The 56842-nt window shown below is 43.6% G+C and overlaps 1 protein-coding gene across 3 annotated transcripts; it reads right to left on the bottom strand.

Annotated features, from left to right (window-relative positions):
• Positions 1 to 17896: 17896 nt before the first annotated feature.
• MSH4 (mutS homolog 4) lies at positions 17897 to 55078 on the bottom strand. 3 transcript variants are annotated; one of them, XR_011315111.1, is made up of 21 exons: positions 54819 to 55078; positions 48428 to 48598; positions 47763 to 47926; positions 46923 to 47033; positions 43072 to 43187; positions 42743 to 42916; positions 40047 to 40219; positions 37866 to 37933; positions 35926 to 36000; positions 35662 to 35726; positions 28221 to 28390; positions 27590 to 27720; positions 25773 to 25876; positions 25161 to 25285; positions 24091 to 24291; positions 22637 to 22755; positions 21077 to 21205; positions 20456 to 20618; positions 20291 to 20379; positions 18793 to 19036; positions 17897 to 18531 (listed from the first exon to the last, which is right to left on the bottom strand). XR_011315111.1 is itself a non-coding variant. In XM_069738301.1 (20 exons), the coding sequence occupies exons 1-20, from the start codon at positions 55057 to 55059 to the stop codon at positions 18845 to 18847; spliced, it is 2781 nt and encodes a 926-aa protein (XP_069594402.1). In that variant the 5' UTR covers positions 55060 to 55078; the 3' UTR covers positions 17900 to 18844. The 3 variants fall into 3 exon arrangements, 2 of the variants coding, with proteins under 2 accessions (XP_069594402.1, XP_069594403.1); XM_069738301.1 differs by having other exon boundaries at positions 17900 to 19036; XM_069738302.1 differs by having other exon boundaries at positions 17900 to 19036; positions 28221 to 28339.
• Between the last annotated feature and the right edge of the window lie 1764 nt (positions 55079 to 56842).

Genomic DNA, 56842 nt, shown 5'->3' with positions numbered 1-56842 from the left:
CACGGATGCTGTCCGTGTGCCGCCCGTGTACCACACGGACCGTGCAGGAGACAGCACTACAGTAAACGCTGTCCCCCCAGCGTGTGGTGCTGAAGCCGGCATTCATTCCTCCTCCCCAGCAGCGTTCGCTGGAGAGAAGGAATGAAAAATCATTGTTTTTTAATTTTTTTTGTGTTTAAAATAAAGTTCTCGGTCAGCTCCCGCCTCCTTCCCCCTGTGCGCCCGCCTGCTGGCATTAAAATACTCACCCAGCTCCCGCGATGCTTCCTCTCAGCGCCGCAGCTTGTCCTGTATGAGCGGTCACATGGTGCCGCTCATTACAGTGATGAATATGCGGCTCCACCTCCCATAGGGGTACAATGCGATTTTTATCACCTAGCTTCCGTATGACATGCGTGTGCAATCCGATTTTAACATTAGCTTTTACATAGAGTAATTCTCTATATTATTTAAAGATAGCTTTCAAACAAAATATTCTTTTATAGAAATATGAGATTGGGATACAGTATATAATCATTACTTAGCCTGTATAGCTTACTTTACATGTATTAAAGTCATAAATAAAATAACGAAATGGTGTGGGATACCCCGAAATGTTAATAACCAGTTGAGGGAAAGCCGACAGCTAAGGGCCGATGTTTATAGCCTGGAAAGGGGTAATAAACATGGAGCTTTCCAGGCTATTAATATCAGCTCACAGCTGTATACTTAGTCTTTGCTGGTTATTAAAATTGGGGACCCCTCCAAAAAAAAATAACGTGGGGGCCTCCTATAATTAATAGTCGGATAAGGCTAGGCAGACAGCTGTGGGCTGATATTAATAGGCTAGGAAAGGGCCATGGATATTGGTCCCCTGCTAGACTAAAAGCATCAGCTCTCAGCCTCCCCAGAAATGGCGGATCCATAATTTTGGCACTTAGTTCTTCCCACTTGCCCTGCTCCGGTGGCAAGTGGGGTAATAGTATTGGGGTTAATGTCAGCATCATATTGACAGCTTTCATCAAGCCCAGGGGTTAGTAATACACCAATTGTAAAAAACAAAAAACCACTAGAATAAAGTTCTTTATTAGAAATGAAGACACTGACACTTTTATTTGAAATAAAAAAGCAAAGTTACACTCACCTTAACACCTAATCCACTGAAGCCCATGTCCAGGGCCGGCGTCAGCACCCGGCGCACCTGGGCAAATGCCGGGGCCCTGGGGAGAGGGGGGGGGCCCACTCATGCTGTCATAGATACAGCTGGGAGAGCAGAGCAGGAGATAACATGCTCTCTCCCCCCACAAAGTCACTGCTGGCTGCGTTCTCTTAACCCCTATGTGCCAGCTCTGACACAAGCATCTTCTCAGTCAGTGCAGCCAGGCAGGCACACATAGGGGTTAACAGAAGGCAGCCAGTGTGACATTGTGGGCGGAGAGAGCACGTTCTCTGCTCCCCCCTGGATGGCTGCAGACAGTGCTGAAGTTTATCAGGCAGATTACGGAGGAGCTCCGTCCTACTAGCGACTGAGTGAGTGCTATGGTATCCAGCAGTGGTTGCAGTTGTGGCTCAGTCTGCTGTTGTCTGTCTCCGCTGCCTAAAAATGTGGGTGATGTCTGGAGGAGCAGCTGATGGGGTGCAGCCTGTAGCTGCCCAGCTCACCCAGAATACATGCATGCTGCACCAAACCTGCACCAGTGGGGTAGGAAGAAGCTTAACCCCTTCCCATCTGTATGAAGGTTATTGCTAAACCTTAAAGATAACAATCCGAACCGCATAAATGGGGTTAACCAGATGCCAGGAGGAAGGGGAGCTGCTGCCATGGATAACACTGAGCTGTGGGCTATAGGTTGGGGCCCTGTGGCCCCAGGCTGGTGACTGGAGGGACTCTGCCCAGTGCTGGCATGTGGGTGATTTCTGCTCCGGAGTCTCAGCTTCTCTCCTCCAGGTCACACTGTGCAGTCACAGCAACTTAACCCTTCCCCTGCAGCCACCGGCAACAAATCCACATTATTCCTTGATTAAATCAGTTTCCAACCCAATAGAGGAGCAGACATTTCCTGCTGCCATTAGGGTCCGGGAGGGGGTGACATTGGCTGCCCTGCTACTCTGTAGTGGGGGGTGACAAGTGTAACATGGGGTAACGATGATGGAGAAATGCACAGGATAATAGTGAGCGTGACAGAGGGCAGTGTATGGTATGGAGCAGTCAGGGGGTGGGCTGCAGGATCCCCCCCATACTGTACATGACTGCTCGGGACAGGGAGGCGTTTAATGAGCTTCTAATGACAGGGCACTAATTGGGTCATTACGGTTTGTGGAAAGGATTCAGCATCAGGTCCCTCATTAATGCCCGAGCCACCTGTTACTTTGTAGCACAGATCTGTTGGGGCCGCAAAACCAAACAACGTTGTTTATGTAGAAAAGTCTTTGTTTCATAGAAAAACTCAAAACAGAAAAGCACCTCTCCTGTATATATACACTGCACAGCACCTTTCCTCCTGTATATATACACTGCACAGCACCTCTCCTGTATATATACACTGCACAGCACCTTTCCTCCTGTATATATACACTGCAGAATCTACAATAGCTGTCACTCATGTAAGAAGTAAAATCTGGCATTGTACTATACATTTCTCTGCCGTATCTGTGCATCATAAATCGGGGTATGTGTTAAAGGGGGGGGTCCCACTGAGACTCTTTCGCCCGGGGCCCTCGAAAACCTGGAGCCGGCCCTGCCCATGTCCCCTGTGAAAGACAAAAATATTAAAACCCCCTATTCCTCATCTGTCCAACGAGAAGATAATCCTCAGATGGCCATGTCATATGTAAAAGACAAACAATTATAACCAACCATATTCCTCACCTCTCCGATGAGAAGATAATCCTCAGATGGCCATGTCATATGTAAAAGACAAACAATTATAACCAACCATATTCCTCACCTCTCCAATGAGAAGATGATCCAGTTATCCCTTGACGAGTCTAGCCCTGATACATCTACTGTAGATGCGATGCTTAACGTTGGCATGATGGGAATGTTCAGCCTGGCAGCCAGCAGAGACACTGAGCTGCGTCATAGCGCAGCATCAGTGTCTCACGTGACATGCATAAGGTGAGCGAAGTTCATAGCCGATGAACTCCGTTGAATTCACTGATGTCACCGCTAGCGACATGAGAACTTTCTTTTCATTTTTTTCTGGCACTCATTCACTTGCATTGGTGAGTCTCATCTGATATATGAAGACAAACGCGGCATGCTGCGATTTTTTTCTCAGTCCTAATTCAGCAGATAAAAAAAATCACAGATGATCAGGGACTCATAGATTAACATTGGTCACAGTGCGATCCGATTTTCTATAAGATTGCACTCGTTCATTTTTCTTGCAAATGATTTTCAGCCGAGGCTAATTTCCCACAATGATTTTTTTACTTTGTGTATTTTCAATGAGCATAAAAAGTAGCGTCTTACAGTTCCAGCAAAGTGGATGAGGTTTATAGGAATCTTGTGCCCACTGGCCTTTTTTTTCTTTTTTTTTTACAGAGTGTAAACTGACCTGAGGTGCATTTTGGACACCTGCAATATGTAAATTTTTCTTGCGATAAATATGTATTATTTGCAAATTTTACCCATAGATTTGAATGAGATGCGAAGATATATAGTTAAAAAAAACTCCTGCAACATAAGCACATGGCTTCATACAAAAAGTTTTGAGTACCAGAAAGTTTCCAAGACAAAGTGATTTTATTGAAAACATGACAAATGAAAAAGAAACAAAAAATGCAATTAGAAAAAGAATTCCCAAAACAGATCCAAAAATGTAAAAATCTACTAGACATGTGTAAACTGGTTTATTCAGAGGCAGTGACACAGCCACATAGTGACACAGCCAGTCCTGCACGCTGATGAGGAGTCGATACAATTGTATCCAGTATGAACAATGCTCAGTGAGCAAAATAAACCTGCTACAATGTATCAGTCTGCAGTCCTAGCTGTTGAGCTCACAGAGCATTGTCTAGACTGGATTTTCAGAACTTTTAATCAAAGAGTAAATTACCGCTTCACAACTTATAAAGAAATGGTCTCAGAAGATGGCAAAAGAAACCAATTTTTGTTTTAACAAAATTGGAAAAAAGATCGGTGAAATCCTACCGTCCCGGGGATCCAGTCAGGTACGGACTGGGGCTGAAATTTAGCCCTGGCATTTGAAATCACACAGGCCCATGTTTTCTCCATCTCCAAGCACCAGATGGGATATATTACTAACATTACCCTGGATAGAGGGAAAACGAGATTTACTACAAGACCAATATGTCTGATGATACCCGTGGCCTACTGGGGTAAGAGACGGAATCAGCGACTGTGTGCTCCGTCACAACTCTTAACAGTATGGGTGTCCTGATAACACAAATTTTGTTAACAATGCAGCAGCAAGGCGGCCCACAACCAGACCGGCCCTTCTGGCATTTGCCAGAATTGCCAAATGGCCAGTCCGGCCCTGGATCCAGTATTCAGGTTGATGCTGAGAACTAAGCTATGAAATGCCCCAGTAGAATGGACCATTTTTCGGATACGTGACACTTTGTACTGACGGGATTAACCCTTTAAGTTTCATGTCCTTTGTCCTTGGAACATCCAGTATGTGCAGACTGGTGAAATATCCGCGGCACGGGGACACCTAGTGGACGTTTTGTATATTGCTCTTCAATATCGGATTCGAATCTCTCCAAAGCGCCAGCCCTTCCAAACAACAGTTAAGTCCTGCAGAGACGCATATTCTCTAACAATCCTGCTCTCGACACCATGAAAGACATTTCAAAGTCTATGAAATAAAAGCCTGATAGAACTGCACGCTGTCCGCCTGCTGAATGCTAAAGAGCCGCGACATATTGTCGCTCTTCGCTTGAGATGACTTATTGCACGCCTGTCAAAGTTTTAATGATGCCTCGTGCGATCGCGCCGTTAATGGACTGAGCAGCGAGTACATCGAGTTTTCTCTGGCTCGTCGTCATTTTTTTGCACCATATGTTTCCCCCAGCCCGACTTCCGCTACAATCTGAAATGCTAATATTCTAATCAGCGACATTAATGTTAATGGCGGTTTGTGTTAATTCACCTCTGACGAGTTTTTAATGAGTTACCGCCGCCAAGGGCAGAGGCAGCGGACCCGAAAGCCGTTAAACTGGAAGGAGAAAGCCCGATTAACATTCATCGGCGGTCATTGTTCCGCGAGTAACCGGACCTGTGTGTGCCGCCTGATCCCTCCGTTCTGCTTCACCCTCACAGCCAGCGCCGGGCAGCACAATAAGACTTTGTGCAATAATGAACAATCAGTTTTTGGAGGAGAGCTCCTAAGATATTACAGCCGATATCACCGCCGCTCCTGACCCATATTCGCCTCTTCTCTTCTTTTCATTCTTAACTTTGAAAGTGCAGAATGGATTTCTATATAATGACTTTTCCAGCGGCGGAACCTGCCGACATTATCATTCCTTTTCACTGTGTTAACTTTACACCTATAAATTGCTAAATTAACTGTGATCTGATTTAAAGACACTTTCCCGCAAAATATAAAATCCTGGTAAGTAGAAAGCCCTGGATTATCGTGAAGGTAGGTGACACCAATATGGCTGCCATTGCTGCTTTTAGAGGGGGTCACTCAGCTTTCCATGGAGGGGATGAATTTCCTGATTATACGGTGGTTTCAGGTACATTTTCAGAAAAAGAGTCAGGTGTGCACATGAGGAATAACACTATTTCTGGCTAATATATTACTTATATTCAGCATTTTCTCACCAATTTTCCCCTCTGCAGGCTCCATCTACACTTTTCAGTTGTCTCTGAGCTAGTGTGTGCAGATGAATTACTGTGACGTCTCCCATACACAGCACACACAGACATTCCTGCTCTCCTGACTTGATGTAGCACATGAAGCAAATGCAGTATGGATACATCAATACTGAGCATTGTAGATGTGAATCCAGCTCTTTGTTGAGGTTAAGACTTGCTAGGAAGCAGTAATATGGGTAATGTTATACAGCATTACTGAGCAGTGTAGCTGTGAATTCATTTCTGGAATGAGATAAACTCAGCATTGGGTTGATATAAACACTTACCAGGAAGTAGCAGAATGGCAGACATTGTGAAGCAGTACTGAGAAGTGTAGCTCTGAATACAGCACTAGGGTGAGATAAGAACATTCTAGAAATCTGCAGTATGTAGAATATGGTGCAGCAGCATTGAGCAAAGTAGCATTGAACTTACACTGGGGTGAATCAAACACTTACTAGAAAGCAGTAGCAGTATGGATAACATTATACAGCAGTACTGGGTAGTGTACCTGTGAATCCAGCTCTTGAGTTAGATTACTATTTACTAGAAAGCAGTAGCATGGGTGACATTATACAGCATTACTGAGCAGTGAGGCTGTGAATTAAATTCTGTGACAAGATAAATCCACCACTTCATTGAGAAAAGCACTTACTAGTAAGTTGCAGCATGGAGAAAATTATGATGCAGTACTGAGAAGTGTAGGTCTGAATACAGCACTGGGGTGAGATAAGAACATTCTAGAAAGCAGCAGCATGGAAGATATGATACAGCAGCACTGAGCAATGGAGTAAGGTTGTGTGCACACATAGCAGATTTTTTGCATTTTTTTTCGCTATAAAAATGCGAAAAAACTGTACATTATGCAACCCATCATTTAGAATGCATTCCGCAATTTTTGTGCACATGCGTTTTTTTTCCGTGAAAATCGCGGAAAAAAAACGCAGCATGTTCATTAATTTTGCCGATTTTTTGCGGATTTACCACTATATTATTGCATTGGAAACCTCTGGAAAAATCAGCAAAAAATCTGCACCAAAAACGCGGTAAAAACGCAGTAAAAAAACACGAGAAAAATGCATGTGGATTTCTTGCAGAAAATGTCCTGTTTTGCTCAGGAAATTTCTGCAAGAAATCCTGAACGTGTGCACATAACCTTATGAACCCACATTGGGGTGAAATAAGCACATACTAGAAACCTCCAGCATGGATGATATAGCAGTACCAAGCAATGTAGCTGTGAACCCACACTGGTGTGAAATAAAAACTTAAGAGGAAGTGGCAACATGGAGGACATTATATACAGTTAGGGCCAGAAATATTTGGACAGTGACACAATTTTCGCGAGTTGGGCTCTGCATGCCACCACATTGGATTTGAAATGAAACCTCTACAACAGAATTCAAGTGCAGATTGTAACGTTTAATTTGAAGGGTTGAACAAAAATATCTGATAGAAAATGTAGGAATTGTACACATTTCTTTACAAACACTCCACATTTTAGGAGGTCAAAAGTAATTGGACAAATAAACATAACCCAAACAAAATATTTTTATTTTCAATATTTTGTTGCAAATCCTTTGGAGGCAATCACTGCCTTAAGTCTGGAACCCATGGACATCACCAAACGCTGGGTTTCCTTCTTCTTAATGCTTTGCCAGGCCTTTACAGCCGCAGCCTTCAGGTCTTGCTTGTTTGTGGGTCTTTCCGTCTTAAGTCTGGATTTGAGCAAGTGAAATGCATGCTCAATTGGGTTTAGATCTGGAGATTGACTTGGCCATTGCAGAATGTTCCACTTTTTGGCACTCATGAACTCCTGGGTAGCTTTGGCTGTATGCTTGGGGTCATTGTCCATCTGTACTATGAAGCGCCGTCCAATCAACTTTCCAGCATTTGGCTGAATCTGGGCTGAAAGTATATCCCGGTACACTTCAGAATTCATCCGGCTACTCTTGTCTGCTCTTATGTCATCAATAAACACAAGTGACCCAGTGCCATTGAAAGCCATGCATGCCCATGCCATCACGTTGCCTCCACCATGTTTTACAGAGGATGTGGTGTGCCTTGGATCATGTGCCGTTCCCTTTCTTCTCAAAACTTTTTTCTTCCCATCATTCTGGTACAGGTTGATCTTTGTCTCATCTGTCCATAGAATACTTTTCCAGAACTGAGCTGGCTTCTTGAGGTGTTTTTCTGCACATTTAACTCTGGCCTGTCTATTTTTGGTATTGATGAATGGTTTGCATCTAGATGTGAACCCTTTGTATTTACTGTCATGGAGTCTTCTCTTTACTGTTGACTTAGAGACAGATACACCTACTTCACTGAGAGTGTTCTGGACTTCAGTTGATGTTGTGAACGGGTTCTTCTTCACCAAATTAAGTATGTGGCGATCATCCACCACTGTTGTCATCCGTGGACGCCCAGGCCTTTTTGAGTTCCCAAGCTCACCAGTCAATTCCTTTTTTTCTCAGAATGTACCCAACTGTTGATTTTGCTACTCCAAGCATGTCTGCTATCTCTCTGATGGATTTTTTCTTTTTTTTCAGCCTCAGGATGTTCTGCTTCACCTCAATTGAGAGTTCCTTTGACCGCATGTTGTCTGCTCACAGCAACAGCTTCCAAATGCAAAACCACACACCTGGAATCCACCCCTGACCTTTTAACTATTTCATTGATTACAGGTTAACGAGGGAGACGCCTTCAGAGTTAATTGCAGCCCTTAGAGTCCATTGTCCAATTACTTTTGGTCCCTTGAAAAAGAGGACGCTATGCATTACAGAGCTATGATTCCTAAACCCTTTCTCCGATTTGGATGTGGAAACTATCATATTGCAGCTGGGAGTGTGCACTTTCAGACCATATTATATATATAATGGTATTTCTGAACATGTTTTTGTAAACAGCTAAAATAACAAAACTTGTGTCACTGTCCAAATATTTCTGGCCCTAACTGTAGGAGTTCTGAGCAGTGTAGCTGTAAATCCAACTTGGGTGTGAGATAAAGACTTACTAGAAAGCAGTAGCATGAATGACATTATTATTTATTTATATAGCACCATTAATTCCATGGTGCTGTACATGAGAAAGGGGTTATGTACAGAGTTATAGATATCGTTTACAGTAAACAGATTTACAGTGACAGACTGTTACAGAGGGGAGAGGACCCGGTCTTTGCGGACTTACATTCTACGGGATAAAGCGGCACTGAGCAGTGTAGCTGTGAATAAGGCAAACTTCTCTGATAAGATCCAGGCTTACCAAAAGATGGGTCAACAAATATGGCTTAACAGAAAAAAATCCTGCTAACATACAACATTTAAAATGGACAAAAAACAGTGAAAGGCTATAAAGCAAATAACAATTACACATGTTAATACCTATTTATTTATGCCCATGACATAGAAAAGGAAGAGTCTCTTTGAACACTTAGTTCCATGAGCCTCCTGGTGAACTCTATGACGGAGCGGAAACGCATCGAGGCTACTTACATGGCAGGGGCTGCAGATAAGTAACATGGAATCTGATGCCACGCTTTGTATCTTTTCATATATTTCTGAATCTTTTGCCTTCTCTTCTGGCGATATTTGTTTGTTTGTCGCAAGAGGCAAAAGAACTCTCTTTTTTATTCATCAGTATTTACAGTTGTGGTTTGATATGAAAAGGTCAATTATAGGGGCTGAAGTTTATTGTACGGCCCATTTTCCAGTTTTTGAGGTTTAATGTCTGATATGTGGAATCTCTCTAGTACCTTATTCTGTGGGAACTTTGTGGTGGAATCTTGTTTTGTATCGTTTGGCGTATATATAGTTGTTTACGATCTCTTAGTGATTTATCACCCTTTGGTTGAACTATTATTATGGTTTTGAGGTCTGTTGTTTGGAATTGGTGGCCCTAGAGCAGGGTACTACAGGGAATACTAGGGCTAGCCATCGGTGAGCGGGGCCGCCACATTGTGTGCCCACCTCCGCAGCCAGGAAGGGATATCCTAAAGGGTATACTAGGGTACATTGTCAGATTAAGTTGATTATTAATGGAAAATTGTGACGTTTTCTGTAAGTTCATGGAAGAAAGCCATTTGCCCTCCTGCGTGGACCGATTCTATCTTCAAGACCCTCGATTGATATCTTATCGATTCGTCCTCCTTAACGTGGCATTCACTTTATCAAAAAATATAAATGTACTCAGGGTATGTGGACAGAGATTTATTATTTTTATTTTTTCACTTCAAAAAAGTGCTTGAACAATTGCTAAAAAAAAAAAAAATACTTAAAAGTTTCTTACCATTTATTTTAGATTCCTATGTTTAGTCTAATAAGCATTTTTTCTATTTCAGGTTTAGAAAACTGTTTGGCGGGAAGGAAGTAAGTGCAAGTCAGGTCTTTGAAGTGGATACTGTTCTCCAAATCAGGCCCAATCAAAAGGTTGACAAAACTTCTAAAAAAAAAACCCCACAACTCCAAAACGCTTGGAAAACTCCTCAAAATCGCTTAAGGAAACAAAAAATTCCTTCTAAAACTCCTCAAGTCTATGTGCACTCATCATTTAGATGCCGACGCAGCCGCCAAGCTTTCCTAGGCCTTTCCCCTGTTCTTGCCGCGGCTCCACCGCCGGCGTTGTTCACTCTAAACCTTCAGAAACCGGAAGTGGTAAAAGGTCGTGACATAAGATGTGCACAGCGAGTCGTTTTGACATTGCAGTGCAATTTGTTCATTTTACGGTGTGCTGTTACAAGCAGATCTCGCCTGAAAAAGACGCCGTGCGCACAGGCCCTAAACTCGGAGAATTTCCTGCAGCATTTTCCACTAGAAAAGTAAGTTGTTGACCGCCTCAAAAAAAGCTGTCAAGTTCTGCTGTCAATCTCTGTGGCACAATCCTGCTGAGCTGTCAGTTCCCGTTGGTTTCTCCGTTGTGGCATAACCATGGAGTGCCTAAGACTTGTCGGTGGTCTGCTGAAAGCCCATAGTTGTCCCCATCTAGGCTTCATAGGGGTCTGTAATTCATCCTATTTACTAGTATTAGTGATCAAAGAATCGCAGATTCTGATTTCCTAAAAAAAATTGCAGGTATCAAGTTTTTTGCTGCATTTTTGTGGCCAAAACCTAATGACGTAGAATCAATATTTTTTTTTATGCACTGAACTTTATCAGCATGAACAAGAAACAATTGTACCCTGACAAAAAAAGCAGGAAAAAACGCAACAAAAAGTAAGCAAAACCTTCTTTTTGGAAGCAAGTTTCTTACTGCCAAAAGAGCAGGTTTTGCATCAAAAACGCAACGTGCGCACATAACCTTAAACTATTTTTACTCCGTTCAGAATTTTTTAAAAATTGCTAAAATAATATAAAAACTGATACAAGTTTGTCATCGCCGTAATCGCACTGAGGTCATTCGTAAACAAACCTAAAAATGGGGGATTGCATTTCTGTTTTTTACCATTTCACCTCACATGGAATTTTATTCTGTATTTCAGTACATTATATGGTAAAGTTAATGGCGTCATTGAAAACAACAACATTGTCCCACAAAAAATGCAAACTCTTGTACGGCGAGTTGGGAGGAAAAAAATAAAGGTTATGGCTCTGGGAACTAAGGGAGGAAAAAATAAAAGTGCAAACGTGAACCATGAACATTGTCTGTAGCAGAAAGGGGTTAGTGTCGGACATTGACTTATCGGGAGCGGATAGGTGACACTTGTTTCTTCGCTCTACGAGAGCCGGTTTCCATCCTTTTCGGCCCTGGTGCGTTGTTGCCTGCAGGACCCCACACTCAGCCGGACCTTCCCTCCTGTCCAGCAGGAACTTCTTAGGGTATTTTCCCTCGACATCTTTTAGACGTGTGGGAACCTGGTGAGTTTTTCAGGAGGACACCGCAGAACACGCTGGCACTTTTCTCCTGAAGCCTCTTTTTTTGGCCTGTTTTTGGTTGTTTTTTGGCTAAATCTTTGGACGTCGGCTTTTATTTTACATGTATTTAATAAACTATGGAGCGGCTTTCACAAGCAGAAGCCGCTTTCACAAGCAGAAGCCGCATGGACAATGATCAGGTCACTTCTTTAACCGCTTTGCATCTTTGGAGACCCCCTGTGGGGTTTAAAAGAAGCGCCAAAGGTCGTTTTTACATCTTAATGCATATGTTCAATCTTTTTAGCGTTTATCTAGCGCTTTTTCATGAGGGAATGGAGCCTGAAAAAGACGTAATGTGCACATGTCCCTATGAATCTAACTCGTCTGCGGAAGGCTCACAACTCAGGATTTCAGATACGGGATTGTGGTGCCCTTTGTTACATGAACATTTGGGATCATCTGCAGAATGGGGATTAAGAACCTGAGTGTTATAAACCAGTCCCTGGCATTAAATGCTGCAGAAATTAGTTATCAGAGTCCTAAAAATGCAGATAATTTGGTAAGCTGCAATATATGTGCCGACCACAAGAGGTCAGTGTCACACATCTGTAGGGTCAAAATCAAGTAAATAAAAATCTACCAAAACTATGAATAAAGTTCTCAGCTCCTGCACCGGCGCTCACCGGCCGTCCCTGTCCTCACTGCACAGCGTGACAACTATGTGATATGATGCGACAATTTGTTTCTCTTTCTTAGGCTGCCGTCACACTAGCAGTATTGGGTCAGTATTTTACATCAGTATTTGTAGTCAAAACCAGGAGCGGGTGATAAATACAGAAGTGGTGCAGATGTTTCTTTTATACTTTTCCTCTATTTGTTCCACTCCTGGTTTTGGCTACAAATAGTGATGTAAAATACTGACCACATACTGCTAGTGTGACGGCAGCCTTAATTGCATGTAGTTTTGGCTAAAAAGAAACCCTTTTTTGTAAACAGGCTTCATTAAACATGTTGCAGCGTTTGCCTTCTGTAGCCTCCATGTTGCAGAGAATGAGTGAACTGAGAAGGTGTCAGCGAGCCCCTTGGGAGAGATTCTGCGCTCCAGAGAAGACTTATGTTATATTGATGAACTGTTTTGCCGTGGAGTCGGCCCAGCAGGAAACAAAATGGTGACAAATTGCTAAAGTATATCTATATTTCTATCATTCTGTAACTTTCCATTGCTCAAAGAATATCCTTTATGTGCCAAAACTGTAATATCCCTTTAACTAGCAGAAGACAAACTACGCAGTCCTCGATTTCATCTCTCCGACATGATCTTGTTCTGTAGCTAAGAGCTCTCCCTATGGCAGCTCTGCTACTGTACAGCCATTGCCACGACTCAGTAATTGTCCTTTAAGGAAGGTATTGCGTTTGTAGATCATTAATAAATCAATGTAATGTAGCATAACATGCTGTTATAACCAAGTTTTGAATGCATTTGAAACATATTTTGTGTTATATGAGTTTAAAGTAGGCACTGGGGGCTGACATCTTGCATTCCCAGTAGCAGCATGACACTTTCAGTGTCATAATACGGCACCCTATGGTCATAGGAGATAACAGACGGACTCCAACCCTATCTATTGTAATACAAAATGGCACTGCCCTGTGATGCTACTCTTCATTCTGCCCCAGGGATACTAGACCACCCAAAAGGGGAGGGAAATGGTGATGTCAGCAGTTACTGCCCCATTTTCTAGATAACAGTAAGGGTATGTGTCCACGTTCAGGATTGCATCAGGATTTGGTCAGTAATTCTCATCAGTATTTGTAAGCCAAAACCAGGAGTGGGTGATCAATACAGAAGTGGTGCATATGTTTCTATTATAGTTTTCCTCTAATTGTTCCACTCCTGGTTTTGGCTACAAATACTGATGAAAAATCCTGACCAAATCCTGATGCAATCCTGAACGTGGACACATACCCTTAAGCTGGTAAGTTTTAGTATAGCTACTTGAGGTCTAAAACAGAAAATGCTCCCCCCTAGGGGTAAATATATGTATTTGTAAGAAAATAGCTAATATTTTTCATATAGAAATGTTTGCAAACATTGCATTAATACATTTTAATTACTATTTTAAGCTTAATTTCACACAAAAAAACAAACTACAAGAAAACTGGTGGCACCTTCCCTTTAAGCCATTCCCTGGTCTCTTCTTACCCAACGTTTGTGTCCGCTCTGCTTTGTTTGACAGTTTCCAATCACTCGGTGCAATCAGCTGTCATTGGATCCAGTCCTCATTGTGCTCTCTGCGCCCGCAGTCATTTCTAGGTCTCAATTATCCAAACATCTTGTCACTTTCCACAGTCGCCTGCGAGGCTGCAACCAGCAGAGACGTCTCTGCTCCGCACACTGAAGAGACAGAAGCCTGGAAAATGCAAAAAGTGTAAACCAAGAAGTGTAGACCCCGTGCACCAAGACCCTCAGCGCTGCTCCATCATGTACGTCAACTCCGCGGGGGGGGACTTTTTAAAGGTGCACATGCAGAACCATTATGAGAAGGTCCGCTGCGATCTCTACATAAAGGAGGTCACCAAGAGACACATCCACTCGCTAATGAACATCAATAAGAGCATGAAAGAGACGAGGGACACGTTAAAGGACATCCAGGCCAGTTCTGGATACTACGAAGAAATGCAGAGAACCGAGACGACATCCAAACCAAGAACGTGGAAGGAGCAGGAAGGAATCTCCGGGAGGTCGCAGCCATATCCGGGCAGACGCGAAAGGCAAGCAACACCGAAAATTCAGGAAACTGAGCGCAAGAACAACTTGGATGCTGGCGGAAGTAAAGCTTCTAATGTCAAAATCGGCCATAGCTTGACAAATAACCAAGAAGTTCAAGAAAATATGGAATATTCCTCGCCTGGTGCAGGCAGAAGCAATACAGGACGCCAAATGAATGGGGCCAGGAGCGACATTGTCCCAGCAGGACGGTTGCTGAGAGATGAAGTCCTAATGCTCCCAGACGGCAGGAATGTGAAGGGCAGCGATAGACAGGGGCCAAACCGGCCAGAAACAGGCTCCGCTGTCAGTGCCAAAAAGTCAGACGTGAAGGAACCACAAGGAGAAATTCAAGAAAAATCCAATGGTGGCAACTTCCAGAATCCAGACACCACATCCACCAAACTAGCGGGGAAGAGCTTCCTCGCGTCCGGGACAGATGAGTCCCCTGAATCAGGACCGGCCAAGATAGAAAAATCCAGAACTGACACCGGACTGAAGGAATACCGAAGTCAATCAGCGCCAGAGAAAGCGACCCGTCAGGCGAGATGCGAGGGTGCGCTAAAGAACAACGCCAGACCTAGATACTCGTCCGCTGGTGACGTGAAGAAAGTGAAAATTCACGTGAGCCTTTCCAGGACGGAGAGGAAGAGGATCCTGCAGGAGCTAATCGCCAGCTGCACCGTGCCGTGCGACCGCAGCGCGCTGGAGAGGCAGCGGCAGCGCCGCCTACAGGACAAGATTCACACATTCTTTGACTTGTTGTTTGAGAAGGATGATGAGGATGACGATGATGATGAGTGATACATTAGAGGACAACTGAAAGGCTTCCATTGTATAAAGGGGCGCTCCTACAATGTACAGGGAGAGGCCAAAGTGAGGAATCTCCCAATATCTAGGTCATCTATTGACACCATTGGATCTAGGGGCGTATCTGTGCATGTCACCCACTACCACTCCCATCATCATCACATCTGCCATGTGTCACAGCCGGGGTGAGTAATACAGGAATAGTCAGTTCTCCAGATCGGGAGTCGCCATGCAATGTTCTCCAACCTGTGACCATGATGGGAGCTGTAGTACCACAAAGGCCACAGGTTGGAGACGACTCCTCTATCCATGTCTACACTGCGGTGGAGAGGCCGGCGTGGTGAATGGTGAGATCTTGAAGGGGCTGTTGGGGTATTTTTTTTTTTTGCTATTGGGTTTCATTAAAAATGTGGCACTTTTTGCCTTCTATAGCCTCTTTGTTGCACTGTCTATGTATGCTGGCTGCAGAGTGAGCTAACTGAGAATCTGTCAGTGAGCTCTTTCGAACAGTCGTACGGGAGAGTTTTCAGATCTGTTTATGAGCTCCTCTCAGCTGATTTATGACCACAGAACGCATCAGAGAAGAATGTGCAAGGAAACAAAGAGCCTGTAAAAGCCAAACGGTGCAAAATGTTTAAGGAGACTCAATTGCAAAAATTATTTTTAGCCTCAAAAACATGTATTTAAGTAATAAGAAAATGAAAAAACTGTGCCAAATGGTGGACAACCCCTTAAAGGATCAGTCATCAGTGCAAAAACTCCATATACTTACATAGGCTCTGATACAACACTTGTCGTCCACCCAAGTGTCCTTTAGATCTGTGAATGGTTTCCGACTTACGACTTAACACCTCTGTCACTGTTCAGACTTGTATCTCTGAGCCATCGTAGAAACAAAATCCTGCCCCCGAGGAACATCTAGACGATACAGTCCAGCCTAAAGGCCTCCACTCACATTGGACATTGGTCAGCCAAGCCACTAGTTTTGGTGGACCCCCAAGAAAACCCGCCACTTCCCATAAATATGTACGGTAACTTATTTTCCTGGTGTAAATGTCGCTTTTCTTCTGAATCCGGTGATGTCTTTCCTTTGTGAACATTGATTACAGATGTAGCAGAGCTGGGTTTACCTTTCTGATAGAACCGAGGGGCTTAATTCAGCATTTGTGTTTTTATTTTTAAGTGACGTTTCTTTTTCTATTTGTCTTTCGGTATTCATTGACATTTTTTTGAGTCAAATTCTTCAACATGGTACATACGGGTTGTTGAATTTTGCACAAAATCAAACATTTTTTTTTATGTCTGATCTTTTTTTGGGCAACAAAAATTGCATGATCCTTTAACATAAAATTTTCACATATGTGCAAAAATTACTGTAATATATAACAAAAACAGACAAGGAGGTGGGTGAGAGGGGACTGGACGACATTGGGTCAACAGTTATACATCTAGACAAGTAGAAAATAAACTTTAAATCAGCAGCAACTTAAGGCTGAATTTGGAGCAAAAAAAGCCTAAAAAAAGCAAAAGAAGACAAAAAAATAAAAACACAAATGCAATAATGAATTGCACCCGTAATGTAATGCTCAATGTAATGCACACAATGCGCAGACATGAAGGTCCGTTCACAAAGCGGCTCTTAGTGTCTCCTCCTGGATTATGAGGGGGTGCTCACTATAACCCCTCTACAGGGCGGTTTTATTAACCAAAGACTGCAATAGGTTTATCCAGCAATATGATGGAGAGGCACAGAAATGATGTGATGAGCATCACTGAGCTCTGTTACATCTGCCGGCCATTCACAGAGTAAATGCGATAAGGAATAATAAAGAACAGCTCTGTATGTCGGCTCTACCCCTTACGATCAGCATTTTATCTGATATGATTTTGGATTCTGTAGCAAATAAAACTGTAAAAATAACATCTATAAGTGTAATCTGTGCAGAGCAATCTGGAAATTCTGGCTGTAAAGTTAACTCCCTTTTAGCTTACACAGTGATTTATCCACGATGAGGCACAATAGTATGGAATATATCAGCAGGGTCAGGACACAGAGCTCACATCCAGCCTATATTACTGGGAGAGACGCACAGACCTCACATCCAGCCTATATTACTGGGAGAGACACACAGACCTCACATCCAGCCTATATTACTGTGAGAGACACACAGACCTCACATCCAGCCTATATTACTGGGAGAGACACACAGACCTCACATCCAGCCTATATTACTGGGAGAGACACACAGAGCTCACATCCAGCCTATATTACTTAGAGAGACACACAGACCTCACATCCAGCCTATATTACTGGGAGAGACACACAGACCTCACATCCAGCCTATATTACTGGGAGAGACACACAGAGCTCACATCCAGCCTATATTACTGGGAGAGACACACAGACCTCACATCCAGCCTATATTACTTAGAGAGACACACAGACCTCACATCCAGCCTATATTACTGGGAGAGACACACAGACCTCACATCCAGCCTATATTACTGGGAGAGACACACAGACCTCACATCCAGCCTATATTACTTAGAGAGACACACAGACCTCACATCCAGCCTATATTACTGGGAGAGACACACAGAGCTCACATCCAGCCTATATTACTGGGAGAGACACACAGAGCTCACATCCAGCCTATATTACTGGGAGAGACACACAAACCTCACATCCAGCCTATATTACTGGGAGAGACACACAGAGCTCACATCCAGCCTATATTACTGGGAGAGACACACAGACCTCACATCCAGCCTATATTACTGGGAGAGACACACAGATCTCATAACCAGCCTAGATTACTGGGAAAGGCACATAGTGCTCACAATCAGTCTACACTACTGGGAGAGACACACAAAATAAAAAAAACAAACTTTTATAAGACTGCATATCAGTGGGGTTGAAACTGAATGAAGGAATGCACCTTAGTGTAATTTTATTAATTAAATGTAACAATTAAAATACGGTATGTAACAATCATTGTTTTCCATGTCAAAGATTACTTTTGTGGCCTTTAAGCTGCCTGAAGATATATGGTGACATTGTTACAACAGTCACAAAACCTCAATGGGCAAATGTGCTGCTCCCCACCGTGGGGTTGAGCAATTCGGCATATTGTAGGGATTGCATTGCAGTCGAGTCTCTCGTGTCTTGTTCTCCATTCATATGCAGTTACATTCTGCTGGTTGCACTTGGACTCAGACAGAAGTTCAATGCCAGACCTGTTAGACATGTGACTCAAAAACGAAATTACAACTTCCATTTCAGCTCCCATAATGCACTGTTCTGACAAAAGGAAACCATCAGCAAAAATCTGGATTTTGCTTTAGACATTAAAATACCCATTTAACACAAAGTTTAACTCTAGTTTTAACCTTGACGTTCTGCTCAGGGAGCAGTTTCTATGAGGCAGATACCCTCTGGCTTCTCCCTGCCCAGTTAAGCTTCATTTATAGGTCACACCTTAGACACAAATAAGCGGTGTGTCTCCAATATCGCAGCCTCCATAGAATAAAAGAAATATCTGTAACATGAAACGTACGTGGTTTTGATCAGTTTGGTGTTTTCTGAGTGTTCAGTGCACGTCTCAGCGATCACTCAGCAGATTGCACAGATGAATGTCCGGCTCCAGCGCAGTCGGAGGAATGTTTGCTTTTCAGTTGCTTTAGGTAAGTTCTCAGGCCGTCCGCATCCAGCTGAGAATTCCTGGCAGCCTGCACAAGTCTTAGCGCTAGCTGGTAGTCTGCCGTCTGTCTGGCGCTCTCTGGCGAGCTGATCTGCTTTTGCTGCAATAAATAATAAAAATAAGTTAATGCAAAACAATTTGCTCTAAACGAGCCGCTGCCGCCATCATCTCAGGGGTCAAAGTGAACAAAATTGTCATTTAGTTACGGATAGCAGAGCGTGTTTTCAGCACAGAGTCATTCCTACATGTCACTGCATAGTGAGGGCATTTATTTTCCCACTGCCAGGCAGAGCTGTGAGAGCGGGGGACATTCTGGCAAAAAAAGTCGGTAAGATACCGTGCATCAGATTTTTGTAAAATTGTAAAAGTACATGCTTCCTAATACAAATACAGACAGCGATTTTCCAGGGTTATAAAAATGCATCTGCTTTTACTCCAGTAATGGCTCCACTTCTGTCCATGGATTGTGTGTGGTATAGTAGGGAAGATCTGCAGTATCTCACACAGACTGAAAATGGACGTGGGTTTGTTTTTGGAAAAAAGCAGCCTTAATTTTATATTCTTAGACTTTCCCTTTAAAAAGGGTTTTATTTACATAGATTAAAAGTTATCCCGTTGGTTGGGACCCTCACCGGGAGCTAGGCCTTGTTCTCGGGATCTGGGCCTTGCTCTCGGGATCTGGGCCTTCCTCTCGGGATCTGGGCCTTGCTCTCGGGAGCTGGGTCTTATCCTCGGGATCGGGGCCTTGTTGTTGGGAGCAGGGCCTTGCTCTCGGGATCTGGGCCTTGCTCTCGGGAGCTGGGCCTTATTCTCGGGAGCTGGGCCTTATCCTCGGGATCGGGGCCTTGTTGTTGGGAGCAGGGCCTTGTTCTCGCAAGATGGGCCTTGTTCTCGCAAGATGGGCCTTGTTCTCGCAAGATGGGCCTTGTTCTCGCAAGATGGGCTTTGTTCTCGCAAGATGGGCCTTGTTCTCGCAAGATGGGCCTTGTTCTCGCAAGATGGGCCTTGTTCTCGCAAGATGGGCCTTGTTCTCGCAAGATGGGCCTTGTTCTCGCAAGATGGGCCTTGTTCTCGCAAGATGGGCCTTGTTCTCGCAAGATGGGCCTTGTTCTCGCAAGATGGGCCTTGTTCTCGCAAGATGGGCCTTGTTCTCGCAAGATGGGCCTTGTTCTCGCAAGATGGGCCTTGTTCTCGCAAGATGGGCCTTGTTCTCGGGAGCTGGGCCTTTTTCTCGGGAGCTGGGCCTTTTTCTCGGGAGCTGGGCCTTTTTCTTGGGATCTGTGGTGGTTCCAGTGCTGGAACCCCCAGAGATCAGTAAGTTGTTCCCTTACAAAAATATTAGTCGTTCACTCACCAGAATCTTGTCTGCGACTACCCTTGAGATTTCATTGGCATCCTTCAATACCGAGACGGGTAATGATGAGAGTGAAGCGGCCTTTAAACCTTACAAAACAGGATATTGCTAAACATAAATATAGAAGACACGGAGTGAAGTGTTATCCATGACGCGTCTCATTACCGTAATTCTTCTCCTCTGTTTGCCCTTTTGATAGTAAGTATGTGTAAGATATGGAGTCTTTGTCGCTCACTTGCTTCACCTCAAAGTGAAAATTCTGAACGTTCGGATACATTGTGCCAAGGTGACACAGCTCCAGAAAATGGGTAGCAAAAAGTGTAAAAGCCTAAAAGAATAAAATATGTCCCAAAATAATGACATTGATGAACACCTAGACCTGCAGATTGTAAGAACGTAGAGATCTGTGTCTACTTACCAAACCAAAGAGATTACAGACATACGGGTCTTAACAAGGAATAACAGAGGTTGGCATAACGCAAAGGTGTAAAGCCGCCACATACATCATAGAATGTCCTTAGGCCCCCATACACATCAATGGTCGGCTTATCACGAAAATGCTAGTTTCAGTCGACTTTCATCTCATGTGTATGGGGACTTTGGAGAAGATAGACAACAGAAGTGACAGGTCCAGGTCAGGAGGACACATTTGGTTTTCAAATGCTTGATGTAAAACGCTCACATTCACTAACAGAAAGTCAGGGATATCGTGGAGACTATGGACTGACGAGGTTACTACACATCTGTATCGCGGCTCCTCATCAGTTCAAGTAAATGTCAGCAAACCTTTGATCGGATCAGGTGCTCACAGACGGCGTAGCAGATGCCAATTCCTTCTTCGGCGCTGGTGCCTCTTCCCAGTTCATCGATTATTATCAAGGACTTCTCATTTGCGTTCTGTATGATGTATGTAATCTTCAAGAGAAAATTTATTTTACAGTTTTACGCCGGGGTCTCACTTGTGAGTGCATCACGAGAAACTCATAGTAACATAGTAACATAGTTAGTAAGGCCGAAAAAAGACATTTGTCCATCCAGTTCAGCCTATATTCCATCATAATAAATAAATACCCAGATCTACGTCCTTCTACAGAACCTAATAATAAACTCGTGCGAGTCTCTTGCCTCAATACCCGGCACTAGGGACTGGAGCGTGCGGCTGCATAGAAAAACATGCAGCTGCTAACTCCTGTCCTGAGTGCCGGCGGTAGTGCCGGGTATAGAGGTGAGAGACTTGCACGAGTTTCTTGCGCTGCAGTCGCAAGTGTGACCCCGACCTTATAATAAAACGCTCTTCCTCAGATAACTCCCTAAAAGGGGTTGTCTACGTTAAATATCTCTGAGCTTTATGTCTTATTAAGTTAATGACACTGGGGAGATTTGCAGAATTTGTCCATTAAGTCGATTTTTCAGCTGCACGTCCCATTCACATAAACAGGACAGTCAGAGATTTGTGCACCAAATCAGCCACATAAGAATACAGCATTGGGGGCATAGGATGTAACATAGATAAGAGGACTATATACCTCAGCTGTCATTGATCCTAGGGCTACACGCGGAGATCGCAGTTACATGCTACATCTAATGATTTCCTACGGTGTTACATTGCGATCTGTGAACTACTAGCGGCACAAATGTTTACAAATGTGCTCGACTGTGGCTGGGGCTCCACAGTAACATGTGTCACACGACAGCAATTCTCAGATAAGTCATGCAGCCAAACAAATTTGTGCAATTATTTTAGACTTACGATTTTGCAGTAAAAAAAACTCCCAAAAATCAGCCTAATCACAGCTAAGCCGCATGCAGCTCACAGTCACGTGTGACTTACAATGAAGTTTACACCAAGTAAGTTGCGTGCGACTTGTAACCACCGACACAAAATTTGGAAACGTTTGCGACTTTGCGTCACAGGTTGCAGTGCGATACTATAGGAAATTGTTAGCGGCATTGTCACAATGCAACACCACGATCTCAATATCATGTTGGCGACTCACTTGTCACAGACTTCCAGTGTGACTTTTCTTTTACAGCAATATTGCATCTCTAAAATAGTCGCACAAAAGAAAGTTGTAGACAACCTGCACAAACTGTTTGAGAATTGCTGCTGCGAGACACATTACCGTGTGGGCCTCATTCCTAATGCCGATCTTTGCTTGCTTTGTGCTCCTGTTTTCAGGGGGTAAATTGTTCCTCTTATTGGGGTTTGCACACACGATTGGTCTTTGTATTGTATCTTCGGATAGATTTGTAGTTTTCGGAGCACCACACTATTCTAGGCTTTATCATTGGTTGCACACTCTAATTTTGGGTGTTCCCATCACTTTCTATTTTTTTCCCCAATACCTCCTTCATTTCTTTCATGAAAGTGGAGGCATTCGTTTCAATATCATCGTCCATTCCGATGCGGGTAAATATCTGCTCGGCGATTCTGAAGGAGCAATATTCTGCTGGGACGAATGAACCTGTAACAGATGAAGCACTCGGTGTGTTATTGTGTATCCACGAGGTGCAGCGACTTATACTGTAGAGACTATGGTAACATTGCATTGTGTTGTGGTCGCTGCTACACCGACTACTAATTATCTGAGGCTCCAGGTTTTGTTCTAACTCCTCATTAACATTGCATTGAGCGGCTTAAAATCGCACATTCCTGCACTCAGCAAGACGGCATTCCTCACCGAGTCTATGAGCGGATCACAAAGGCTCAACTAGTAAGAGTGAAAAAACTAGTAAGATATAAAAATAAGAAAAACCTGATAAAATATGTGATACCGGGCTCCTGCACGGCACTGAGACTGTGATATCAGACAGTTGTGAGACCCAAATCATCTCATGAGACTTACACCTTTTTCCTTTTGCAACTTCTCGTCTCGTCATCCCCTTCCTCTGTTTCTTTTGGATTAGGAATGTTATGTCAATAATAGAGCCACTGCCAGAATCATCTGACGTCATCATACTGCACTGTCCTCCTCCTGCCGACTCTTCTGTCCTAATCCTTCTCCTCCAGATGCCTCTGTCCTTCTCCTCCAGACTCTTCTGTCCATTCTACCCTTCCAGAATCCTCTGTCCTCCTCCTTCAGACTCTTCTGTCTTCTTCCTCCACTCTACTGTCTTTTTACTCCAGACTCTTCTGTCCTCCTTCTCCAGACTCATCTGCCCGTCTTTCCTAAGGGTATGTGTCCACGTTCAGGATTGCATCAGGATTTTGTCAGGATTTTATGCAGGTAATCCTGACCAAATCTGCACCTGAGGTCACCTGCGCTGTTCTTGCGTTTGTTCTGCAATGTAAGGACATGCTGCGTTCTTAAAAGATGCGCCACATGTGCATTTTCGCGGGTATGCCGCATTAGTCTTTTAATGCATAGTGGAGACGGGATTTCATGAAATCCCCTCCACTATGCTGTCACATCTGGATGCTGCGTTTTTGACGCTGCGGCTCAACGCAGCATCAAAAACGCAGCGTTTCCTGAACGTGGAAACATACCCTTAGACTCTTTTCAACTCCTGGTAAAAGGATCCATATCTCCTCTCATGACATCATCTGTCCAGGGAGAGTCGTGAGGCCCCGATACACATTATACTGTTTGGCGCTGGCTGACTTTAGTATGTGTATTTACGTCAGCTGGGATTCATTATAGGGATTCAGCATTAGTTGCACTGGGGCACAAGTTATGAAGCTCATTGCATTTGCTGGGGTGATACAGTCACATGATGCCATTAGTGTGTGCACATGTCACCATGTTGTTGACTCCAATACAAGTAAAGCTGCCAGTATGAGCACTGATAAATGTCCGTACCTATCTGCGCCATTATCTGACACAGCGCAATCTGCTTTAAGTATGTTGATTTTCCGCTCATATTTGGTCCGGTGAGTATGATGAAATTATTCCCTTCGCTTATAAAAGTGTCATTAGAAACCGGTTTCCCCAGGGCTATCTTTTCTAAGATTGGGTGCCAGCCCTGCTTCATAGCTGTTGTATCTGTAAATTCTGGACGAACTGCAAGGAAAAGAAAGGGAAAAGTCAGCGTTACTGACGGAGCTTGTTACCGATGGTGCTTGTTACTAACGGTGCTTTTCACTGGAGGTGCATGTTACTGATGGTGCATGTTTCCTGATGGTGCATGTTACTGACGGTGCATATTCCTGATGGTGCATGTTACTGATGGTGCATGTTACTGATGGTGCATGTTTCCTGATGGTGCATGTTACTGACGGTGCATATTCCTGATGATGCATGTTACTGACAGTGCATATTACTGATGGTGCATGTTTACTGATGGTGCATGTTACTGACAAGTTTTCATAAGAAAACATGATTATTAGAAAGGTGTGAAATCCCCTCCAGAGACTACACGGACCCCAATATTACAGGGACATTTATCATCCCCTAGTATCAGTGTATTTACGCTCCTCTGTGCGGCTCCATCCTCTTGTGCAGCCGGGGTTAATGTTCTAGTGATTGCTGTGGGTCTGCATGGGGTACTGAGGAACAGAGATCTGCTCTAAACTATGATTTTCTTTGCTCTGATCGTAGTTTTGTGAACAATAAGTGGAGCTGGAGCCTCTTTGAAGCAGGCTTTCCAGCCGTAGTAAGTCCTGTCACATCACAAGGATGTCCCATCATTCCCCAACTATCGGGTCTATCTGTTGGACATGCAATCTATATACGGCTTGTCATCATACAGAGCGAGTAAACATTACACCCACGGCCACATTACCCGCAGCAGAATTGCAAATCTGGGGACCTTTCGACAAATTAAGTGACTTGCCAAAGATAGCAGAGCTAGTTTAAGATCCCTAGAGGCTAAAATCTTATTTCAGACGTCCCCTTTAATTTACCATTCGAGGATGAAGTTCAGTTCTTACCGTATTCAGAAAAAGTACAAATATTGGCAAAGGAGAGCAGCATGTCCAGCATGGAGACCGTGTCTGACAACTTATAGAGGCAATGGATGTGTTCGTAGATCTCAGTGAGAAGTTTACACACGATGCTGAAAAGACAAAAGACAAGAAATGACTCTGATCATTCACGGTATAGGGGGGTTCCCAGGACGTAAGTCCTATTAACCCCTACGGGGCTGCAATCTGGACATTTGTGTCGGCAGTTTGGTGGCTGATAACTTTTAATAGTGATTCTCTGGATCAAGATGTCATTGTGAAAACTGGAGGGTGCTCAGATAGGGTCCAACCCGTGGTATATATAGATAAGAATCTGTCACTTCAAAATCAAAGAAAAACTTCAATGTTTTGTTTACAGACAATCCAGTGCTGTGTATATAAAGGTCTATAAATGTATATATTTACATGCACAGCACTGGATTGTCTGTAAACAAATTCAAGCAAATGGAAAAAATCCATCCCAGTCCGATTTTTGTGACTCGCTTGCGGTGTTACCCTATTCACCTGTATTGCAGTCATCATGTTGTGGCCCAAGCCTAAAAATGACTGCAAATAAACTGTTACCGAAGAGGAACGTACAGATAAGACATGTGGTAGATTTCTTTGAGAGATTCCTGACATCGGTCATTCATCTTGATCAAATCCACTGATGTGAAGCTGCAGTTATTCTTCACTCGAGACACCTGAGACAAAAAGAAACAGTAAAGGCTTAACGAGAATGGTTTACTGTTCATCCTTCCTGCAAGGGTCCATGTATGTATATACAATTATGTGGGCACACATAATATCTCATTCATTTATTGATTTTAGAAATACTTGACCATTTCCCTGCGGGGCAGCACCACGCCTGTCCATGGGCTTTGTCTGGGACTGGGAATCGTGGCTGTAGTATAAATTACAGGCACAATATGGGATTATGAAAAAGCCCTAAATGAAAATGGAAAAAGGCTTCTGAGCTTCTCCTTGTCGGTCTCACACTTTGCTGCCCAAACTTCTGACATCACATTCAATGTCGCCACCTAGTGGCCATAATAATAATAATAATAATCTTTATTTTTATATAGCGCTAACATATTCCGCAGCGCTTTACAGTTTGCACACATTATCATCGCTGTCCCCGATGGGGCTCACAATCTAGAAACCCTATCAGTATGTCTTTGGAATGTGGGAGGAAACCGGAGTGCCCGGAGGAAACCCACGCAAACACGGAGAGAACATACAAACTCTTTGCAGATGTTGTCCTGGGTGGGATTAGAACCCAGGACCCCAGCGCTGCAAGGCAGCTGTGCTAACCACTGCGCCACCGTGCTGCCCATAATAGAACCACCAGAGATGGCAGCTTTGGATGCACAATACAGGCTCCGTTCATTATTGTATTGTTCCTATATTTAGTCTTGTTTTTCCTGTTTTATTTTGAATTGTTCTTTAAAGTTTTGCCTACTTAGAAGATTATTTTCTGCTTCTTCATCTGTGTCTTTCTCTGCTTGTAAGGGTGTGTGTGGATTTTCTAATCTAGAAGTTTGCGGCAAAGTAATTATCTGCGCATTTAAAAAAAGGTTGCAAAATTTTAGGAGTTGGAGGTCTACTGACCACTATGATAACTTCAGCGCTAACACTGACGGTCTCTGTAGGACAATGACTTCCTGCAGCCAATCAGAGGCTTCAGTGGTCAGGTGACTGGTGCACGCCATTGCGTTTGTGTGGTGGAGTCAGTGCCGTACTGTTTGAGTAGTGGGCCGATGTCGCCTTTTTTTTTTTTTTCTTCTTTTACCAAATTGACTTCACAACAACAACATAAATGTACATAAAAAGCAATTTTGCAGTTTTCATTTCATTTTTTTGCAGCGTAGAGCCATCACACATTTGTCTCTTCTGTTTAGAACAAGTGGAATTAGAATCCTGTGTATTCACGCTTCACACAGAAGCAGACGGCTCCCACTGATCACTACGGCGTCCGGACGGTTTCCGTTTGTTAGTTTTAGAACAGAAGACAGACACCGGACGGAGGGATAATAATCGGCGGGGCCACTCGGCTCCCGGTTGAAGCAGAAATACGCAGGATCCTAATCCAGTTTGTCCTAAATGGGAACAGAATTGACACGTGAACGGAGCCTAATAAAGTTCAAATTGTCTCTTCAGAGAGGAAGAATAAATAATAATAATAATAATAATAATAATAATAAAGTTCATTCATTGTAAAAGGAAAGTTTGTGTTGGAAAAATTAGCTTTTGTATTTTTCACAGATTTATTTACTTTTTTTACTCTACAAAGCACTAAAAAAAAAAAAGCCTAAAAAAATGCACCAAAACCGCAGTTTTCTGTCCATTGCCTGCATCAAAGAAGCTACGTGTGAATATACCCTATATCTGCCAGCATTAATAATAAGGGGGTCTACCTTAATAAATTCTGCAGGGAGTGATTCCTGCACATTCCCTTCCATGTTCATCTGAATGAAGAATCCTCGAGTGGTGCTGAAGCTGGTCCTGAACGGTAAGTTGTACTGATCAGAGAGCTTCGATATCATTGCTGCACAGAAATAAAACCGCACATTAGTGAGAGATACAAGTCCACTAATACGTATGTGACTATCATATGCAAATGACTGCATGGAAATATGATGACGAGTACAGCCCCAGCAGTATGGATAGGATGCCGACAGCAGGTCTGCAGACGCTGCACAACGATAAAGGCCATAAAATATCAATTATGCAAATAGCAATATGCAAACGTACGGTTGTCTCCATTATGGTTTAATTGGGAACAACCCCAGCCAATTTTTAGGGGTCTCAGAGAATGCAGCGCAGGGCACAGTTATCACTTTCCCATCCTTGCTACTACATGTGACACTCCTCTTTTCTGCCATATAATTGGGGCCCCCCACACTATGACTCCCCGAGCCCAGGTTGTGCCCCCTGGGGTAATGCTCTAAGATAACAACACTAACAGAAAGAAACCAAATCTCCAAAATAAGAAAACAGACAACAGATAACTTTCAGAAAAGTTTTTTTCCTGGCTGCGGTCAGTACCAGCGATGTCGTCTACAATCTCTGCATACGTCCTCCTGGCAATATCCAGGAACTCGTTGATATTTGGCTTCACGGCGTAACACTTCTGCGTTCTCATGTTCAGGCAGCCTCTGGTGTATCTGGTATCATCATTAATTACCATTTTAATTTTTTCAAGTATGATGTTAAATCTAAGAATAAATAAATTCATTTCAGGCATCTGTGACACACTGGGAAGCACATGGCCTTAGGAAAGCCAATCAATGACTCTCAAAAATGCACAAATTAAACCCCATCGGCCCAATTTCTCATTTTTCTAACCTTTTTTTGTGGCGCGACGGCTTTTAAGGCATTTTTACTTTTGTATCAAATTCATCCTTATGGCTTTTGCACCATTTTCATGCAATTTTTTCAGTCCTCGACATCCCAGGGGTGGGCTCTACAACCTGGGGGGCTTTAATATTTGAGATGTGTTTGTCTGAACTGTCATTTGTCACTTTTTGAAATGTCAATTTTTTTTTTATACACAATTGTACTTAACCCCTTTACCCCCAAGGGTGGTTTGCACGTTATGGACCGGGCCAATTTTTACAATTCTGACCACTGTCCCTTTATGAGGTTATAACTCTGGAACGCTTCAACGGATCCCGGTGATTCTGACATTGTTTTCTCGTGACATATTGTACTTCATGATAGTGGTAAAATTTCTTTGATATTACCTGCGTTTATTTGTGAAAAAAATGGAAATTTGGCGAAAATTTTGAAAATTTCGCAATTTTCCAACTTTGAATTTTTATGCAATTAAATCACAGAGATATGTCACACAAAATACTTAATAAGTAACATTTCCCACATGTCTACTTTACATCAGCACAATTTTGGAACCAAAATTTTTTTTTGTTAGGGAGTTATAAGGGTTAAAAGTTGACCAGCAATTTCTCATTTTTACAACACCATTTTATTTTAGGGACCAGATCTCATTTGAAGTCATTTTGAGGGGTCTATATGATAGAAAATACCCAAGTGTGACACCATTCTAAAAACTGCACCCCTCAAGGTTCTCAAAACCACATTCAAGAAGTTTATTAACCCTTCAGATGCTTCACAGGAATTTTTGGAATGTTTAAATAAAAATTAACATTTAACTTTTTTTCACAAAAAATTTACTTCACCTCCAATTTGTTTTATTTTACCAAGGGTTACAGGAGAAAATGGACCCCAAACGTTGTTGTACAATTTGTCCTGAGTACGCCGATACCCCACATGTGGGGGTAAACCACTGTTTGGGCGCATGGCAGAGCTCGGAAGGGAAGGAGCGCCATTTGACTTTTCAATGCAAAATTGACGGGAATTGAGATGGGACGCCATGTTGCGTTTGGAGAGCCACTGATGTGCCTAAACATTGAAAGCCCCCACAAGTGACACCATTTTGGAAAGTAGACCCCCTAAGGAACTTATCTAGAGGTGTGGTGAGCACTTTGACCCACCAAGTGCTTCACAGAAGTTTATAATGCAGAACCGTAAAAATAAAAAATCATTTTTTTTTCACAAAAATTATCTTTTCGCCCCCAATTTTTTATTTTCCCAATGGTAAGAGAAGAAATTGGACCACAAAAGTTGTGGCACAATTTGTCCTGAGTACTCTGATACCCCATATGTGGGGGTAAACCATTGTTTGGGCGCATGGGAGAGCTCGGAAGGGAAGGAGCGCCGTTTGACCTTTCAATGCAAAATTGACAGGAATTGAGATGGGACGCCATGTTGCGTTTGGAGAGCCACTGATGTGCCTAAACATTGAAACCCCCCACAAGTGACACCATTTTGAAAAGTAGACCCCCTAAGGAACTTATCTAGATGTGTGGTGAGCACTTTGACCCAATAAGAGCTTCACAGAAGTTTATAATGCAGAGCCGTAAAAATAAAACAAAAATTTTTTCCCACAAAAATAATTTTTTAGCCCCCAGTTTTGTATTTTCCTGAGGGTAACAGGAGAAATTGGACCCCAAAAGTTGTTGTGCAATTTGTCCTGAGTGCGCTGATACCGTATATGTGGGGGAGAACCAGCGTTTGGGCGCATGGCAGAGCTCGGAAGGGAAGGAGCGCCATTTGGAATACAGACTTAGATGGAATGGTCTGCAGGCGTCACATTGTGTTTGCAGAGCCCCTAATGTACCTAAACAGTAGAAACCCCCCACAAGTGACCCCATATTGGAAACTAGACCCCCCAAGGAACTTATCTAGATGTGTTGTGAGAACTTTGAGCCCCCAAGTATTTCACTACAGTTTATAACGCAGAGCCTTGAAAATAAAAAAACTCTTTTTTTCCCACAAAAATTATTTTTTAGCCCCCAGTTTTGTATTTTCCCAAGGGTAACAGGAGAAATTGGACCCCAAAAGTTGTTGCCCAATTTGTCCTGAGTACGCTGATACCCCATATGTTGGGGTAAACTCCTGTTTGGGCACACGGGAGAGCTCGGAAGGGAAGGAGCACTGTTTTACTTTTTCAATGCAGAATTGGATGGAATTGAGATCGGTCGCCATGTCGCGTTTGGAGAGCCCCTGATGTGTCTAAACAGTGGAAACCCCCCAATTATAACTGAAACCCTAATCCAAACACACCCCTAACCCTAATCCCAATGGTAACCCTAACCACACCTCTAACCCAAACACACCCATAACCCTAATCCCAACCCTATTCCCAACTGTAAATGTAATCTAAACCCTAACCCTAACTTTAGCCCCAACCCTAACTGTAGCCCCAACCCCAACCCAACCCTAACCCTAGCCCTAACCCTAGCCCTAATCCTAGCCCTAATGCTAACCCTAGCCCTAACCCTAGCCCTAACCCTAGCCCTAGCCCTAACCCTAACCCTAGCCCTAACCCTAGCCCTAACCCTAATGGGAAAATGGAAATAAATACATTTTTTTCATTTACTTTTATAGCGGGTTGTTTAGCGGATTTTTATGATTGGCAGCCGTCACACACTGAAAGACGCTTTTTATTGCAAAAAATATTTTTTGCGTTACCACATTTTGAGAGCTATAATTTTTCCATATTTGAGTCCACAGAGTCATGTGAGGTCTTGTTTTTTGCGGGACGAGTTGACGTTTTTATTGGTAACATTTTAGGGCACGTGACATTTTTTGATCGCTTTTTATTCCGATTTTTGTGAGGCAGAATGACCAAAAACCAGCTATTCATGAATTTCTTTTGGGGGAGGCGTTTATACCGTTCCGCGTTTGGTAAAATTGATAAAGCAGTTTTATTCTTCGGGTCAGTACGATTACAGCGACACCTCATTTATATCATTTTTTTTATGTTTTGGCGCTTTTATACGATAAAAACTATTTTATAGAAAAAAATAATTATTTTTGCATCGCTTTATTCTGAGGACTATAACTTTTTTATTTTTTTGCTGATGTTGCTGTATGGCGGCTCAATTTTTGCAGGACAAGATGACGCTTTCAGCGGTACCATGGTTATTTATATCCGTCTTTTTGATCGCGTGTTATTCCACTTTTTGTTTGGCGGTATGATAATAAAGCGTTGTTTTTTGCCTCTTTTTTTTTTTTTCTTACGGTGTTTACTGAAGGGGTTAACTAGTGGGCCAGTTTTATAGGTCGGGTCGTTACGGATGCGGCGATACTAAATATGTGTACTTTTATTGTTTGTTTTTTTTTATTTAGATAAAGAAATGTATTTATGGGAGTAATATTTTTTTTTTTTTTTTTCATTATTTAGGTTTTTTTTTTTTTTTACACACTTGGAAATTTTTTTTCTTTTACTTTGTCCCAGGGGGGGACAATACAGATCGGTGATCTGCCAGTTTGCACAGCACTCTGACAGATCACCGATCTGTCTGAGAGCAGTGCAGCGTTACCAAGTGCCTGCTCTGAGCAGGCACTTGGTAAGCCACCTCCCTCCCTGCAGGACCCGGATCTGCGGCCATATTGGATCCGGGACTTGATGCAGGGAGGGAGGTAGGAGACCCCCAGAGCAACGCGATCACATCGCGTTGCTGCGGGGGTCTCAGGGAAGCCCGCAGGGAGCCCCCTCCCTGCGCGATGCTTCCCTGCACCGCCGGCACATCGCGATCATCTTTGATCACGGTGTGCCGGGGGTTAATGTGCCGGGGGCGGTCCGTGACCGCTCCTGGCACATAGTGCCGGATGTCAGCTGCGATAAGCAGCTGACACCCGGCCGCGATCGGCGGCGCTCCCCCCGTGAGTGCCGCCGATCGCGCTGGACGTAATATTCCGTCCTTGGGAATTAAGGCCCACCCCACATGGACGGAATATTACGTCCAATGGCAGAAAGGGGTATTCTCATCTAAAAGATTCTATAGCAATACATAGAATAATAATAGAAAATACCTCCAATAAGAAATGTAATATAGTTCTTCTGATTAGCTGTTACCCCATGTGCAAGGCATTGGGTGTGCTTGGTTACGACCACTCACATAGTGACAGTTAGTTAGTTGTTAGTGGTCACAACCATGGATACCTAAGCTACTTCAATGCCCTCCATGTGAAGTAAGCCATATAGCTAATCACAAGAACTATCTACATTTCTAATTGGAGATATTTGCTATTACTATTATTAATTCACCTACTATATATTGGGATAGGATCTTGGAGATGGGAATACCCATTTAAGTTAAAACAAGAATGTGAAATGTTGATTTATTGGAAGGACAGTGCAATATTTTACTGTAAGGCTGCTTGCCCACGATAATGAATACTAGTGTTCTGGATGCAGCGTATTTTAGCTGCATCCAAAACGCTGTGTTCTATGATACAAGCACAGTGGATGGGATTAATAGAAATATAGAAATCCCATGACCACCATGCTTCTTTTTTACGTGGCGTAAAATCACCAGTGGTGCGGGTTTTTGAGCCGCAGCTTGTCAAATTCTCTAGCGGAAACGCTCAGCCTTCCGTGCGGAATTTCCCCTTAAACTCGCAATAAATGCGGAAAACACGCATCTAATAAAGAACATGGGTTGTAAATTGCATATGCGCATTGCAAAAAAACCCGCATCTATGTCATGAATAATAAAAAATGTCACGGGATCCCCCCTATTTTAGATAACCAGCCCAGGTAAAGCAGACAGGCTGGTCTCTGGTTATTGGGCCCTTCCTAGCCTAAAAATACAAGCCCGCATTCAATCAAGATGTGGCGCATCACATTAGATGCGCCAATTCTGGGACTATGCCCTGGCTCTTCACTGTACCAGGGCAATCGGGGAAATGGTAGTTGGGGTTGATGTCAGCTGTGTAATGTCAGCTGGCATCAAGCCCAGGAATTAGTAACAGAGAAGTGTCTATCAGACACCCACATTTCTAACCCAGTAAGCTAAAAGAAAAAAAGCACACGCACAAAAAAATGATTTTAAAAATTACCCTCCAACTCTTGCCCTGTTTCACCAATATCTTAAAAAAATGACACAAAGTCCAGAGATTTCAACGTAGTCCACCAAATCTGAATTAGTCCACAAATGGGAACCTGAGAAATATAGAACGAGAGGTGAAGAAATAAAAACAAGAAACACTCCCTCAGTTAGGCCGCTTTCACGCGTCAGTGGCTCCGGTACGTGTGGTGACAGTTTTCACACGTACCGGAGACACTGACACATGTAGACCCATTCAAGTGAATGGGTCTATACAGATGTCAGCATGTTTTGACGGACCGTGTATCCGTGTGCAAAACACACAGACATGTCCATTTTTATCCGGACACACGGCCCGCCAAACGTCCCGCACACATGCACACGGAGAACAGTGTTCACTGCCCTTCGTGCGCACGCACATCCGTGGAGGAACCAGCGCTACTGGAAGCCGCTGTTCCCCTGCATGTGGTGCTGAAGCAGGCTGTCATCCATTTTTCTCCCCTGCTTGGCCGGCGATCAGGGGAGAAAGAATGAATGATACGCAGCGGGCACAGGCTCAGCAACTAGCGGTGACGTCACAGAGTCTGTGCTCGCTCGCCGGCATGAACTCGTGTGACTTCAGGACCGTGGGAGAATGCAAGTGATGAGGTGACACGAGTTCATACTGGTGAGCGAGCACAGACTCAGTAACGTCAGCGCTAGTTGCTGAGCCTGTGCCCGCTGTGTATCATTCATTCTTTCTCCCCTGATCGCCAGCCGAGCAGGGGAGAAGAATGGATGACAGTCGGCTTCAGCACCACACGCAGGGGAACAGCGCTTACTGTAGCGCTGTTTCCCGGCGGCCGTCCTTGTGGTCCTGATGCAGCACACGGTTGCCACATGTGTGCCGCACAAAGTACACACACGGACACTGCTATCTCTGGTACCGTTTTTTCCGGTATCGGAAATATCAGGATGTGTGAAACCGGCCTTACCAATTTATTTTTAAAAAATAATCGCCGCCAGTCTGACATAATCCATCGAGATCCCACTACGTCCAGCAATTCTGTACTGCAACCTATGGGGCTTCATTCTTAGAACGACGCTTCATAGGTCACAAGTGATAATGTCAGTAACTCAGTAACATCATCGCTCATGAAACATGACCAGGAGTGACCCATGAAGTGTCGTTCCCAGAACGGGGCCCCATAGGTTGCAATACAAAAATCGGTTGACTCTGTGAGAATGCCATGGATAACATCGAAGCTGTGGGGATTTTTTATTTTGTTTCGTGTTTTTATTTCTTTACTCTCTCTTTTTATGTCTTTCAGGTTCCCATTTGTGGACTACTCTAGATTCGGTGGACTACATCGAAATCCCTGGACTGGATGGCTTTTTTTCTTAATAAATTGGTTAACCAGGGAAGTGTTTTTAAAAATAATTTTTTTTTTTCAACTTAATGGGTTAGTAATGGAGGTGTCTGCATTACTAAGACAAGGGATTGATGCCAGCTAACATTATACGACTGATATCATCCCCCCAAAATATTACTACGCACCAGGGCAATTGGGAAGAGCCAGGAAAAGTGTCAGAATTGGAGCATCTAATGTAATGCGCCAATTCTGGAGCGACTGCGGGCTGGTATTTTTAGGCTGGGAATGGCCCAATTACCAAGCACCTTCCCAGCCTGATAATATCAGCCTGCAGCTGTCTGCTTGATCTTGGCTGGTTATAAAGACATGGGGGATCCCACATTGTTTTTTGAAATAATTCATTTTTTATGAAGTGCAGCGCTCAGCAGTCCTATAGGGGATGAATGGAGCGGTGGTGGGGAATCCGCACTGCAGTTCCATTGTATAGTGGATAAAAGTACCCAGTTCTGTCGATCAGTGCAGATCCAAGCAATCAAATGCCCCCCAATCTATAAATCATCACCGATTCTGTGGCTATGTGATCATTTCATTTCAATAGATATAACCTTTAAGGTTGTGCACAATGTTTGATCATTACACCAAAGTACACAGTACACTTTATTATGGTTATAGCTAATTACTCGACAGTTCCTGACCTGCGATTCCTGCATCTCCACTCACCTGGGATCATCTATTGATGAATAATATGCTTGGAGTAAGGGTGTTTTGCATTTTTGCAGTACGGCCTATGACATATAAAAAAAAACAGAATTACGTTTACACCTTTGCAATGTAATAATTCTGATGAATAAGAGGCAAACCACATTAAAAGACTCATAAGCCTAAAATAAAACGTTCAGCAACAAACTACCAGGCATCTGGTTCTGGTTTAAAATTGTCGATGTCGGGTCTGAAACCTGTCATTAAACACAATAAAAAAAATACCTTTAAAGGCTCCACGAGTTCAAGAGTATGCTTGAGTGAGATTAGATAGGTTATCTTCGTATCTGCGGCTTTCTCCTGTTAAATAAATTATATCTACGTCACCAGAGAATATTGGCGACATTATCATTATCTGTAATGAAGAATTGGAGCTGAGAGAGTAAGAAGATTTCCATCACTATGGAGCCATGTTCCCGCTGTCTTCAGAGACTGCAGCCACATCAAAACCACAGAAATGGATCCAAACAAACCTCACTCACTTGTCCATGTTTCACGTACAGAAAAGACATGCATCTATGAAAGTCTTTTTTGTTGACCGATTGTCCACGGCAAGAAAAAAAAAAGGAGACACTTCCATTTTTCATATGATTTGCAGGTCAAACGCGTCCCGTCAAATACATATGTCAGTGAAAAGAAAAACAAATGATAACACTGAGATCCATGCATCTGTCATCTGATGGCTGTCTTTTTTTAGCATTTCATGGGTATTTGAAATTCGGATGATTTTTTTTTTTTTTTGCATATGAGAACATGAAATGCTGCCTTCATGGTAATGACTGACACATGGACCAAAGATTAATGAAAATCAGACAATAAAAAATGACCAAATATTGATGAAAATTAGAACCTGAACACTGATGAAAAAAGTCTAATTTTCTCTCATACGCAAACAAATAAAAATAGGGGGTGAGGCCTTATTTAATAGGGGCTGTCGGTAGCCAGTGTTATCCATCATGCAATGGTGGGTAATGTCAGTGTAAATGGGAGTTATGAAGTGTTAATCAGATTTTGTGCCCGATCAGACGTCTAAATGAAACACGATGACGAAAAGAAAAATATTTCAATTACAAGAATTTGCTTTGTAATAATTTGATGTGTTAGTTCAAAAAGTCCTGCAAAATATTTTGCTCATCTCTAACGGCAATCCTTTCTGAAGTCGCCACACAAGCATCACAGATATCTCAACCACCAGGTCTAATTACATGAGATACAAAACGTTACCGCACAGGAGTCAACATCTTCACATTGTCCTATAATTGTCAGGTAGTGGTAATACTGACACTGATGAGACTGTGCCCGGGGCAGACGGCATTGTATCATGACGTGGTGTCACACAACAATGGCTCCCAGAGGTGATATTTGTACAACATGTACTAGATGTGGACATTGCTGTGCTCCACAATGACGCTTGTGGCCTCTGGTAAAAATGATGCCATGTACCATAGGGGTGGAGCCGCATATTCATTACTGTAATAAGCGGCACCACGCGACAGCTCATACACGACAAGTGGGAGGGGGCAGATTACTGGCAACTTTATTTTAAAAACAAAAATAAATAAAAAAAAATTATTCATTCCTTCTTTCCAGCGAACGCTGCTGGGAAGAAGGGATGAATACCGGCTTCAGCACCGCACGCAGGTGACAGCGCTTAACTGTAGCGCTGTCTCCTGCACAGTCCGTGTGGTCCTCAATTGGCACACGGGCGGCACACGGCTGCCGCACGTATGCCACACTGATATTCAACGTAAGCACACGGACACGGATAATTCTGGTACCGATTTTTCCGATACCGGAATTATCTGGACGTGTGAGACTGACCTAAGCCAAAACCAGGAGTGGGTGATAAATACAGAAGTGGTGCATATGTTTCTATTATACTTTTCCTCTAATTGTTCCACTCCTGGTTTTGGCTACAAATACTGATGTCAAATACTGACCAAATACTGATCGTGTGACGGCAGCCTAATTCTGGGACTTCACAGCAGCACATGATGGATCAAAAGTCGCGAGGAGCCCTGACCTCTATCCGAAGGTGTCACCCACCATGACGTCCAGCAAGTACAAATCGCGGCCATAAGTCCATACAGTATATACTACATTCTGGAAGCTCACATATAAATATACATATATGCCTCATCCCAGTAGCTCCTTTATATACATACCGTATCCTGCTTTGGAATCTGTATAAGATTGGAGAGAAGTTGTTCTGTGTCCAAAAACCTTGAAAGAACTAGATAAAGTTATATATAATTATATATTTAGAATAATCCATATTAAATTTCCTTAATTGCTAGAATGTGAAATATTAACGTTTTAATGTTATGAAATTTCCTATTGAAGGCAAAAAGATGCTTGACAGCCTCAGTAATAACAGGATTTTTGGGACTGGACTCACAGTGATCTAAGGCTATGTGCAAACGTTGCGGATTTTGCTGTGGATCTGCAGCTGTTTTCCATGCGTTGTACAGTACCATGTAAACGTATGGAAAACAAAATCCGCAGTGCACATGCTGCAAAAAAAAAAACGCGCGGGAAACGCAGCGGTTTATTTTCCACAGCATGTCAATTCTTTGTGCGGATTCCGCAGCGGTTTACACCTGTTCCTCAATAGGAATCCGCAGGTGTAAAACCGCAAGTGGAATCTGCATAAAAACAGTGGTAAATCCACAGGTAATCCACTTGTGCGGTTTACATGCGGAATTTGCAAAAACAGTACGGAAAAATCCGCACATCAATCCGCAACGTGTGCACATAGCCTAAGGGATAAGGATTCTCCTTGTGGAGATTGGCATGCCAGTATGAGGAGACTTTTAAGCCTTGCAATGCTCATCTGAGAAATTAAATATGCAAATTGCCTCTTTAGAGAGGAAGAGGACTAGAACTGGATTTGTTGACCCGATACAGATATACCTACTGTGCTAATGGCCACCATACTTAAGGTACCTTCACACTCAGCGACGCTGCAGCGATACCGACAACGATGTCGATCGCTGCAGCGTCGCTGTTTGGTCGCTGGAGAGCTGTCACACAGACAGCTCTCCAGCGACCAACGATCCCGAGGTCCCCGGGTAACCAGGGTAAACATCGGGTTACTAAGCGCAGGGCCGCGCTTAGTAACCCGATGTTTACCCTGGTTACCAGCGTAAAAGTTAAAAAAAACAAACACTACATACTTACCTACCGCTGTCTGTCCCCGCCGCTCTGCTTCTCTGCACTCCTCCTGCACTGGCTGTGAGCACAGCGGCCGGAATGCAGAGCGGTGACGTCACCGCTCTGCTTTCCGGCTGACCGACGCTCACAGCCAGTGCAGGAGGAGTGCAGAGAAGCAAAGCGCCGGGGACAGACAGCGGTAGATAAGTATGTAGTGTTTGTTTTTTTTACTTTTACGCTGGTAACCAGGGTAAACATCAGGTTACTAAGCGCGGCCCTGCGCTTAGTAACCCGATGTTTACCCTGGTTACCAGTGAAGACATCGCTGGATCGGTGTCACACACGCCGATCCAGCGATGTCTGCAGGGAGTCCAGCAACGAAATAAAGTTCTGGACTTTCCTCAGCGACCAACGATCTCCCAGCACGGGCCTGATCGTTGGTCTCTGTCACACAGAACGATTTCCTTAACGATATCGTTGCTACGTCACAAAAAGCAACGATATCGTTATGTGTGAAGGTACCTTAAGACTGGGTTATGCCTGGTGGGGCATAGTACATTTATCAAGTTTCAGGTATTCCTGTCAGTTATTTGTTTTGTTTGCGCAATATGTACCTAGGGTTTTTTTTTTTATATATAAAATGGTATACTAAAGAAATAGAATAGAAGTTATACTTTAATATTGCACAATTTTGCACCTTTGCTTAAGTCTAATATAACAGCTATACCCATTGTTTATAGTCATTCCAGGTGCTGCACCTGTGACCATGAAAGCCCACACACTGCTGGACCTCTGATGAAGCTCCAGAATGTGTGCAACACGTTGTATGCTGCTGGTTTTTCTTAATTTGAACAAAACAAATTCACTAACATCACCGTTGGGCCATTAGAACCCTTCCAAAATTGTGGAAGATCATTTGTCAGTATTTGGAAGGTCCAGCTTGCTGTGGGTTCTGTCCAATTTTTTCCTAAGGAGGCCTCCTTCCACTAAGCTCTGAGCCATTTCTGTGACATCAGGTTTAATACTTCTCTTTCATTATTTCTTATTTTATGTGAGTGTATTTATCGTATTGTTTTGTTCCCATTTTGTAACATCTTAGTATATTATTTATAAACACTGCCTACCTTTCTGTATTAAATACAAGTTTTTACCTTTGTGTAACTTCAAATCATTTTGTAGAAGCAGCCGTGTACCTGACTGGAGACTGAAGAAAAGCTCCTCGTCTTCGAGAAATTCTTGGACGCAATCCAGTCTGGTGTTGATGGTTTCCAGATCAATCAGAGGTTCCAAGATATTTGATCTGAGTCTGCGGCTTCCACCGGGAGTTTTAGTGCTATTCAGGACTCCATACAGGGTGTGATTATTTCTGGAAAATGAATGAATGGAAAAGTACACAGACTTGGGCAATGGTCACATAACTGCTGTGCTTTCTGTCCAATCAGGCTCTCTCTCTCTATATATATATATATATATATATTTGGAATACTTTTACAATATTTGGATTATTACTACAGTCAGACATCTCCTTGCCACCAATGCCTTGTAGTTAAGGACTGGCCACACTGCGTTTTCTATTCCTGTGGGATATATACAGTATATTGGGAGGATTTCCCAATGTATATCTCCGCTGGATGCATAATGATGTGTGCACCCCATGGGCACATAGTGGATACTTTTCTGGCCTCCACTGAATGAATCAGACCCACATGTCCACTGCTTCCCTGGTGCCCGCAGTGAAAGGACACTTCCAGCACAGTGTGAATGAACCCTAGCTGCAATATATTTTAACAAATTGTATTTTAAGGAATATTTTTCCCCTCACTTTACAATACTGTAGCATCTTTTCTTAGAACTTCGCACTGTGCTGTTCCTCTGTTATTCCTCCTGGAATTATTATTATTATTGTTTCCCTTTTCTGTCAGCCCTGACAGAGATAAGTCTGTGTACATATGGACACACCACACTTACACGGGGCTGCATTGTTGTTTTCATGGCAATTTTGCCCAGCTCTGACAAAGTGGGACGAGGGACGGCGTCCCGCTCTCAAACAGAAACCAGGGTGCACTACAATATCATAAAATTCTACACAGGTGCTATATCCAGTAGTTAGAAAATGATGCAAGGACAAGAAGGAAAAAGTACTACTGTATGATATGCACACTAGAGATCAATTAGCAATATCAAAAATACTTTATTAGCACAAAATAACAGACATTTAAAACACAAGTAAAAGCATGTGGGTCCAACCACTCAAAAACCCATAGATTGCATACAAATAAATGCATACACCCAGACAATAGTTATAAACATTATATAGTTAACCAACACTCCCGCTGTCTAGCTGACTTCTAACGGGTGAGCAGTATGGTAAAAAAGCTTCTAAAGATGGCACCTACGACCCAAAAGTAACGTTAAGGGCAGTCCCACACGTCCAGATAATTCCGGTACCGGAAAAATCGGTACCGGAATTATCTGTGTCCGTGTGCCAGTGCGTTTCTCTGGCACATCAGTGTGGCACATGTGCGGCACACGTGTGCCCACTGGGTACCACACGCACCGTGCAGGAGACAGCGCGAGAGATAAGCGCTGTTCCCTGCATCTGGTGCTGAAGCCGCGATTCATATCTTCTCTGCAGCAGCGTTTGCTGTAAAGAAGATATGAATAATCCTTTTTTTTTTTTGTTTCTTGTGTTTAAAATAAAGGTCAATGTCCCCACCCCCTGGTAATAAAATACTCACCCGGCTCCCTCGCTGGCTGGCGCTGCTTCCTGTCCTGGCCGCACCTTCTACTGTATGAGCGGTCACATGGGGCCGCCGATCACAGTCATGAATATGCGGCTCCACCTCCCATAGGGGTGGAGCCGCATATTCATCACTGTAAATGACTTTAATGGGTCCGTGTAGTGTAATCCGTGCGCTCCCACGAACACTGACATGTCTCCGTGTTTGGCACACGGAGACACGGTCCGCAAAAAAATCAATGACATCTGCACAGATGCATTGATTGGAATGTGTCTACGTGTGTCAGTGGCTCAGGTACGTGAGGAAACGGTCACCTCACGTACCGGAGCCACTGACGTGTGAAACCGGCCTAAGGCTGCTTTTACACTTGCCGTTGTTTTGAGGCCTTTATTTGTGGCCCCAATAAATTTCTATGGGGCCGCAAAAACAGGCCGCAATAATTTCATAGTGCACCGTATGGCCATGAGGGCCGTATTTACAGCCGTGAAAAAAGATAGAGCCTGCTCGATCTTTTTCATGGCTTACGGACACGGCCCCCGTTGAAAATCAATGGGGCCACAAAAACAACGGAAGTTTGTTTTTGCGGTGCACCGTGACTTCCAGTTTTGTGGAATGCCGTTTTTTTCCAATACTATTTAAACAGTATTGGAAACCTGAAAAACGGCGATCCGCAAGTTTTTTTGCTGTCCGTTATTGCAACAGACAGAAGTGTAAAAGTAGCCTCAAACCCTTGTTAATTAAGAAAAATCAGCATGTGCATGAATGGTAGACAGATGCAAGGTCATTACCTGAGTGCAAAAATAGCACCAAGAGTATGATGCACGTGCCAAGGAAGTATGCAGAAAAGGGTCACCTGGAAGAAAAGGCACAGGCAGAAAAGCTGCTTCCACCAGTGTGGTGGACAGCTGGGGTTAGAAAAACCACCTCGTTGGGTGTGGTGGAGGGCCCCCAAGTAGTATGTACATTACCAGTGGGGAACCGGAGGGAAGCTAATCATGGGAGGAGAGGGTATGAGTGGGGACCTGACGCTGGCCCCACACATATTGCCGTGTCAGGAGAAGTACACGTGCCCATTCATAAAGACTGGAGTGAAAAACACCGGTCTTGATAAATAGGGGCTTAATTGTTTTAACCAGCTATGGCCACACCTGACATCTCTGCTATTCACCAGGAGCTCGAGGTTCTGAGCGGAAGCAGAGTCGATCATTGCAGTCTGTTCACTTCCTTGAAAGCAAAACTTCAGGGATTTTGGAGCATAAACTGCGTTTTGGATGAATTCCACATATTTCAGCAAAGCAGCAACTGCAGCCAGACAGTAGTACCTAGAAGATAAAAGTAGTCAGAGGAAACCTTACAAGGCAGCAACAATGGAGCTGGTCTCTGAGTCTTGCTGCACGCGGTTGGAGCAGCATAAATCAGCTGACAAGTTCCCTTTAGGGACTCTCACACTTCATGTGAAGCACAACATCATACATACTTAGACTTGATTTCCATTAGGACCGTGCTAAATTCTGGGGCACATAATTGTTCTATATATTCCAGGCCTTTGGTTTCATTGAAATATTTCCGCTGTACAGTGGTAACAGAGGCATCCTGCAAGTCACACGATATGACAAAGTAAGGAAATGTGGCATGTCGTCAGCAAATCGGCTGCAGATACTGCCATAAGTCGGACTCAGATTCTGTGAGCCAGGCCAAGCATTGTGTCTCCCTTTATGACATTTTGCACTTTATCGTGGACAACTAACCAAAATATGACATTAGCGGCTGAAATATATTACGATCTTTCTTAGCAGGGGTCGCACATTGCACATAGTGCGTGTTCAGCACGCCTCCGAGGTGTCTGCAGAGATGCTGCTTCAAAGGTCGCTGCGGCTTTCTGCTGCATTATTAGTAAAGAATTGTAAAAGAATTGGTTTATTAAATGTTAATGGCCCCATATTGTTACTGTAATACTGTGCGACCATCAGCAATAGAAAAGCCATTAACAAATGATTTCTAATGATGCAACAGAAAGCCACAGAAACATTTAGGAGGTGGTCAGGAAGGCTCTGTTCTGGCCCCAGTGTTCAAGATTGTTATAAATGATCTAGATAAGGGAACTTAAGGTAAACTAATCAAATTTGTAGACGATGCAAAGCTAGGAGGGATAACTAAGGGTACCGTCACACTATACAATTTACCTACGATCACGACCAGCGATATGACCTGGCCGTGATCGTAGGTAAATCGTAGTGTGGTCGCTGGGGAGCTGTCACACAGACAGCTCTCCAGCGACCAAGATGCCGAGGTCCCTGGGTAAACATCGGGTAACTAAGCGCAGGACCGCGCTTAGTTACCCGATGTTTACCCTGGTTACAAGCGTTAAACTAAAAAAAAAACAAACAGCACATACTTACATTCTGGTGTCCGTCAGGTCCCTTGCAGTCTCTGCTTCCCGCACTGGCCGTAAAGTGAAAGTGAAAGCACAGCCGCTGTGCTCTGCTTTCACTTTACGGCCGGCAGTCACAGTGCTGGAAGCAGACTGCAAGGGACCTGACTGACACCAGAATGTAAGTATGTGCTGTTTGTTTTTTTTTAGTTTAACGCTTGTAACCAGGGTAAACATCGGGTAACTAAGCGCGGTCCTGCGCTTAGTTACCCGATGTTTACCCTGGTTACAAGCGAACGCATCGCTGGATCGCATCGCTAGATCGGTGTCACACACACCGATCTAGCGATGACAGCGGGAGATCCAGCGATGAAAGAAAGTTCTAAACGATCTGCTACGACGTACGATTCTCAGCAGGATCCCTGATCGCTGCTGCGTGTCAGACACAGCGATATCGTAACGATATCGCTGGAACGTCACGAATCGTACCGTCGTAGCGATCGAAATGTTATAGTGTGACGGTACCCTAACAATAGAGTAGACAGAGAAAGTATTCAGAAGGATCTAGATAAGCTTGAATAATGAGCAGCGACCAATAGAATGGTATATAACAGAGAGAAATGCAAGATTCTACATCTGGGCAAGAAAAACGAAAATTACATCTATAGAATGGGAGGAACAGAACTAAACAACAGCACGTGTGAAAAAGACTTGGGTATACTAATAGATCACAAACTGCACATGAGTCAACAGTGTGATGCAGAAGAAAAAAAGGCAAACACAGTTCTAGGATGTAGTAAAAGAAGCATAGAGTCTAGATCACGTGAAGTAACTATCCCCCTCTACTCCTCCTTGGTCAGGCCTCATCTGGAATACTGTGCCCAGTTCTGGGCACATTTTAAAAAAAGACATTGAAAAACTGGATCAAGTTCAGAGAAGAGTGACCAGGATGGTGAGCGAACTGTAAAGTATGTCCTACGAGGAACGGTTAAAGGATCTGGGAATGTTTAGCAGCAAAAAAGAAGGCTGAGAGGAGACGTAATAGCTGTCTACAAATATCTGAAGGGCTGTCACAGTGTAACATAGTAACATAGTAACATAGTTAGTAAGGCCGAAAAAAGACATTTGTCCATCCAGTTCAGCCTATATTCCATCATAATAAATCCCCAGATCTACGTCCTTCTACAGAACCTAATAATTGTATGATACAATATTGTTCTGCTCCAGGAAGACATCCAGGCCTCTCTTGAACCCCTCGACTGAGTTCGCCATCACCACCTCCTCAGGCAAGCAATTCCAGATTCTCACTGCCCTAACAGTAAAGAATCCTCTTCTATGTTGGTGGAAAAACCTTCTCTCCTCCAGACGCAAAGAATGCCCCCTTGTGCCCGTCACCTTCCTTGGTATAAACAGATCCTCAGCGAGATATTTGTATTGTCCCCTTATATACTTATACATGGTTATTAGATCGCCCCTCAGTCGTCTTTTTTCTAGACTAAATAATCCTAATTTCGCTAATCTATCTGGGTATTGTAGTTCTCCCATCCCCTTTATTAATTTTGTTGCCCTCCTTTGTACTCTCTCTAGTTCCATTATATCCTTTCTGAGCACCGGTGCCCAAAACTGGACACAGTACACCATGTGCGGTCTAACTAGGGATTTGTACAGAGGCAGTATAATGCTCTCATCATGTGTATCCAGACCTCTTTTAATGCACCCCATGATCCTGTTTGCCTTGGCAGCTGCTGCCTGGCACTGGCTGCTCCAGGTAAGTTTATCATTAACTAGGATCCCCAAGTCCTTCTCCCTGTCAGATTTACCCAGTGGTTTCCCATTCAGTGTGTAATGGTGACATTGATTCCTTCTTCCCATGTGTATAACCTTACATTTATCATTGTTAAACCTCATCTGCCACCTTTCAGCCCAAGTTTCCAACTTATCCAGATCCATCTGTAGCAGAATACTATCTTCTCTTGTATTAACTGCTTTACATAGTTTTGTATCATCTGCAAATATCGATATTTTACTGTGTAAACCTTCTACCAGATCATTAATGATCACAGTGTAGAAGGATCATCATTATTCTCATTTCCACATGGAAACATGAGAAACAATAGAATGGAACTGAAAGGGATACAGATTAGATATTAGAAAAAACTTTTTGACAGTGAGGGTGATCAATGAGTGGAACAGGCGGCCATGAGAGGAGGGGAGTTCTCCTTCAATGGAAGTCTTCAAACAGAGGCTGGACAGACATCTGCCTGCATTGAGCAGGGGGTTAGACACGATGACTCTGTGGTCCATTCCAACTCTAACAGTCTAGGATTCCATGTTCTCAGCACGCTCACCTCGGCTGGGTGTTACACACGCAGATGCCAAATGTGGATCATGAAGATCATTTAAAAAAAAATAAAAACAGAAAACGCTACCAGATCACATAAACTTTATAAACTTTTCATCTAAGTTGTGATCTCTACGTGTATTTTTCTGTTAGCTCACATTCGTTGAGGATTTGGTTGCGGATTTCACCCAGGGTATCTTCACAATCACATGTTGCATATTTGGAGTGGATCTACTGACAGAAGGTTCTGGCACAAAGATCTACAACTGTCTTATTCATGGGAGACGTTCCCATTAAGATGAATGGGATTTTCAGTCACGTAAATTTAACAACAAAATCAGCTGAGTGGGAATTCACCCATACAAGGCACAAGAATGAGTGTGCTGCAGATTTGATATCCACGCTATGCTCTCGTGTTTTTGCGGACTTTTCCCATACAACATGACAAATCACATTTTCAACAATCTATAATTTTCTTGCATTGTACAGTAAACTGCTGCAAGTATGTAGTGTGAAATAAGCACCAAATATTCACAGAAATCCTAAATGGTGAAAATTGGATTTTATTCCAAAAAGAATCTAAACCAGTTCCCTTAAACACAAATATATGGAGCACCTTAAAGTTTTCATTGATAAGACGAAACAGTTCTGCGCTTTTTCCATTTTCACACGCAGTATTCGGCATCAGGATTTCAAGGGGAGTCAGAATCTGGAGTTTTGTTATTATCTGGAAAATGTGATATCATTAAAACTTAGTTAGAAAAACAGAGAGAAGATCATCACTGTGTCATGACCAGAAGAGGCCAAATTAAAAAATAAATGTAAAAGAGGTTAAGGCTGGCTCAGGCACTCGTGTGCTGTCTGAGTATTCAGGAAAATATAGCACATAGCTACCACATGATTTTGCAGGTCTTATCCTCATTTACTTCAAGACTTTGCTCCAGCCAGCTAGATTATTTTCCCAGCAACTCCTGCCTGCTTTCCATTATCTAACTACTACTCCTCAGCTCTGCTATCAACCATATACCTGCTGCAAGTTCCAGACTGCCTACAATTCTCTGCTGTTTCAGTGTGTGACAGTCCTCTAGCTGCATCCAGTGCTTCCAGCTTTGCCTGCTAACTTGCTCTCCTGGTCCTCATCGATGCAGGTGCTGTCCTTTTTCGCTGCATCACTGTCTCCATCTGTGCTGCTCACCTTGACCTATGGCTTTGAGTACTCACCTTCATTTGCAGGACAACCAATTTATTATTATATTTTGGCCCGAATTCTTGGAAGTTCTCGGCCTTACAGGTGATTACAGACACTTATCTAAGACCTTCTATAATATTCAATAACAGTTAATAAGTCCTGTATTAATGGTAGGCCATCAAAATGTCAGAAAATGGAGAAAATCAGAATATATATTATAAAACAATGTAATACTGGTTTTATTTACGCTTATAGTAATACTTTCACCTTCACATAAATGCTGCTGTCTGAAAACTGAGATAAAACCACATCCGGGTTCTTTAAATCCAAACTAGCCATGCCAATTTCTCCTCTTGCAAGTCCTCGTCCTTCCACCACCGCCACAAACGCAGAAGCTGTAGACCGAGCCGATGCTGAAGACGAAGTGGTCACTGGAAAACAAGAGGATGATCTGTTATACTAAGGAATGCAACGACTGATGTGTGCGGTGAATAATGGGGGTGGTAGTCATCTCATCCATGTGACAATCATAAGCAAAACATTGCTGGTAAGGGAGAATATTGACCTCAGACCGTAGTGTGGTCTCACCTCACAAATGCACTTGTGGATAAAGGGGCAAAAATTTCCACAGATGTCTCGAAAATCTTGTAGAAATCCTTCCCAGAAGAGCGAGAGCCGTTATATCTTCAGAGGAGCGACTCCATATTATATTACTGTCTCTGGATGTCAGAGGAAGCCACTGGAGGGGTGTGTGTGTGTGTGTGTGTGTGTGTGTGTGTGTGTATATGTGTGGGGGGAACATACTTTTCTCCATATTTAATGCCTTTGGATGTAGGATGGGAGGTGAGGAAAGCTCCTGGATGTGGATGTGGGGGGGCACATACTTTTTCCCATGCAGTGTATGAATGATGGAAGTCATCGGACAGCACTACCTGTATATCCGGTCACTGGCGTCTGGAGCTTGGACTTTGTAAAGAAGCCGCCGGCCATTTTTCTAGCACAGGGACTGTTTGGAGCTTTTCTGGAAGAGCCGCTGGTACCAGAGGTAGCATGGACAGCGCTTGTATAATCCGCAAAGGAACTCCTGTCCGCAAAATAAGCTTCTGTGGAAAAAAATTATAGAAAAAAAATATTTTAGAAAATGAGGACAGAACTTATTACATAGAATGTTCCCTCTTGGAGGAGTCCGGTGACCGAGCGACATTCAGAAGGATTTTCTGAGCTGCAGTTCAGCCCTTTACATATTGATCATTATCTTTGTGGATGTGATGGGCCAGGAGGCCGGGTGCAAGGCTGACATATTTCTGTATAATAGGATTGATGCATGAAAGAAACTGCACTATAAATTAAGCAAAAAAAATACATAAGAAACAAAAGCATACGTAAAGGAAGCGAAGGCTAGGTACACGTTTTGCACATTTGTTGAGGATTTTATGAAGATTTCTTAACTGAAATCTGCAGCGTTTCTGAACCTAAATTCCACAATGTACCAGAATCCATGAACACCACCCCCACAAAAAAGAAATCTTTAAATTCTGCTTGCAAAAAAATCCCAACTGATTTGAATGAGAAAGCAGATCAATAGTGCAATTTGCATTTTTTATCTGCGCGTTATCATACATGTTGTGTCAATTCTTTAGGGCATTTTATGGTTGTAAATTGCAGAAAAAACAAGCACTTTTCATAAATGTTTTTATCGTGGCTTTGATGCAGTCTTTGTGGAGGAATGCACCAAAAAACACCCCCTGATAGGGCATGTTCACACAGAGGTTCACTACACGGCTTATTGAAGGGATCCTGCAACAAAATCTGTAAATACAAAATACCTCTTCAAATCTGCTGGCAACAAGCTTCCCGTTCACTTCAACTGTGTCTATATTGCACAAGTGTTTTTTTTTTCTGCGTGTTTTTAGAGTGATTTTCTTAATGTAAATTTTGAAGCAGATTTGCTCTAAAATCCACATTAAAGAATTCAGAGAGGGTGTGACGAGGCATTTAATGTGGATTTTGAAAGTTAAAAATCTATATAAAAAAAGTAGCCTAAAAATTTGAAACAAATCAAAAGGCTATTGTAAAAATTAAAAAAAAATCCTGGCTTTATCACAGTTTTTGACACTTTTTTTTGTAAAGTTCTTGGCAGCCGTACCAGGCTAAAAAAACAGAGCCTATTGCTACACTTCATATTAGGGCAGTCCCACACGTCCAGATAATTCCGGTACCGGAAAAATCGGTACCGGAATTATCCGTGTCCGTGCGTTTCTGTGGCACATCAGTGTGGCACATCAGTGTGGCACACGTGTGCCGCCCATGTGCCGACTGGGTACCACACGCACCGTGCAGGAGACAGCGCTAGAGATAAGCTCTGTCCCCTGCATCTGGTGCGTAAGCCGCGATTCATATCTTCTCTGCAGCAGCGTTTGCTGTAGAGAAGATATGAAAAATCCTTTTTTTTTTTTGTTTCTCGTGTTTAAAATAAAGATCCCTGTCCCCACCGCCCTCCCACCCCCTGTGCGCCCGCCCGCTGTTATTAAAATACTCACCCGGCTCCCTCCCCTCGCAGTGTCCTGTCCTGGCCGCAGCTTCTCCTGTATGCGGTCACGTGGGGCCGCCCATTACAGAAATGAATATGCGGCTCCACCCCTATGGGAGGTGGAGCCGCATATTCATGACTGTAATGAGCGGCCCCACGTGACCACATACAGGAGAAGCTGCGGCCAGGACAGGACACTGCGAGGGAGCCGGGTGAGTATTTTAATAATAGCGGGCGGGCGCACAGGGGGTAGGGACAGGGATCTTTATTTTAAACACGAGAAACAAAAAAAAAAAAGGATTTTTCATATCTTCTCTACAGCAAACGCTGCTGCAGAGAAGATATGAATCGCGGCTTCAGCACCATGTGGGGGGGACAGCGCTTACTGTAGCGCTGTCTCCTGCACGGCACACGGACTGCACACGGACAACGTCCTTGTGCGGTACGTGTTTTACACGGACCCATTGACTTTAATGGGTCCGTGTCATCCGTGCACTCCCACGAACACTGACATGTCTCCGTGTTTTGCACACGGACACACGGTCCGTGAAAACACGCTGACATGTGCAGAGACACATTGATTTCAATGTGTCTACGTGTGTCACTGTCTCCGGTACGTGAGGAAACTGTCACCTCACGTACCGGAGCCACTGACGTGTGAAACCGGCCTTAAGGTTCGCTCACATCTGCATATAAAATCAACGAGTTCAATGTGGGGAAAAAAAATCGAATTGCACTCGTGACAATGTTAATCAATGAGGCAGTGATCATCTGAGACTCTTTTCTCACCTTGAGTTGGGATGTGGAAAAAATATCAGCATGCTGCAAGTGTCCGCGTAAAACGGCCGAGACTCAGCAATGCAGGTCAATAGGTGCGAGGAAAAAAATTGCACCTATCTCATAGGAAACCCAAAATTTCATCAGTAAATTCGCAGCATGAAAAGTCAAAATAGAATAGATAAAAAAGACATAAAAAGATATCATTGAGTTATATAATATGTGCAGTGCATGTGTAGCATACTGGACATGTATTTAGATAATAAATAAAGAAAAAAAATGATGTGGGGTACCCCCTATTTTTAAGAACCAGCAAATGCTAAGCAGACAGCTACGGGCTGATATTAATAGGTTGGGAAGGAGACATAGATATTGCCCCCTCCCAGACTAATAACACAGCCCTCAGCCGCCCCAGAAATGGCACATCAATTAGATGCGCCAATTCTGGCGCTTTGCCTCAGTGCTTCCTACTTGACCTGGTGCGTTGGCAAGTGGGGTAATGGTTTTGGGGTGTTTTCCGTCAGCTGACATCAAGCCCAGTGGTAAGTAATGGAGAGGCATCTATAAGACACCCCCATTACTGACCCTGTACGGTTAAGTAAAAAAAACATGCAAACTGAGCAAAGTCCTTTATTTGAACAAAACACGCACCAGGGTAAGTGGGAAGAGCGGAGACTAAGCGCCAGAATTGGCGTATCTAATAGATGTGCCATTTTTGGGGCTGCTGATGTTAGTCTAGAGAGGAGCCTTTATCCATGGACCCTTCCCAGACTATTAATATCAGCCTGCAGCTGTCTGCTTAGCCTTTGCTGGATATTAAAAATAGGGGGGACACCACAACAAATTTTAGGGAGTCCCCCCTTGTTAGTAACCAGTAAAGGCTGAGTAGACAGCTATGAGCTGATATTTATAGCCTGGGAAGCTCCTTGTTTATTACCCCATCCCAGACTATAAGCAACAGCCCCCAGCTGTCGGCTTTCCTTCAGCTGGTTAAGAAAAATAAGGGGGTCCCCACACCATTTTTTATTTATTAGCTAAATACATGTACACACGCACTGCACTGATTATATATCTCAATGACATCTATCTATCGATCTATATCTGTATATAAGATTGTTTTATTAGATCGAAAACTAGCTTGAACTTACATAGAGAATTACTGTATGTAAAAGTGAAAAAAATGCAAAATTCTCTGGTACAGGAATCTGTCAGTAGATGTCACACCCAAACTATTAATCTGCACATGATGCTGTTCCACAGACAAGTCCAGAGATACCTTTACTTGGCTGGTCTGTGCCTCCATTACTGAGAAATCAGCGTCTGGAAATGCAAATGAGGCTGAAGAGCTATGGTAGATCTGAAGCCTCCGTCACTCCGGCTCTATCCCCCCAGTGCGGCCTCCTGCTTTACTGATGGCTCCTTTGCTTGAAGTCACACAGCACTGACGCTGTCAGTCAAGCAGGAGAAGGAAGAACAGGGCGGGAGTGGATCTGGAGTGACAGAGGCTTCAGATCCACCATAGCTCTTCACCCTCATTTGCAGATCAATATAAACGCTGATTTTTCAGTAAAAGAAGAGTGAACCGGCCATGTAAAGGAATTGCTCGATTTGCAACCAGATCACTGCATTTAATCAGAGCCCATAGCAACCAGATCACTGCATTTACTCAAAGCCCATAGCAACAAGATCACTGCATTTACTCAGAGCCCATAGTAACCAGATCACTGCATTCACTCCGAGCCCATAGCAACCAGATCACTGCATTCACTCTGAGCACATAGCAACCATATCACTGCATTTACTCAGAGCCCATAGCAACCAGATCACTGCATTTACTCAGAGCCCATAGCAACCAGATCACTGCATTTACTGAGCCCATAGCAACCAGATCACTGCATTTACTCAGAGCCCATAGCAACCAGATCACTGCATTTGCTGAGCCCATAGCAACCAGATCACTGCATTTACTCTAAGCCCCTAAGCAACCAGATCATTGCATTCACTCTGAGCCCATAGCAATCAGATCACTGCATTTACTCAGAGCCCATAGCAACCAGATCATTGCACTTACTCCAAGCCCATAGCATTCAGATCACTGCATTTACTCTGAGCCCATAGCAACCAGATCACTGCATTCACTCTGAGCACATAGCAACCATATCACTGCATTTACTCAGAGCCCATAGCAACCAGATCACTGCATTTACTGAGCCCATAGCAACCAGATCACTGCATTTACTCTCCGCCTATAGCAACCAGATCACTGCATTCACTATGAGCCCATAGCAATCTAGATCACTGCATTTACTGAGCCCATAGCAACCAGATCACTGCATTCACTCTGAGCCCATAGCAACCAGATCACTGCATTCACTCAGAGCCCATAGCAACCAGATCACTGCATTTACTGAGCCCATAGCAACCAGATCACTGCATTTACTCTCCGCCTATAGCAACCAGATCACTGCATTCACTATGAGCCCATAGCAATCTAGATCACTGCATTTACTGAGCCCATAGCAACCAGATCACTGCATTTACTCTAAGCCCCTAAGCAACCAGATCACTGCATTCACTCTGAGCCCATAGCAACCAGATCACTGCATTCACTCTGAGCCCATAGCAATCAGATCACTGCATTTACTCAGAGCCCATAGTAACCAGATCACTGCATTCACTCTGAGCCCATAGCAACCAGATCACTGCATTCACTCAGAGCCCATAGCAACCAGATCACTGCATTTACTGAGCCCATAGCAACCAGATCACTGCATTTACTCTCCGCCTATAGCAACCAGATCACTGCATTCACTATGAGCCCATAGCAATCTAGATCACTGCATTTACTGAGCCCATAGCAACCAGATCACTGCATTTACTCTAAGCCCCTAAGCAACCAGATCACTGCATTCACTCTGAGCCCATAGCAACCAGATCACTGCATTCACTCTGAGCCCATAGCAATCAGATCACTGCATTTACTCAGAGCCCATAGCAACCAGATCATTGCACTTACTCCAAGCCCATAGCATTCAGATCACTGCATTTACTCTGAGCCCATAGCAACCAGATCACTGCATTCACTCTGAGCACATAGCAACCATATCACTGCATTTACTCAGAGCCCATAGCAACCAGATCACTGCATTTACTGAGCCCATAGCAACCAGATCACTGCATTTACTCTCCGCCTATAGCAACCAGATCACTGCATTCACTATGAGCCCATAGCAATCTAGATCACTGCATTTACTGAGCCCATAGCAACCAGATCACTGCATTCACTCTGAGCCCATAGCAACCAGATCACTGCATTTACTGAGCCCATAGCAACCAGATCACTGCATTTACTGAGCCTGGATGTCTTCCTGGAGCAGAACAATATTGTATCATACAATTATTAGGTTCTGTAGAAGGACGTAGATCTGGGGATTTATTATGATGGAATATAGGCTGAACTGGATGGACAAATGTCTTTTTTCGGCCTTACTAACTATGTTACTATGTTACTATGTTATAGCAACCAGATCACTGCATTTACTGAGCCTATAGCAACCAGATCACTGCATTCACTCCGAGCTCATAGCAACCAGATCATTCCATTTACTCTAACCCCATAGCAACCAGATCACTGCATTCACTCCAAGCCCATAGCAACCAGATCATTCCATTTACTGAGCCCATAGCAACCAGATCACTGCATTTACTCCGAGCCCATAGCAACCGGATCACTGCATTTACTCCGAGCCCATAGCAACCAGATCACTGCATTCACTCTGAGCACATAGCAACCGGATCACTGCATTTTCTCTGAGCTCATAGCAACCAGAGCGATGCTTTACGTCAGAGCTCGTTTGGACCAATCAGATTGCTGTTTTTATATTGCACCTAGATCAACCAACCAGATTGCTGCTTTCATGCTCCTTCCGGGTCTTTGACATATGAGAGCATTGATCTGATTGGTTGTCACTTTGCTCTAGTTCTGAGGGGCCGCACCCTGTCCGCGCTCTCCTCACCATTGTTCTGTCCTGTGTTGCTGCCCCCTGGTGTCACCCGGGGGATGGACGCAGGAGACGCCTGGCTGCTGGTAAGGGAGCTGCCCGCCGGGGTCTGTGGTGCAGGATGAGGCCGCAGCGCTCCTGACTGAGGAGGGGACTCCCGGCCCGAGTAACACGAGGACTCGGACTGCTCCGGTGTCTGGTTCCGGGCAGCCGGGAAGCCCAGTAAGTGACGCGAGAACTCCGGGAATCCGGACATGGGATCTCCTAGAGACGAGAGCGCTGAGGTGAGGAGGAGGAGGAGCCGACGACGACTACTGGTGACGTCATCACAGAAAGGCGGGAAAGTCACGTGTCAGTGCCCGCGCGGACACACTGATCACCTCAGTCATCCTCAGCCATAACATCGTCTTCATTATCGATTTCTCCCTGTGATTCCTGATAATAAACCTTCTCTTCTGTAGAAACAACTTCCAGCAGACATTTCTGTCACAATGTACAAAAGCAGAAAAAAATTAAGCTTCTGAAGTAAATTCACTTTTATAAATGCAAAAAACATGACATGTAGCGTCCCCACTCACCAGGGTCACCTCAAACAGCCACTTTACCGAGGACATTTTTCACTTTTGTGCTTTTTTTTTCCTTCCAGGAGGCAGAATTGTTTTATTCTACCATTTCTGTCCCCATTTTTTTGCCCTTGTTGTCGATGGCCACATTCACTTTACCAAATAATGAAAAAAAATGAAAATGTGAAGAAAAAAATCAGCGTTCTTTCACCTACAGATTTTTCAGCCAGTTTTGACACAGATCTGTGTCTTTTTCCAAGGGTGAAATTCATATGAAGAATTGAGTTGTGTAACGTCCGGCTGCACACGTCAATTTCATGCGGATTTTCAGCTGCAGCATTTCCACGCGAGTCATATGCAGATTTTATGAATTCCACACACAAATCTGCGCCCAAAAATCTGCACCAAACACACACACAGTGTGTATTTACCCTAAGAAAGCTGAGGAAAATCTGCATCAAATCCATGAAAAAAACGTCAAGTTATTTTAATACCAATGAGGGAAAACTACACTAAAAACAATAAAGAAATCAGCGTGCTGTCTTTAAAAAAAAAAAGTAAAACGTATGAAAAAGAAAAAAAAACACTAAGAAAAAGCACCTGTGTGCATGAGATTATAGAAGTCACTCATTTTGCGGTTACCGCTCCATTTTTATTGGAAGTGCATTTGAACAGCAAGGTTGATTGCTGTTGAGGGGAACTAGGAAAAAAAAAAAAAATCTCTATAAATCTTCAGCAGAGCGAGTGTGAGCGAGCTGAGTGTGGCCTGAGTGTAAGTGTGGACGGCGGTAAGTGTGACTTGTGATTCAGTGACTTTGGAGTCAGGGAGTTTTCAGGGGAGGAATTACTGAATTGCTGTCTGATTTTTATTAATACTTTGTATTTTTTTTTTTTAATTGAACTGTTCTGTCTGGTGCAATCCCCATTAGGAAATGTGCTCCACTCTTGTTAATGCCATCCAGTGCACATCTTGCCACATGTATGCAGTCCTTGAGCAGCCGATCGAGGGTGCATACTGCTGTGCGAGATGTGAGCACGTTGTGCATTTGGAAACCCAGATTCTGACTCTAAATGTGCAGCTGGCAACACTGAGATCCATAGACAACATGGAGAGGAGTCTTCTGCTCACGGAGCAGACGCTCAATGGGACAGATGAGGGGGGGGATGGTATGATGGAGCTGCAGGACAGTGAAGTAGCAAGCTGGGTGACAGTTAGGAAGCGGGGTAGAGGGAAGAGTGCCAGGGAGGCTAGTCCTGATCTGGAACACCCCAATAAGTTTGCTAAGTTGGCAGATGAGGGGGGTGCCAGTACAGGGGTAGCACTGCTGCAGCCAGGCATGTCCTCTGAAAGCCGGAGGAGTGACTGCTCCAGTAAGGAGGGAAATAGGAGAGCAGGGCAGGCCAGACAGGTGCTGGTAGTGGGCGACTCAATTATTAGGGGAACAGATAGGGCAATCTGTCACAAAGACAGGGATC

This window comes from Ranitomeya imitator, chromosome 8 (assembly GCF_032444005.1).
Source record: "Ranitomeya imitator isolate aRanImi1 chromosome 8, aRanImi1.pri, whole genome shotgun sequence".
In the NCBI taxonomy this organism is placed as follows: domain Eukaryota; kingdom Metazoa; phylum Chordata; class Amphibia; order Anura; family Dendrobatidae; genus Ranitomeya; species Ranitomeya imitator.
The sequence above is the reverse complement of the archived record's forward strand: the minus strand, read 5'-3'. Positions and strand labels throughout refer to the sequence as shown.

What these genes read in the sequence shown, in the direction of transcription:
- MSH4 (XM_069738301.1), bottom strand. Translation starts at nt 55,059, where the DNA reads ATGTCCGGATTCCCGGAGTTCTCGCGTCACTTACTGGGCTTCCCGGCT. An exon ending in TTTCTTCAGTCTCCAGTCAG is followed by an intron (nt 37,934 to 40,046) that starts GTACACGGCTGC and finishes AACTTTATCTAG; the next exon opens with TTCTTTCAAGGTTTTTGGAC. An exon ending in TCAGATAATGGCGCAGATAG is followed by an intron (nt 22,756 to 24,090) that starts GTACGGACATTT and finishes CATCTGTTACAG; the next exon opens with GTTCATTCGTCCCAGCAGAA.